General features: G+C 40.6%; 2 protein-coding genes across 3 annotated transcripts in view; both read right to left on the bottom strand.

Moving 5' to 3' along the window:
* LOC124114682 (solute carrier family 28 member 3-like) overlaps window positions 1–5,357 on the bottom strand; it is an 11,873-nt gene extending 6,516 nt beyond the window's left edge. Inside the window, exons 1-7 of the mRNA XM_048390946.1 lie at window positions 5,105–5,357; window positions 3,728–3,895; window positions 2,768–2,912; window positions 1,912–2,103; window positions 1,214–1,375; window positions 584–709; window positions 1–51 (exon numbers count right to left, since the gene is read on the bottom strand). The exon at window positions 1–51 is cut by the window's left edge and continues 80 nt beyond it. Of these exons, the coding sequence (XP_048246903.1) occupies window positions 1–51; window positions 584–709; window positions 1,214–1,375; window positions 1,912–2,103; window positions 2,768–2,912; window positions 3,728–3,895; window positions 5,105–5,346 (1,086 nt within the window). The 5' untranslated portion in view covers window positions 5,347–5,357. The remainder of the gene's footprint in view (window positions 52–583; window positions 710–1,213; window positions 1,376–1,911; window positions 2,104–2,767; window positions 2,913–3,727; window positions 3,896–5,104) is intronic.
* A 13,850-nt stretch (window positions 5,358–19,207) lies between these two features.
* LOC124114691 (solute carrier family 28 member 3-like) lies at window positions 19,208–60,563 on the bottom strand. Of its 2 annotated transcripts, none has more exons than XM_048390938.1 (12): window positions 60,479–60,563; window positions 54,455–54,721; window positions 34,606–34,770; window positions 34,182–34,326; window positions 32,186–32,377; window positions 31,515–31,676; window positions 30,530–30,655; window positions 29,880–30,010; window positions 27,678–27,846; window positions 25,669–25,926; window positions 22,314–22,494; window positions 19,208–21,444 (listed from the first exon to the last, which is right to left on the bottom strand). In XM_048390938.1, the coding sequence occupies exons 2-12, from the start codon at window positions 54,703–54,705 to the stop codon at window positions 21,413–21,415; spliced, it is 1,812 nt and encodes a 603-aa protein (XP_048246895.1). In that variant the 5' UTR covers window positions 54,706–54,721; window positions 60,479–60,563; the 3' UTR covers window positions 19,208–21,412. The 2 variants fall into 2 exon arrangements, with proteins under 2 accessions (XP_048246895.1, XP_046331333.2); XM_046475377.2 differs by lacking the exons at window positions 54,455–54,721; window positions 60,479–60,563 and adding exons at window positions 35,890–36,123; window positions 40,593–40,844.
* Between the last annotated feature and the right edge of the window lie 11,526 nt (window positions 60,564–72,089).

Below are 72,089 nucleotides of genomic sequence, written 5' to 3'. Positions count from 1 at the left end.
AGCGGCGGGGGCAGACATCACAGCAGCGGACAACAGATGGTTGGCGGGAACCTGCACGTGCGACACGTGTATCCTAACTAAAAGTCTTACAACATGCACGATCTGGCCTGCATTACTTCAGGCTCTCAAGAAGCGTTATAGCAATCATGTAACGTTTTCCTCAATCAGTGCAAATATATCATTGTGAATTAATAGGAAGACACACATAATTATACAAGCCATAATCCATAATCATATGAAATATGTCCGATTCCGACTGTATCATATGCATGTGTTCATGAACCACTGTCAATTAGTGGTGATACCAGGTGTTCGCAAAAGGGGGAGCGTATCCTGCCCCATTGGAGGAACCCGTATTAAACACATGCAAAGGCAAGTCAATTGTTCATCTATAAAAACACACGGAGAACATAACGTACAAATAAAAATAGGGAATTGCATCGGACATCATTCTGTCACTCATGCGCCGCATTTGGACATGTTCTCCATGGAAATGAAACGTCAACTGGGGCATTTTATCATTGAAAAATTTACTGAGTTTAGCTGATTGAAAATAATTATGGTGACATGAACAAGTACTCACTCCGAGTTGTATGTATGACCCCAAGATGCCGCCACTGACGCTGGCGAAACCACACGTCATGATGGCATGAAGTTCTGATTCCGTCACATGCTTCAAATACGGTCGGACCAAGAGAGGCACTTCAGCCTACAAAAAGCGTAGTTACATTGGCATATGATGTCACACTCAAAGCATGGTATCCCTCTATGGAATACTGGACAGAACACAACTGTGATTTATTATTTCATCTTTTTACACGTACATACGATTAAGTTTTACATAATCACATGTGTTCCATATATATATATATATATATATATATATATATATATATATATATATATATTTATAAAGAATATACATGAAAAGTGGTTGAATGTTGCTTTGAACAGTACTTCAGTTATATTACAGCTTGTCAGCTTCATGTAGAAGAAAATCTAAAAGTGATGCGGTCTTGTCACTTTTGGTAAACGTATTGTATTAAAAAAGAAAAATCATAATCAGAGCACATCTGGGATTCGAACTAAATAGCAAAGGATAATGGCACACATCAGGGACGCAACTCTGCACAGTCAATTTTGGTTCAATTTGGGTGTGACTGGCCGCCTATGAGCCATAAACATTAGAAATTTTGAAAATATTTCCCCCTACCAGGCCTATGAAGATGTTCGCCGAGGCTACCACAGACTCGATGGGCCCACAGTCCAGACAGAAGGACAGGAAGGACCCGAGTTTATTCATGATCGCCTGAAGCACACCCATGTGGTACAACACGGATATCGAGGCGTTGAAAAACAACACCCCTGGCATCACCTACAACATGAAGACGATGGAGTTAAAGAGAAGCAGCAAATAAAATGTGAACTTAAGCGGTAAAAACGTTCACTTAAGTATGTGTCTTGTACATGTAGCATATCATTCACTGGAAACACATTTAACGGTAGTTATGTTGACAAGGTATCAAACATACTCACAGCTTCACACTGCTTCTTCGCTTGCTTATTTCAACTTCAAAAGGAAATATACACACCTAAGCTTACATCTGACATTGCATGTAGTTGTGAAGGTAACGTTCAATGACACTGAACAGAACACAATCAGTCAGACCTTTCCTGGCAGGATCATGGTTGTTCTTTTGTAAGCATGAAGAGGTTTTAGCTATCACTGATTTTAGGGGTTTGTTCTTTGGACCATTTGCAACAAAATATAGTCAGACCCACATTATTTTGAAACTTTGGACACAGGACATTTTGACACGAAACTCTAGATTCTAACAACAAAGTCAAGTTAAGACACTGTTTATCCGGCCGTTATTTCATGAAGCAAATAAAAGTGTTTCTTGTACTCACAGCAAAAGCTATCCTGTGATCCCGGAAGGACTTCCCGAACACAAACTCTGCTCCAGCATTAGCGTGGTTTATGAATTCCTCCACACGGTGTCCAATCCACTCAAACACCCCATACCCCCAGGGCGTCCGTAGAATAAGCAGGGCGAACACAAACTGAACCGCAATACCCCAGAACACGGGGTGCCAGTTCACCTGAAGACGAGAATGTGTGGAGCGAAAGGTTTGCATAAGACTATCGTAATTGATAAATGGAGTCACAGAATACAATACAAAGTAATATAGTGAGACCGGATCATTACATCCTTATAGGCGTTACATTCAATGATACTTGCAAATAAAGCCACACAGCTCTTTCCATATTCATAAGACACCTCGTCTAAAAGATGTTGATTTTACGATTCCGACTTTAAAGCAAAGTAGTGATGATACCAGGCATTCGTTAAAAGGTGAGTGTAAAAGGTGGCACCCATCACAAACACATGCAAAGGCAAGTCAATTGTTCACCTGAGAACAACAAGGGAACATATGGTACAAGTCAAACTAGGGAATTGCAACAGGCATATTTTTGTCACTGATGAATAAAATGTGACAATGTAAACACGAATGTACCCACAAGCAGGGCACAATGAATGTTAGCATGCCTTTTGTCATCCATGTACCATTGTATAAGGTAACCATATTATGAGGAGTGGATGTTTTGTGTCGGGAGCCATAATGGTGAGACAATACAAATATGCAGCCCACAAAGACATAATCAGGACGGGGAGATCACTCAGACTGGTTTCTAATGATCTCAGCACAATCTATTAATGTCATTCGAATGTTATGGAATTTGCATAGACACATTACTACACACCTTGGCGGGATTGGTGGAGAAGACAAACCCAAGACACATAAAGATTCCTACGCCCAGAAGTGCCTGGATATTCTGGGGGTTGTACCTGACCACGTCCAGTCCTATGTACACAGCCACCCCGGCGCTCACCAGCAGGTACAGGCCCCTGTGAAGACATAGACAGAGGGTTGCTCTGACCAGCGCACTGATACCCCATGCCAATAAAGAGGAATGGAGTTTCTTCTGTGAATTGAAGCAACTGGGGATGGTGTGTTTTTTACAGTAACCGATATTCGAAAGTATAGAAGCGATTAGTTCGAATAGGAGTCTCACCAACTCACAGGTGCTCTTGGAAACAGAGAGCGTAAGACACAGAGAGATAGACCATCATACTGTTGGTGGTGGAATGGGGTTTAACGTCGAGTCCAAGATTATTGCACTTATATAGCGACGTGCATGTACGTGTGTGTGTTTGTGTGGCTGCTTGTACTAGTCCGGACTGATGCCGATTTATAGTGCTAGCCCACTGAGATACCATGCCGCAGTTAACACGAATACCCCACTCAGACACAGTATACTAACTCCGAGCCGACCAGTCCTTGTTTTAGCCCCTTAATGCCGAGCGCCAGACAGGGTAACAACAAGTACCATCTTTTAACGTCTTTTGGTATGACGCGGCCGGGGATCGAATCCCGGACCTTCCGCTCTCCGGGCGGACGCTCTACCACTAGACCACGGAGGCGGTCCCATCATACTGTTACCTCATGGAGACGTTCTTCTATGAATTAATATTACCAGGACAATTGTGTTTTCTTACAGTATCAGACATTCGACGTGTACCAACTCACAGATGCTCTGGGACATAGAGAGCGTCACACCTGTGGTCAGGGGCTGGATGTCACACTGACCAGGACATGTTGAGTAATTCCATGCATAAATGAATATTTGACATTCATTCTGATACCCAATTGATCTTAATACCTTCTGATCCATCGTCGCACTGTGAGTGCCTTCTTCCTTCCTTCCAAAACTGACGTACATCGTCCAAGGCAGGTGAATTTGCACATGTCTTTGGTTGTTTTGTTCACCATGTACAGAGCTCCAAATACTGTTCCAACCATCAGACGAATGGACCCTTCGTCTCCAAATCTGCGTTTTGTGAACAATCGAGGTAATTATGCTAGGGAAATGTGAAGTAGGTGATACTGAATGTGCTGCTGCATTTGCAGCAGCAATATAACACTTAGTGTGAAATGATTTATTGATGTATATAATTAAAACAGACTCTATCCAGATTATGTTTCGAATTTCTAACAAGGCTTCAATATCAGATGAACAATGTCACTGCATCTATAGGGAACCACCGTCTATTCTTTGGGGCATGGGACGAAATTTGCTCTAAAAAGCTGATTATGAAATCCTCTTGACTCAGCTTTAGTCAAAAGCATAAAATGTACACTTGGAAACATGAAATCAATTCGCACCTGTCCTCTTTTCAAACAAATCAAATTGAATGATTTCAGTTTCCTTATAAAACGTTATGGTTATTGTGACACTACTTTTACTGCCATAAATGCAATAATAGCAAATTGAAAGAACAGTTGTAAAGATGCGATAATAGGAGCAGCAGTACATATAAAGAGTGCTCCTACCATGTGCAAATCAGTCACGTGTTATACGAGTCAGAGGCCTCACATCAGAGGCAAGTTCATCAATTCATGATCAGTTGTGAGTGTTTCCACAAACAATGTGGAACTTGAGTCAACAACTGAAGCAGAATAGTTCCATCAAGGTTGTTGGGAGACTTAGAACACACGGTAGACATCTGTCCATTCCAACCCAGACATGTAAGAGTGGTGACAGATCACGTGTCCTGCCTTGGATGTCTCAAGTGTTGTTTGCACCAATGGAGATGTCGATGTTGATGTTAAGCCATCAGGAATGACCGTCTGTCTACGCGCCTAGCATATGATGTTCCTGTTGACTTTGAATTGACATGTGATGTCGCGTAACGTGGTATGGAATTCAAGTATCCCTATAGCTGGCCACCTGTTATTGCCATATAGTCGTGACATGGTGACTCTCAAGTGATCCAAGTCCGAAGATTTCTTAGATTGGCAATAAATATGCAATAGCAGACATTCGTCTGGTTTACTTTTCATAAATATTTTCCCTGGTTCAAATCCATAATTTTTCATGAAAGTTTTACGCAAATTCACTTCATAATTACATTTGACTTTGAGAATACAAATCACTGGTTTGACTTGTGCAGACTTGACTATAATGTGCCACTATCATTTGGCTGGAATATTGCTAAGTGTGGCATTACACCAGAAACAAACAAAACAAAGAACTTACTTGTAGTACATACAATACCCGAAGTAGGCGAGGTAAAGCAGCAACAGCAGTCCTTTGACAACAGCAACCATTTTACCCTTGTGCTTTTCAATGAATCTGCTGACTGAATTCTGTAAACGCATGATCGCAGAGCTCCAGCAGTTGTCTTCAAAGTCTAGTGTGTTATCTGTGTCCATGCCAATCCCAACATCCTTCACTGTTACAGGTGCGCTGTCATTTCCTGGATCAGTTGAGTCCGTCATCTTGCCAGGTGTTACCTTCGTGGAGATGAGGGAGCTACAAGTAATACAACTGACAATACCCTCTCTAAAATCACAATACAGTAAACTACGTTTGTAACGAACACGCTTAAAACGAACAGACCGATATAACTTACATATTTTTAGTCCCGTTCATGAGTTGTATATATGTTGTATATATGTTTATAACGATCTCCGGATATTACGAACTTCTAGTGGTCCCTTTGAGTTTGTTATAACCGTAATTATAAGAAATCTCTGCTAAAAGCATGGCACTTCAATTTAAACGTCAACCTGGCGACGAAGGCGATCATGCTCGTTATAATGTTGGCGGTGATCTTGATGGCCTCAACGGCACAGCTGGACAGAGCGAAGAGGATATTACGATGCTTTCTGGGAGACATCGTTCTCAGTATTCAATTTTTTAATGAAAGCTACAAAAGCCTTTCCATGATCCTGTGAAACCATTGCTAACAGCAGAGTCCAGTGTACGATTCCGACTATATCATAAAGATGTGTTAATAACTCACTATCAAATAGTTATTATGTCAGATGTTCGCGAAAAGGTGAGCGTACCGTGCCCACCGATGAAATCCATCATAAACACATGCACAGGCAAGTTAACAAACACGGGGACATACGGTTAAGACAGAAAATGGAATTGCATCAGACACTGGTCACTGATGCGTCACATCTGGGAATATCCTCCGCATGTACATGTCAACCACAAAATATTTTGAAGACGTTACTGAGGTCTTGAATGTTGTAACCTTGGCCAAACATCTTCTGATCAAGAGTCGTATGACTCTCTTTGAAATCTTGGTAGAAAGAACATGCTCGATTGTATCTCAAAAGTTGTGAAATGTAAACACAAAAGGCTGGAGCTGCTGGAATATTGCTCGACATGAAGGGAAAGTTGACAATTGGAAAGATGAAGTCAATCCTCTTGTCATACAGTCTTGTGGAGAGTGTTTTGTCTCGTGAAGGTATTTTGGCACTTTCTGAATCCTTATGCATAGTACTAAATATGAAACAGATGAGGCGGTCTCACTCGTCTCTTTTATTCCTAGTTCGGGTAGGTAAACAAGTGAAAGGGAATTGGATATTTGATGGTTTTTGTACGATATCAAATCATCGACATACCGGAAGCTTATGTTAAACTTCTCGGCCAAATTATCTTGTTTTGACTTTGCCAATTTGATCGGAAATTCCGATTCCAACCATAAAGAAACAGCAAGAAGGGGAGCACAGGTGGTGCCCATGGGGATGCCTCCTTCTTACCTCAATGTCTTACCCCCAAGGGGCGGTCGGGTAGCCTAGTGGTTAAAGCGTTCGCTCGTCACGCCGAAGACCCGGGTTCGATTCCAGACATGGGTACAATGTGTGAAGCCCATTTCTGATGTCCCCCGCCGTGATATTGCTGGAATATTGCCAAAAGCGGCGTAAAACCATACTCACTCACTCACTCTTACCCCCATTTTTTTACGTAGATGTTATCAATGAGGAAGTCCAGCATTTCACATATGTTTTTCTCAGTAAACATGGCATTTGCTTTCATTTACACAAATTGTACAAATTGGAAAGATTACTGATTACGACGGTTAGCCATCCTGACATCTATGGAAAATGACATTGACACGTTAATAGGATGCGAACATAAAGAGATCATACTGTGTTGTCACAGACATCGTGTACGGCTGTATGTTACATAACATCGGACGTGTGCAAGTGCAAGTGGCGACATGGGTTTACCTCAAAATACATATTCATTAGAACTTATTGGTGGTTCAATGAGAGAACATCACCGTGTGCGTGCATGCGATTCACTATGCTGGACATTGCTAACCAGATCCACTTGTCCTTTGTAAATTAAAGGGACCGACCATTTGATAGTCCGGGGGAGCAGGCCTGGGATTTTGTATGGAGATTAAATATGTTTTCAGCAACAACTACAAAACCAATTATTTAAAACTATAAGCCTGAAGAAAAACACCTTCCAACAATGAAAGTTTTGTGGCAGAAAATTTCTTTTTTGTCAACAGTCTGAAGCATAATTATTTATTTCAAGAATTTTCAGGGACAATAATTATTTTTTATTAAAATCTCTGCCCCAACGTCTCAATTGCATTAAATGTCTTAATAGATCAGTGTTCTCAGTGATACCGTCCCTGCATTCATTAGACAAATGTTGTTTTTGGTTCTCTGTTATATAGAGTAACGGGTGGTCCAGTCGTCTAAGGCGCCGCGACTCGCTGTGCAGAGTTGCGTCCCTTGGGCACGCAAGAAACCTATGATTGTGGGTTCGAATCCCTGTTCGCCCCGATTATGTTTCTAGGTTTGTCAGCGCCATACCCGTGCTCGTGGGAGACTTGCATCACTTCGGGCTTACCTCCCACATTAAGCTGACTCGCCGCGATATAACGTGAATACTGTGAAAAGCGGCGTTTAACCCAACTCACTCACTATAGTGTAAAACCATTGTCAGCTTTTCAGTGTAAGTTGTTGCGGTACTCTCAGTTTCTGTGATGCAACCAACATGTTCGTACTATGCTAATCCGTCTTCTTCACGTGTAGAGCTATCATGGGGTAATGTTACCATCCATATTCATCAGAGTCAGAGGTGTTCCTTGTGTACAACATTATGGTATACATAACACGTTAAACCCGGTCAGCCAGTCCGGGATTAAACATGTATATCGTTTAGCAGCCTTCTAAAGGCAGACCCCGTTTTCCTTTGAATGGACTTCATATATTCCACAGTTTGTGAGTAAATAAAACAATAAGATTCAATATCTATCTCGGTTTTCTGAAAAAAATAATAACATACGTATTGTGATATTAATTTTTTTTCACCTACTCAGTTACCCTGTAGGAAAGAAGAACACATTTGAAGTGGGGGGAAAAGGAGGAACAAATAGGTCTCGTGATCGTTGTCCTCTCGACAAATAACACCAGCATTTTAAAACCCTCAAAGCATTGGTTTAAATACGAACTCTCCATACCCTCGAAACAGCAGCAGCTCTAAGTCCCGCGGACATGTACAGTCAGTAAGTATATATATCACTACTGCTGCCTCGACACACACAATTGTTATGTCTCTCAGTGCTATTTATCATCATCGACTTGACAATGTACATGTACAGGGCGGTCGGGTAGCCTAGCGGTTAAAGCGTTCGCTCGTCACGCCGAAGACCCGGGTTCGATTCCCGACATGGGTACAATGTGTGAAGCCCATTTCTGGTGTCCCCCGCCGTGATATTGCTGGATTATTGCTAAAAGCGGCGTTAAACCATACTCACTCACTCACTATAAATGTGCGCTTGAACATATCATTATTAACAAACTTGAAATTCAAAGTCAAGCCTATCCGGCCACTGTTGAAATGATATACAGATCCCAACATTAAGAAACAAATGACACGAGAGAGAGAGAGACAAGACACAGTGGCGTTTAATGTCCTACCTGGCCGCGTCCCCCAGCTTGTACTGTTGAGCAGCCTGAACATATTTATGATGCGCCTACTTGAGCTGTCAGTAAACTGCAAGCATGCATCTGGCCCACTGTGCTCAATACATATTTTACATACCTCTAATGACGTCATCCCATTGATTTGACGGATTCTTTTGTTCGTAGAATAATTTTCTACAGAATATCACTCTGTCCAGGGGATATTCTACAGAAAGTCACTCTGTCCCAGAGATTTTGCATTTAACACAATCCAGGTAATACACATTACAAGTATACCTTGCGGAAATGTGCGATGATGTAAACTCAAAACTATTACTTATATTTCGGTGAGTGAGTGAGTGAGTGAGTGAGTGAGTGAGTGAGTGAGTGAGCCACTACAGAGGGGCTGTAAAACACAATACATTTAAGAATCTATATTTCAAGTACATGTACGCCAGCAAGATTTGTTTGTGTCCGTTTCCTGGTTCATGGAAACTATGTTTGGAACATAACATTCACGATAAGGTTAGGTATCTTTTATTGTTTCTGGTCCTTCTTCCATTCAGACGGTTGGATATGACATTGTAAATTTTGGGGCCGCGTGATATTCTTTCTTTCTCGAGTTTCACATTTTCAACCAAACCCTCGAAGACGTGTTATGTTCTTTACGTACCAACAATCACTTGTGAAGATCCGGATAAGAACCAATGCTTGCCATAATTGGCCGTATGCTTGTTGTGAGGGGCGACTGAAGGATTGGGTGATCAGGCTCGCTGACTTGGTTGATGCATGTCATCGTATCTCATTTGCGTGGATCGATGCTCATGATATCAGTCACTGGGTTGTCTGGTTCACACTCGATTATTTACGGATGGAGTTTGTCGCCTCTTACGACAAGCGTGGGTTGCTTAAGACCTAACCCGGAATATTCATGGGATGTCAGTCAAATGTCATGACAGTGGACATAGAGCGGCTGGCGTTATTGGAGTAGATGCTAGCTACTTGGAACTAGTAGTTTAACCCTGTGTCTGACCACTTTGAGTGAGTGAGTGAGTGAGCTGTGTTTAACGCCCCTTTGAAGAGTATTCCAGTTACATCACGGCGTGTGAGAAAGTCCGACGTGATGCAGGTCTCAGACGTTAACCACTTTGCGGTGTCTTGGACGACGTGCCTTAGACGACGTGGCCACCGTGCCCCTTGATCACGGTGAATTTCAAGTACAAAGTTGTCACACTCCCCATGGTTCTCGGTGCCTATGGTTTGTACCCGTGCCAATCTGTACCCGTGTTTGCTGCCAGGAATACAGCCATTCTAACAATGTCGGTAATGCAGAAGGCTGCAGTGTTGGGGAGTCTTCACATTCTCCGAAACGTTCTGGGTGGGTTTGACTGGGCAGCGCTTCCTGAGAGAAGTCCCATTCGCTGACTGGGCTTCCTTTAGAGGGGGCATGGGGCCTGAACTGATGATGAGCCTAACCAGCCCTACCGTGCCAGGATCACCCAAACCCTCTTCGCTGCATTTTCTATTTTGATCGGTACATAATAATAATAATAATAATAATAATAATAATAATAATAAACCCTTTATATTATATTTAAAGGAAATGATACTTACTTTCTTTTTTTCCGTGTTCAAAAAGTAAGGACACTTTGTAGTAATATCAAACAAACTTACAAGGTATATATCCTTATATATCAAAAACTATCTCAGTTACCCGCAGCTGTTTTCTCTGTTCTATTATTATGTTCTAAACAATACAAGGAATGTAAACTTTAGTAGTATTCTGAACACTTACAGAAACAAGGAAAACGCAAGGCATGTCACGAAAATTAGTTTTTAAATGACGAAGACGCTTACTCGTTGCGCAAGCAGGTGAAATATACATTTCCCTGTTAGAACGTTCGGGGTACAGCCAAGATGAATGTGGTACATTGACCTCCAAACGTGAGAGTGCAATATTTACTCATCGCTACCGATATCCTCTCGAGGTATAAGTGTTGTCCAAATACCCAACAGAAAGCCTGCATATATCACTGAGGAGTAAACAATGTTCCAAGGGGGTCGCATTCCGATTATAATTCATGTAAACAAGGAATTTGCTGGAATGCCTAAATATTAGGTGATTTGTCAAAACATGAAGTTGACTGTGACTCAAAACGAAGATATACTCCCATAAAAGTAGGTGATGATATGATGTAAATGTTAATACCAAGTATTAGAATAAAGTTAAGTGTTAACGACAAACATCCTATGCAAGGACTTATATGTCTGTGAAGCTTAACACCAAAACACATCCGGTAGTTTGCACGTGCCGCAGACGGTAGCGCCAGGCACGTGTATAGGGTGGCATCCCTGATTTTGACACTTTCAAGGAAGGTCGATTAAAACCATTACTTCTGTCAATCTGGCTGCTTATCACACAGTTGTGATTTACTTGATTTCATTCATTGTTTGTGCATGAACTAGCGACGCGGCGTCTACAACGCGTGGAGCGTCAAGGGACTATTGGCATGCTGGAAACGGGCAGAAGTCAGTACGTTCAATGCTTCACAGCCTGTGATTAGTTATCTATGGAACGGGTACCCACAGCTCCAAAATGTTGACGGCCGACCCCGTTGAGGGCGTCCCAAACAAGGCTGAAGGAAATCCAGCTCAAACTGGGAATAAAATTGCTGCAAACGCATCAGGCTATAGCTACTGGAGTAAAAGTTTCGGGTCAGACGATTAGAACTCGACTACATGCAGTTCACTTCCATGATTACCGGCCACGGGTTGAGCAGCCTCTTACAAACGGTCATATTACCAGCATTGAGACAGATTATAAGAAGGCTAGAAAGAATAAGACGGGAAAATATTTTCGTCGACGACCTACAGTACATAATCTGAATAATGTCAAAATAACAAACGCAAAGGCACGGTAGGTACATTGTAACAAACATTATACCTATCGTAGAGAAGTTTGTATCTAAGATCAATTTCCAAACTCGGATTTGAAATGATACAAAAAGTCAAAGGTACGGGTTCAAATCTGCTGTTAATGATCTAAGAGATGGTGGTCAATTGCTTAGTGACGAAACTGACATTAGAAATAAACTGTGCGAAACTTGGGCTAAACATTCGTCATCCTGTAATTATGTACCAAACTTCCAAAACTACAAACAGCATCAAGAGAAGAAAACAAGAAAAGATCATTCTGATTATGTTGAAGACGATAACGAAATATTCACAATTCAGGGGCTCCATACTGCACTTGTAACAAGCCCAGGACACATAACATCATTTATAAACTCCTGAAACCATAGCCTGAATCATGTATGGAAGCACTTCTTCGTATTGTTGATGACATATGGACTTCAGGAAATGTTCCTTCTCCGTGGCATACTGTCATTGTGGCCGATTCACCAAAGCCTGGCCGGGATCATTCCCATCCTTCTAATTGTCGACCTGTATCATTAACTAGCTGTGTCTGGATGCAGATCACGTAAATCAATGAATCAACTACTTATTTAAGTTAAAAGGAGATTGAACAGGGAATGGAATGGAATGTATGGTAAATAATAAATTCGTTTTGCACTTGGAAACTAACAATATAATCACTCTTATTCAGTGTGGTTCTGAAAAACACAAGTACTATCGATCATTTAGTACGTATTAACTAATCCATAAAAAAAATCATTGTAAACAAACATAATTTATTGTTACTTCGAAAAAACGTGTGATACCACATGGAAGCATTGTATTTTTAAAGATGAATGTGTTTTTGGTCTCAGTCGATAAAAGACAGACAATTTCAGGTTCGTGCGGACTCTACCCTGTCTGATTATTACAATCAGGATCAGGGTGTCCCACAAGGCAATATGCTGTCTGTCACATTGTTTACTATCAACATTAACACCTTGTAAATTGTTTTTAATGACTCAATTGATTGGTCATTATTTGCAGATGGTTTTAGCATTTTGTGTCGTGGCAAACTTATGTGCACAGTTGAAAGAAAATAACAGTTAAGCCTAAATATAATTCAGAATTGGTCTGTTCAAAATGGTTGTATTCGTTTTCGTCGAAGGTATTTCTTGATGGTACTCTCATTAAAGCTGTATAGAAGTCCAATTATTTTGTTTGTGACCAACATTTTGCCTGAAGAATAAATGCCTGAAGGTTATGGACTTGTTTCAAGAGTCATGTCAAATTAAACGATCATTTATTCGCTCACAATAATAATGGCTCGATTGTTTATGGTGGAGCCTGAATGTGTAATTTAGATGAATGAGATACAATACACCACCAACGCCTGACACAGTGTCTTGGCGCCTTTAGAACATTTATTGACAGCCTTTATGTGGGAGCTGATGAACCTTCTCTCCAGCAACGTTGTATCAAGTTGTCTCTTCAATACATTACAATGATAATAAATAAAGCGACAAAATCCTCTCCATATCTAATAGAAATCTCAGCATGAAGCAGAGTCGATTGTACGATTCCGACTTTATCATGAACATGTGTTTATGAATCCCTATCAAATAGTAATGACACCAGGTGTTCGCGAAAAGGTGAGCGTATCCGCCACATGTTTACCATAATACGTTTTGAAAGCTTTACTAATGCCTTGAATCATTTGGTAGACCTTGATCAAACAACGTTCAGCAAGAGTCGTATAAGGCTCTTTGAAATAAGGGTAGAAAGAGCATACTCGATTGTACCTCAACAGTTGTGAAATGTAAACACCAGAGACTGGACATTGAGAACTATTGCTCAGTATAAATGGAAAGTTGACTGTTGGAAAGTTGAAGTCATCCCTCTGTCATATGGTAATGTGAATCTGAATCTTTATGCATAGATCTAAATATGAAACAGATGAGGCGGTCTCATTGGTCTCCTATATTTCTAGTTCAGGTGGGTAAATCTGTGGAAGGGAAATGGCTATTTGATTGTTATTGAATGATATCTGATCATCGATATACCTGAAGCTTAAGTTAAACTTCTTGCCAATCCGAACAAAAATTCGATTGATAAGCAACAGAGGGGAGCACATTTGGCGCCCATTTATCCGACTAACGGGATCGGGGGGTCTGTGTGGCTGACTTTGTGGATGCATGCCATCGTATTCAAATTGCGTTGATCGATGCTCATGACATCAATCATTAGATTGTCTGGTCCAGACTCGATTATTTGCGGCATAAAACAACAAATAAGCCATCTAGCCCCCTCTTTACAATATTTTACCTGGAGACAAAGTCCCCATTTGATAGAGTTATGTTCCCCTATTGCCGGGAGAAGGACCCTGACAACATCGGATTGGTATTGCTACGTGTCGAATTGAAATTAAAACAATTAGTTAACCTAGAATATGTACGCAAACGAATTCAGTTTGTTACCCTGTCTGGCGCTCGGCATTAAGGGGCTAAAACAAGGACTGGTCGGCTCGGAGTCAGTATACTGTGTCTGAGTGGGGTATTCATGTTAAACTGCGGCATGGTATCTCAGTGAGCTAGCACTATAAATCGGCATCAGTCCGGACTAGTAAAAGCAGCCACACAAACACACACGTACATGCACGTCGCTATATAAGTACAATTATCTTTGACGCGACGTTAAACCCAATTTCACCTCACCTTATACAATTAACTAGGTTTACAAACCAATGCAAACTGCTGCAAAGTAATACAATACAAAAACTACAATAGCAGTGACAATAGCAATTAAGTCAGCGATAATAATATTCAATAAATAATAGTCCAAAACTAACAATCAGACTGACGTGTTACCACATCTGAGATGTGCTCTTTTTCTTGGTCTGTCAACAGTGATAAATCTACCTCAACCACAACAATTTTAATAGGGCAGCCTACATTTTAAGCAACCTAACCTACATCTAGTCGGTGTTGACATAACGCCTGCTTCGTGTTCCCCAGTCACGACTAGTAATACATCGTTGCTAGTGCAATTTTCAACGACAGTACAATTACAGAGGCAGTATTCACAGCAAACAAGAAAACGTTTTTTTCCGTATATGGGCTTTGGATGAAAAAAACACACGTTTTTATGCGTTCTATTAAACCATTCATTTTCGTCCAAATACCGTCGTTATGATTATAAGGGAAGGGAGTTCGTCCGTCGGTCCGTTTCTCAAAGGTGACAAATTTTCTCAAAAACTATTTTCGTGAAACAAGTCTAGACTTTGCACAGGTTCTAAATCTCTTTCTCAGCTCCTTTTCAATTTAAATGAAGTTGATTATTTCCATCTAAATTCTATATTTTCAGAGACTAGACGTTAGACTAAGCATTCAGAAGTGATCTAACTTCATAATTTGGCGGAGCCCAGTCGTCTAAGGCGCCGCGATTTGCTGTGCAGGGTTGCGTCCCTTAGGCACGCCAGAAACTTATGAATCCCGGTTCGCCCCGATTATGTTTCTAGGTTTGTCAGCACCATACCCGTGCTCGTGGGTTTCACCGAAGTGGTAAACGTCTGAGACCTGCATCACTTCGGGCTTTCCTCCCACATTAAGCTGACACGCCGTGATATAACTGGAATACTGTTAAAAGCGGCGTTAAACCCAACTCACTCACTCACTCACTCGTTCATTCATAAATTGGCATTAGACTGAAAGTCAACTTATTCGTTGCGACCAGAATAGTTCAGTCAATCTTCGGTTGGACCTCCAATTAATTCCAACAGTAACAATTTCTGATAAAATTCAATCAGAAAATATGTAATTTACACATACATGTACTAGCAGTCAAAAAAACCTAATGAGGGGAACATACTGAATTGTCCGATTAAAGTGTGAAATTTTATGTTGAAAACGTATGGGTCGCCGCACAGGTAAAGGGAGATAAATCCTTACGATGTGAAGCTGACGAAATGTGTTTACCTTGTGATTCGGAACTAATTATTTGTAACAAATGTTGTTTTCAATATGGTGGCAGATTTATAATATGATATCAATTTCAAAGCAAACAAAAACTAAACATAACATGAAACAAACACGTGTTTGTTCATGTTTCTGTATGTATGATTATGCCACGTGTTACGTGATACGAATCATACGGTAGCTTACTACTGCAAACGGTTTTTACAAGCTAAATTTGAGTATATGTATAGCTTAAGAAATTGATATATATTAAGTTATTGCTTTCCAACCGCGATATTCAACGGAATATCTTATTATAGGTAAACTTTTCGTTAAATTCTCAATGAAAGAATAATTAAACACTGTGAAAACAATAAAATACTTGATAATTGCCAATCAGGATTTACAAAGGGATTCAGAACATCTGACAATATCTTCACACAAAAAAACATAATTGACAGCTCCAAAACCAAGAAAAAGGAACTCTATGCCTGCTTTGTCGTGTATTTGAGACTTGTGTGTCAAGCCGCTCCATGGGGTGTCTAGGGACACAATTAGCAGGTGGATAAAAACCGGATTGGATCGCGCAAGTATTGATACTACCTTGTATGGGTCCCATTGTATCATGGCCGGAAGTGTCTCTGCAGCCCACGGAGTCCACGTACCTCTTGATTACCTCGGAGTCATCATTGACCAAAACCTGACCATGGATTGTCAAGTAAACAATATCTGCAAAAGTTGCTACTTCCACATTCGAAATATCAGTCAGATAAGACCCATGTTGACATACGTTGCGGCGCTGAAGAAATGGACTTTATTATTATTATTATTATTATATTCTTGATAAAGCAGCATGGTCATCTGCCAAGACTGCCGCAAAATATTATCACCATTGACATGATTGAGAAATCCACCTATGCAACACTGTGTTGTCAGTTTGGTAATGAAGGTTATCTTAAAGTGTCATATGATCTTGTACGAGCCCCTTTGCTGCACATTGCTGTTCGATTGCGTGAATAATTCAACACACTGAATAACATTGTGACGTCTTCTCAGGTACTGTGAACAATGATTTACTCTTATTGTTTGATGATTTGATGATTATGATTTTTAAATAGTTCATCATTTCTGTTGTTGAGTTGGGAACGCGCTTAACCCACACGTGTCATGGGTGGGCAATGTGTGTGCAGCGTGTGTTCAAAGCAAACCGGGTTTCAGTTTTATTTAACAAATTGATCAAATGAATTGTGAGTTAAAACCAAACAATGAGATGTGAATCTCAGTCATGAGCGGCCATTGACCTGTGTCCACCAGACAATAAGAAGGGGTCGTCTCGTCAATGGGACCCAATCCTGAATAAGAAGGGGTCGTCTCCAAAGCCAATAGGAAATAATTCAGGGTTCACCAAATTAGAGGTGTTATTACATAGCCAACATGAGCGTATACATTGATGTACACCACAATTTATTTTCATTATTTTTTATTACAAGATCCATATTCAAATACGACTCCACACCTGTCGCCTCCGTCTCACTAGCCCCCTGTTGTTACAAGACATAATTGAGTACCAGTAGCCACACCCACACCACCCCACCCACCAGACAATCCGATGATTGATATGAGCATCGATCTACCCAATTGGGATACGATGACATGCATCAACCAAGTCAGATAACCTGACCACACGATCCCGTTAGTCGCCTCTTACGACAAGCATGGGTTGCTGAAGACATATTCTACCCAGGATCTTCTCGGGTCTATTTACCATGGTCGAACTTCGAGAGGTAGCATAAATTGTTGTATCAAACTTCTCTGTTGATAAAAACATCCGAGTTTTTTGTTGGATATGATGTTATACGAATGGTATTTATGAAAACAAAACAAACAAAAAACACAAGTTTGAATTTGTATACGACTTTGTTCTATGACCTCAGAGTGTTAGGGCTGGGGCTGAATGCAAATGCTTTATCATGGTGCTAGCACGTTTCAAAACGTCCCTCAGAGTGTTCTTTGGGGAGAGTGCCAGCATTACCAAACCACAGCAACCAATGCATACTCTCACAAATCTGGTCGTGCTTGTTCAGCTTGTCCTCGGTGACAGGCTCCCGACGTCACGTCATTTACTGTATAAGCAGTTTAATGTGACAAACATTCGCATCAGCATGGCCACACTAACATGCGGTTGGGGTCACCTGGTCTCGGTCCTCAACGTCAGGTAACGTCTACCGCGTCACAGTCAATTTCGATTGCAATAGTGCCAACATCATTTGTCGTCAGCTCTGTTCGCAGATGAGAGCAGATTCACCCTTCCATCCATAATGGCGTAAGCATTTTTACAGTCGGTACCATGAGTGTTAAGGATGCTTTTGTATGATGTTTAATAATTTAGGACAGTGTTTCGTCGCTTATACTTGTGTTCACACACAATAATATTTGTGTTGTATCTCTGAAAGTCAATACATGTCAATGCTTTCCCCTTCCTTATATTCTTTGTGTAGCTGGGGATAGGTGAGGAGAAGATTAACTACAACAAAATGAAACATACACTACTGCAGTAAAAGCCAACAGCATGACACAGCATGCAAATACAAGTTGAACATTAAACATAAATATTTCAGCTTATTTACACATAACAAAGCTTACTGAGTTAATGCTTAATATTACGCAAACATGCATACCATTTGATATGACCACGCGACTGTACATTCTTCTTTGACAGCCCATCTACATTCAAATCTCGGGAGCGCCTCCGTGGTCTCGTGGTACAGCGCCCGCCCAAAGAGCGTTTGATCCCCGGCCGCGTCATACTAATAAACGTTAAAAGATGGTACTTGTTGTTACCCTGCCTGGCGCTCGGCATTAAGGGGATAAAACAAGGACTGGTCGGCTCGGAGTCATTATACTGTGTCTGAGTGGGGTATTCATGTTAAACTGCGGCATAGTATCTCAGTGTGCTAGCACTATAAATCGGCATCAGTCCGGACTAGTACAAGCAGCCACACACACTCATGTGCATGCACGTCGCTATATACGTGCAATAATCTTGGACTCGACGTTAAACCCTATTTCATCTCACCTCACCTCAAATCTCGGATCTTGGATCCCCGAACAATGAGAGTAACCTCCCTTTTTAACAGACAACATCACAGCGCCGTAAAATCATTGAACAGCAAAACACATTCAAACACTGCAGGCTATAATTGGCCGCTACAATTTGATATAACTCAGCGATGTAAAGTGCATTTCAACTTTTCCCCCATTTCAGCTGGGGGAATTATTGGGCGTTAAGATCTTTGGCAACTCTACCATCAGTTCCACCCAAATTGGGATACCGAGAGGAAGCCCTGTCAGTTTCTTGTCTATGTGGCGACGCATGACGATATTTGTCACTGGCACGGAAGTGACGTCATACTCGAGGCGACCAATTAAACGCCAATTGGTGGTACAATGAATGTTAGTGATATATGGTGTGTGTGTGTGCACGTCTGTCTGTCTCTCTGTCTCTATTAAGAACAACAACACATATTATAAATTATATAAATATGTATTGAGACAAGTAAAATGTGTATCAATCTTTATTACAGAACTACTGAAAGGCCATAGGTCTACAGTACACATATTTGCGCATAGTGGGTGGACATATTGATTTCTACTTGTTCAAGTCACTCATCTTATCATTTCTAAAATTAATATGCATGGAATATATACGCAGTCAAAGGCTTCAGTACATAAATATTTTTTTAAGACATTAATTCATTATACTTAAAGATATTGCATGCAATTCGTAAATTCTAATAAATGGACAAATGAGAACAAAATGGTAATCATCCTCTATTATTCGTAGATTACACATTCTACATAATCTAATTTCCTTTGGGTTTTTTTAATGTCCTCCCGTTTTAATATTTAATTCATGTGATGAGCATCTGAATCTAGAAAATGCAATTCTATATATGTATTTTCAAAAGATATTGTGAAGCTATAAGATGTGTTTTTAACAAACTAAAGTACTGACATTTCCATAGAAAACAACACAAATACGTCTCCAATATGTATCACTCTTATACCACAGGACGCCTGGCATGCATTGATGGGCACGTTGTTTCAGTGACTTTACACTATAGAATACACTTATAGTTTCAAATACGAGGGGTGGCTGACCATGTCTGAGCCTAACTATGAAGGGTGTAAAATACATGGACACCTTTAACAGTTTGTGCATATTCCCGAGCTTACGAGTTTCATTTGAACCATATTCCCCAGGCAGCATATTTCTGCAGTGACTCTGTGAAAATGGACACAATTTGCTACCGTGATGTCATCAAGAATCTTCAACTGAAAGGACTAACTCCTATAGCCACCCATATTGACATGGTGGCAACTTTAGGGGATAGTTCTGTAAAGAAATGGGCAGCGGAGATCACGAGAAGAGATGATCGAAGATGATCGAAGATGATCGAAGATGAGCAAGATCTTCAACTGTCACATGATATGGCTATGGACGATCGAAGAATGCAAAGTCTGTTCCAAGGTGATGTCGCTTCCAAGGGAATCCATACTTATGGACAACCTTCTATAAGGTCAGACCATTAATGGAATATTATGCTGATCGTCTCGGGCAACTGCATGACAATATCAAGGCTTAAGGTCGTGGAATACTCCGCCAATGCAGTCCATCTCAGTTAGGCTCAGAACCTTTCAACTACCCCCCGTTGCATTAATGTTTATGGCATGCTAACAAATATGGACGTTTTGATAGGTCATCTGTTGAGTGATCGCTGTAATATTCGAATTAAATATGTTTCCGTAAGTTTTCTAAAACAATCTTCACCAGATTCACCCATCTAAACATTTTCCTTAAGGGCACGTATCGGTGGGCAATTAATGGATTGCATCTGGCTTCGGGATAGTCTATTTGTTGTTTGTGGACTCTCGCTCTGGCTCTACGTCATTGTTCTTTGCAGTCTTCGTATTTGATTTATTTACATATATTACATATGAGACAGGTCAATTCATGAAGGAGCGTACCCAGAATTGTTCTTGTTAAAGTTCACCCTTGTCCTCTGATGTATGCGAACAGCTTCATATTATTTAATAGACAGTTAGAAATGGAATCTTTATCACAGCAGATGTTCCGAACACTGTAGCTTTATGTGACAGGGGTATCTGATACATTGATGCAACTACTGAGGAACATAAACATGCTTGAAACATTTTGTCATAACCCCCAAGTGAGAGGAAACATCAATAAAACTAAATCCATGCAATGATGGTCTTTCTCATACATTTTTTAATGTACGCACCAATCATAATTCATACAATTCCAATTACTTAATAGATTTTTCACTAGTGACATGCAATGACATGTCATCACCTTTACCTCATACACCACACCCCTAAATAATGGGGAGGATATAACCGAGCGATTTTCTGACATCTAGTTATAGAATTGTGACTGCGTGTATGCCGTTTGCGCCCAGTGGAAGTTGTTTGGGTGGATAATCAAGACTGGTTATTCTCTGGCATTGACGTTTCATATTTCCTTAACGTCGCACTCAGCAATATCCTAGCTACATGAAGGCAGTCTGAAACTAACGGAGTCTGGAACTATCTATGCAGTTGGGTATGATGACATCCATCAACCTCGTCAGCGAGCCTGACCACCCGTTTCCATGAGTCGCTCTCACGACAACATATGTAACCGAGTGTGTGTGAATAGTGCTTGAGGAAGTGAGCACCAGGAAGCAGGAGGCTGGCGGTCATCGTAACAAAGGTCACTGCAGCATCTGCCCGTTGTACAGCAACCCTGTATCCGAAATGATAGTCAGATTTGAAAGAGTGATGGAACGTCTTGTTTAGACATATATGTTTACACAGTACCAAATAAATACTGGAAGCAACACATTACTATCAGTATCATATTAACAACATAGAAAACAATCTTATTCTTTGGATGCAACTTTGTGTTTTGACCAAGATATCTCGCACCTGAATTCAAGGTGAGGTGAATGGGGTGTAACAGCGCGTTCCACGATTATTGCACTTAAGTAGCCATGTGCATCTACATGTACGTGTGTGTGTTTGTGGCTGCTTGTACTATTCGGGACTAATGGGCCTACAGAGATACCATGCAGCACATGAACAAGATTACTCCAGTCCATGTTCTATCCCCTTAAAGCCGAGAGCCAGATTGGGTGACATAAAGTACCATGTTTTACCCTCTTTTGGTATAACACTGCTGGGGATCGAACCCCGGACTTTCCGCTCTCCGGCCAGACAATCTATCCACAACAACATGGAAACGGTCTCCTTGCATTGAAACACAACCTAACAAACCATAGCATATAATGACACCTTGTCTCTAACTTTTGTATAATATATGCATCCGATTAAAGCAAATTCTTATGCAAGTTGTATTGGTTTATTAAAACGATTCATTTAAGAAGAGGGGCGGTCGGGTAGCCTAGTGGTTAAAGCGTTCGCTCGTCACGCTGAAGACCCGGGTTCGATTCCCGACATGGGTACAATGTGTGAAGCCCATTTCTGGGGTCCCCCGTCGTGATATTGCTGGAATATTGCTAAAAGCGGCGTAAAACCATACTCACTCACTCACTCACTCACTCACTCACTCACTCACTCACTCATTTAAGAAGAAGTAACATTTTCCATACGAACCTGCAATGGAACCGGTCATGAACGTGGCTACGTTTCCCGCAATAAGGGCCCGGATGACGAGTTTGGCGATGTCCTGTTTCCGTTCAGGTGCCATGGGAACCAGAGTCCCCAGTGTAATACCTATAGAGGTGACGGTGGAGAAGCCACAGAGAGCGTAGGTAGCTATGACTTCACTTCTCTCCTGGGTAGAAACAAAACACATGTTCAAAATACTGTATCAAAACTGATAGTTATCAAATAATCACATTATATGCAACCATTGTCGGACTTTTCTTCTATAAATCGTGAGACAGACACTTCCTCCTTTTACAATAAGCAAGTATCCTCATACAAGAGGCCCCGCTTACTACGTTGACACAATGTCCGCATGGATGACTGTAGGAGTTAGTCCTTTCAGTCTGAGATTTTGGATGACATCACGATAGCAAATTTGTGTCCATTTTCATCACGAGAGAATACTAGTCACTTTGATGCCTACAGAATTACAGAAGATCAAACAGATATTCCGATTCATATGCATAATATAGCAGATGCGCAAGTAGGGGAGCACAGTTGGTGCCCATGGGCATACCACTTCTTGCCTAAATGTCTTTCCCCGAACTTTCACATAGCTGTTTCATTATCAAAGAGGAAGTCCAGCATTTCACATATTGTTTTCTAAGTAAACATCAGATGGCAATTGCTTTCATTTTGAAATCTCTGAAAATAAATGTGTAACTTTATCTATTTTCACCACGTTTTGTAACAAAAGCCCAATGGATCAAGGAATTAAGTTTATCATGTGGGATAGTGGTGTAGTCAAGTCAAAGATGTTTATTGTATCAAAGGCCATCGGCCCATATACAAGTTCAGATAAATACAGTGGGTGAGAATTTACAGATTGGGAGATACAACAAAAATTATATAAATATAACATTCATTTAACAATCGGTGATAATCATGAGGACTTTCTAGGGTGAGGTAATTAAAATTATGAATTTCCACTCAACATGTTATTTCGTAGTTCCATCCCATGTTTTACAAATAAAGACAGTTTAAACATTACATCGGCATCATTCGATGACAAAATAGAAACAAAAGCTATTCTACTCGTCTTAGATAAGAAACATTCTGGTATATATTTAGTACGTAATTCTGCATAATAAGGACATTCAAAGGTAAAATGTATTTCGTCTTCTATTGCAGAGTTACAGAATGGACAAATTCTTTGTATTCTTTCAAGTGATATATTCCGTCCATAGTTAATCATAAGTTTTGACAAGCCAAGTCTGTATTTAATATATCCATTTCTTAGGTGACTATTTGTTAAAACTGATATAGATATTTTTCTGGCTCTAATAGAGTCTTAAATGTTCTGTACAAATCATAACGTGAACTATTTTCCAAGTTGCATTGCCACCCTTGATAGAACATATTTATTGCTATTTTACGAAAATCATTTGGAAATAAATGTTGATCACCAACAGATTGGTTAAGCCATATATCCTCATATCCATGTGAGAATAATAGTGTCCTAATATGCGATACCCATGTAACCTTACCGATACTATCTAAATGAAAGAGCATGTTATAAGCTTTTTTCGGAAGCCGATGTTCTGGCATACGGATGATATTAAACCAATATTTTAAACACTTTATTTGTGAATTAATGTAAAGTGGGTATCTTCCACATTCTCCATATATCATATTATTTGGTGTTGCTATTCCAACGCGAAGAAACTTTTTACATGCCAGTAGGTGAATTCTTTCTAAACATTCATATCTTCGGTAACCCCACACTTCAGATCCATACAATCAAATTGGCTGTATTTGAGTATCAAATAATTTGAAAAATACTTTTGGAGTAATGACTCCAAGTTTATGTGAAACAGACATTATATTAAGTAAAGCTCGTTTCCCTCGCAGTGATAAGTCAGATACACATTTGTTCATATTTAGCGTTGAATTAAACATTATGCCGAGATACTTATAACCATTAACTACATTAATTTGTTGTCCATTTAAGTACCATCTTTCCCTAAAATTTAAAAGACCCCCTTTTCTGAATACTATAATTTCTGTCTTATCTAAATTTACAGATAAATTCCATTCCTTAGTATATTTATCTAATACATTCAACTGATTCTGTAGACCAATAACAGTGTCAGATAGTAAAATAACATCATCGGCAAAAAGGAGCATAAGAAGTTCAAGGAAGTCAGGATACATCTGTATACCATGCTTGCCGTTACTTGAGATTTCATAATATAATTCGCTTATGAAAAACGAAAATAACAGAGGACTCAGTATACATCCCTGACGTAAACCAGATGGGCAATTGATAAAATCAGTAACACCATAATCACTACGTACACATGACTTGATATTTGAATACATTGATTGTAGTATATTAAACATCTTCCCTTGTAGTCCAGCTTTTCTTAAAAAACACCATAATTTATAACGATCAACTGTATCAAATGCCTTTTTAAAATCAATAAAAGCAACGTAAACCTTGTGTTTACGACGTGTTAGACATTTTTGAATTGCAGCATATAATGTAAAAATATGATCTATGGTTGAATAATTTTTTCTAAAACCAGCTTGAACTTCCGGTATCTTATCTCTCATATTCGCCCAGTTAGTTAGCCTGTTATTCAAAGTCAAATATCAAATGAAAAATCCAATTTTTTTTACAGAATTGAAATAGTTTCTTTTCTGAAATTGTAAGACATCAAGCAAATCCTTTGTGGTTTTCGGAATCCACATGGTGTTTATTCCACTTATCTCAAATACTTTCTGTGAATATATGGAGTCCTTCTTTTATTGTACATTAAACTACGTTTATAACGAACACGCTTATTACGAACTGACCTATATAACGAACTTTGTTTTTAGTCCCGACAATTAGTTGTATATATGTTGAATGTATGCTTATAACGAACTACGGTTATTACGAACAAAAAGTAGCAGTCCCCTCAAGTTCGTTATAACAATAGTTTACTGTATTAGGGATTAGTGTTTCGTTTGTGAGACAGGCAAAACACCACGCTAAACGAATTCTCCGATGATGATCGGCAAGAAAGGGACTTTTGATAAGCCTTCTGGACTGACGCCGACTTCAGTCGATTCTTCACTGTTCTGGTTGACATCCGTATATTGTGTAACCGTTGTCGCTTCAGAAAAAATGTTGACAATGGTTGACAACTTACAAGCCTTGGCGTCATGCGAGGTCTTCCTGATCGTGGGAGATCCTGTACAGCATGGGTTTGCCCGCGTTTTCGTACCAGTCTGCTGATTACACACTCACACACACACACACACACACACACACACACACACACACACACACACACACACACCATATATCACTTACATCCATGATGCCACCAAGGAGCGTCTGATTGGTCGCCTCGAGTATGACGTCACTACCCTGCCAGTGCCACGTGTCGTTATGCGTGGTCACATAGTCAAGAAGCTGAAAGCGGTTTCGTCTCAGTATCCCGAGCTCGGTGAAACTGATGGTGGAGGTGCCAAAGATCTTAACGCCCAACATTTCCCCCATCTTCCCGCAATCCTGGGTGGCCACGCCCATCATGTACGAGAATGGGTAGAATAGATAGGAACACACAAGCTGAAATGATACCACAATCATACAGCTGAAATGCACTTTACGTCGCTGAGTTATATCAAACATTATGAATTATAAGCGACAGAACTCCTTTCCTCGAAGGCTGGAATCCAAACATGAAAAAACGTGAGTTTCCAATTAGTCGCTGACTGGCTATTTTAGTTCTCTGCTGGGAAGATCTTACCTGCCTGCGACAGACAGGGCTGTACTGGGTATCGGAGCCAGTCAAGGTCTACGCATTGCAAGTACTTCAAAAGTAATTATATAAACACATGTGTTTAATTGTAAATTTGAAAATGTGAGACGAAAATCCCATTTTAACTAAACCATCCAGCTTTACCGTTTTCGGTAAAAATGAGCTTACAAAAGTTTCTGAAACAGATCATATTTTTATAAATAATACAATACATTAGAGATCATATGCACATATACATGTATGACATGAAATACCACTTTTATATCATATCTATATAATGCATCAGAGACTTAATATGAATGTGTGTATATAGTAGATGACCAATCCATACAAATAAAATAATAAAATATTTAATCTTCTATTTCATTAATTAACTGCTGAAAATGTTAGTTATTTTCAATATGACAACATTCACAATATAAAAATGTGTCTCATTTCCTTATACTGAACATATATTTTCCCTTTTCAAATGAAATACATCAATATAATATCTTGTCTTTGCATGTAATAAGGATCAATAGTTTTTACCTTCCATCACTGAGTCCTTTAGCTTTTATTCCATATCAGAAATGAACGTACATTAAACTATATATTCACATGTCACTGTAGAAGTTCACTTTTATCAGATAATTCAGAAACGAGGGAAATGTCGTCCAAGGCCTGTAGTCAATTGACAGTGTCTTACCGTGTTAGAGATAGGGTAGGAGATACATAGTACAGCAAGCAGGGTACAGAAAATTGTAATTAGAGTGAGTCGAGAATGAGTAGTGGTGGTACTTGGGGGTTAAAGGAAATATTAACATTAAATTTATTAACAGATGACCCAAATGCGAATAATATATACAGTAAACTACGGTTATAACGAACTCATAGAGACCACTAATTTTAGTTCGTATAGCCGTAGTTCGTTATATACATATATACAGCATATATATCCTATAATCCTACAACAGCATCCTTACAACTCATGGAGTGTAAACATGTCTACGGCCACCATGACGGAAGGATTGAACCTCTCTTCTGTAAACAGAGCTGACGTAAATCATGTTGATTCAAACGCAGATGACGTCGGCACAATTGCAAATAAACTTGACTACAACGCTGTAGGCGTTACCCGTCTTCGAGGACGACAACTGCATCTTTGTGTAGTCATGATGATGCGAACGTTTGTCACATTAAACTGCTTATCCGTTACATGACGTGAAACCTGCTACCGAGGACAAGGTGAATAAGCATGACCAGATCTTTGAGCAAACGCAACAGTTCCCGTGGCTTGGTAATGTTGCCACCGTCGCCGAGTAACAATCTTGAGAGACGTTATAGCGTACTACACCATGATAAAGCAGTTACTTACAGTCCCAGCCTTGACACCGAGGTCATTATCAATAGCTTTCATCCAAAAGGAACAAAAGCCCTTCAAAATTGTGTTGTTTTTTATGGAAACCATTCGCATGACAACTCATTCAACTAAGAACTCTGTTGTTTCAGAGAAGATTAGTATATGTAACTTTCCTCTCTGAACTCGAAGTTCGTCTATGGTGTACCAGTATATATTCACCCCAAACGAAAGGCCGGCGAATCCCGCCTGGTTCCCGAACCACTCCAGGGTCTTGTCAACAAACTTTATGAGGGCGATGAAGGCGATCATTGTTGCGATGATGTTGGCGATGATTTTGACGGCCGCAACGGCACCGCTGGACAGAGCGGAGAGGATGTTACGATGTTTCCTGGAAGACAACGTTCTCAGTATCTATGTTAATAAAACAAATGACAAAATCAGTTCCATAATCATAAGCAATATCTGCTAACAGTAGAGTCCATGTATCATAAGCACTTTTATGACACACTATCAAATAGTGATGATATCAGGAGTGAGTGAGTTGGGTTTAACACCGCTTTTAACAGTATTCCAGTTACATCACGGCGTGTCAGGTTAATGTGGGAGGAAAGCCCCAAGTGATGCAGGTCTCAGACGTTTACCACTTCGGTGAAACCCACGAGCACAGGTATGGTGCTGACAAACCAAGAAACATAATCGGGCGGACCGGGATTCGAACCCACACTCATAGGTTTCTGGCGTGCCCAAGGGAATCGCGGCGCTTTAGATGACTGGGCCACCCGTGTCCCCGATGATGTCAGGAGAAATACACAAAGGTAGGCAGCCTCGATTATCCGCCGCAACATATTCCATTGGGCGTAATAGGCAACATAGTGATAAAATTATATGAATGGATCACTGAAAAGAAGTGATGACACCAGGTGTTCGCGAAAAAGGTCTGTCCTTCCCCACTGGAAGCACCACCAGTCGCCTAATTTGCATAAAATGTGTGGGGCGAATACATAGTTCGGAAGAAATTGTCATTGACGAGTTCGGGGTTCGCCTCACTGTCGACTGAACAACAGTCCTTACTTAGTATCACAATGTACCCTTTCTTGTAAATGTCAACAAGTGTGCGGAAATCGCAAAAGCGATCGGGCATTTCCGAAATTCTTGAGTAACGCACGTATGTCGTGTGTCGTGTGTCGTGTGTCGTGTGTCGTATGTCGTATGTCGTATGTCGTGTGTCGTATGTCGTATGTCGTGTGTCGTGTGTCGTGTGTCGCGTGTCGTGTGTCGTATGTCGTGTGTCGTATGTCGTATGTCATTGGTTGTCGCAATGCCGACCTGGCGCACAGTAAATCGTGGTCAAGTTAACATATATTATTTTACAATGGGAGAAAATGTGGAAAGGAAATTGAAATGGTAGTACGAATGTCACCAGTGCTCCCACATATAGCATGAATGACACCAGTGCTCCCATATATAGCATGAATGACACCAGTGTCCCATATATAGCATGAATGACACCGGTGCTCCCATATATAGCATGGATGACACCAGTGCTCCCATATATAGCATGAATGACACCGGTGTTCCCATGTATAGCATGAATGACACCAGTGTCCCATATATAGCATGAATGACACCAGTGTTCCCATATATAGCATGGATGACACCAATGTCCCATATATAGCATGAATGACACCGGTGTTCCCATGTATAGCATGAATGACACCAGTGTCCCATATATAGCATGAATGACACCAGTGTCCCATATATAGCATGAATGACACCAGTGTCCCATATATAGCATAAATGACACCAGTGTTCCCATGTATAGCATGGATGACACCAGTGTCCCATATATAGCATGGATGTGTTTGCTACCAACAACACAATAATGGGTCTCAATGAATGTGAGAATATACGCATATGTCAAGTACCTCTCTGTGTGTTTGTGTATGCATAAGAGACAAATCTCACACTTGGATATGATTGTAAACGGGGCCCCAACTCAGATATAGATAATGGGGTTGAATGCCCCAGGGAGTGTAAGGCAAATGAAATCAGAAGTGCGTTAAGTACATTAATCATAACATAATGTAGGAATCAAAGTGAATGGCAAACAAAGGAAACTTCAACCGGTATCGTTATCTGCACGAAGGCACACATTCCCTTGCTATTTGTAGCCCAGTTGATGTCGGCATTAACATGTTTAACAGCAGGAATTCAACTATCTAAACAGTTCACTCCATTCCTAACAAACACATTCTGTCAACAATCTACTTATAATGTACATTCCTTCCTTCCTCCGATTCACACAGCCACAAAGTCTCATCTATCTTAATCACTCAACCAACTCACCCAAGTCACAACTATCTCAATCACCCAACCAACTCTCTCCCAATTACAAATAGTACATAACATCCAGTAACTCACTCTAGTCCCAGTTCCATCTTCACTCCATCTCTGAAGTACGACTTCTTTGTTTCTGGACACATGAGTTTGGTGACGGCGAGAGCGGCGGGGGCGGACATCACGGCAGCGGACAACAGATGGTTGGCGGGAACCTGCACGCGTGACATGTGGATGGTAACTAAATAGTTATACTCCATGTCCAATCTGACCTGCACTACCTCAAACTCCAAAGACGTTTTATAGGAATCATGTAGCGTTTTCCACAGTCAGTGGTAACGCTACCCAGAAAATCCAGCAAAAAGTTCGATATCAGTGTCTGGCAAGATACACATAATAATACAAGCCATTTCCATAATCCTATGAAATCTCTGCTAAAAGAGGTGACTATATCATGAGCATGAAAAACTATCAGTTAGTGATGATACCAGGTGTTCGCGAAAGGGGGAGCGTATCCTGACCCACCGGAGGAAACCGTCACAAACACATGCATAGGCAAGTCCATTGTTCGCCTAACAAAAACACGGGAAACTGATGGGTCAGATTTGAAAACGTCCTACTAGGAAAAGAAACGCCAACTGGGGCATTGATCATTGACAAATTTAGCTGAGTGAAAGTATTTATTGTAAGATGAACTAGTTTGTTTGTTTGTTTATTTGTTGTTTAGTACTCACTCCGAGCTGTATGTACGACCCCATGACGCCGCCACTGACGCTGGCGAAACCACACGTCATGATGGCATGGAGTTCTGATTCCGTCGCACGCTTCAAGTACGGTCGAACCAAGAGGGGCACTTCAGTCTATAAGGTATAGTTACACGAGCGTGTGATGTCATACTCAAAGTAAGGTATCTCTTTACAGAATATTGGACAGGCCACTACTTTTTATCCATGATTTCGGTGTAAGAAAGTCGATTTGTTTCCCTTTTACAAGTTTTCATAAAAGTGAGTGAGTGAGTTGGGTTTAACGCCGCTTTTAACAGTATTCCAGTTATATCACGGCGTGTCAGCTTAATGTGGGAGGAAAGCCCGAAGTGATGCAGGTCGCAGATGTTTACCACTTCGGTGAAACCCACGAGCACGGGTATGGTGCTGACAAACTTAGAAACATAATCGGGGCGAACCGGGATTCGAACCAACAATCATAGGTTTCTGGCGTGCCCAAAGGACGCTGCTATGCACAGCGAATCGCAGCGCCTTAGACGTCTGGGCCACCCGTGCCCCCTTTCATAAAAGATGCAAACTTTCAAACAACACGAGATAATACGTGTGAAATTATACATGCACTTCAGATTCAGTTATGTCGGGGGATGAGGTGTGTAAATAAACCCTGTATTGTGGACCTCGTAATGTTACCATAAAATAAAGAATATACAATAGGAGAAGTGAGTTGAACGCTGCTTTGAACAGAACAACGGTTATATCACAGATTGTCAGCTTAATGTAATCCACACGTGATGCTTAGATGTCTACCATATTGATTAAACGTTTGTGTTAAACGACAAATCATAACCAGAGCACATCTGGGATTCGAACCAACTAGCATAGGATTCTTACACGCATCAGGGAGGTAACTCTTGAAGGCCAATTTGGGTTCATTAAATGCTTTACCATTTGTGAACATAAACATAATTAATGTTGCAAATGTTCTTTTCCCTACCAGCCCAACGAAGATGTTCGCCGAGGCTACCACAGACTCGATGGGCCCACAGTCCAGACAGAAGGACAGAAAGGATCCCAGTTTATTCATGATCGCCTGAAGGACACCCATGTGGTACAACACGGATATCGAGGCGTTGAAAAACAACACCCCTGGCATCACCTACAACATGAAGACGATGGAGTTAAAGGGTAGCAGTAAATATAATGTTAACTCAAGGGGTAAAAACGTTCACTTAAGTATTTGTCTTGTATATATATTTAATGGTAGTTATGTTGACAAGATATCAAACATACCCACAGCTTCACAATGTTTCCTCGCTTGCATATTTCAACTTCAAAAGGAAACACTTCTCCAAGCTTTATTGCATCTGACACACATGTAATTTTGAAGTATAACGTTCGATAACACTTCAGCAGAACACAAGCAGTTTGACCATCTTTCCAGGCCGTTCTTCAACAGAAGTTTATAGCAATGCATGTCGACCACCATGTTAAGGGTTTGGTTCTTTGGACCATTGGAAGCAATTAGTAAGTCCGACATTCCTTTAGACACTGGACGCTTTGGCACTAAATTCTAGATTCTAACGCTAAAGTCTAATGCATTCAATGTTCATCCTTTATGTTCTTGTGTATAATAAATGGAAATAATCACGAGTTTCTTCTACTCACACCAAAGGCTATCATGTGATCCCGGTAGGACTTCCCGAACACAAACTCTGCTCCAGCATTAGCGTGGTTTATGAATTCCTCCACACGTTGTCCAATCCACTCAAACACCCCATACCCCCAGGGCGTCCGTAGAATAAGCAGGGCGAACACAAACTGAACCGCAATACCCCAGAACACGGGATGCCAGTCCACCTGAAGACGAAAATGTTTCGTACTAAAATGTTAAGAGTTGTGTCGGTAATATATTACCGCATTTATACACTGCAAGAATGTGTTAAGGTATTAAACTGGTGCTTAGGACTTTAGTTAAAGTCCCAAAAGGAACAAAGAGTTTATTCAGTATTGAAGGCCTCGTCGCCCAGCGTACAATTTCTTTCACAAAACATGAGTACGATAGTGGCATGTGGATTATTTACGTAATTTCTAAATATAAAAGTATATATCTATAATTAAAATTATATCTTCTTCTAAATCAGCTTGTACTTGTAAATCATCAGCATTTTATAACAAGCATGTGGAAGTCGATTTTAATTCATTCGTATCAATCTACACCAATACCTTATACATCGGCCGAAACAAATAACACTTAGATGATAACTTCACCAAGAACCGCATTAGATGATGCTTTAATCCTGATTGACAAATAACTCTTTAAAAAGACCTTTGGGCATTTTCTATACCTTCTCTAAATGTATCATCAATGAACAGCATATACGACTATTTAAGAGAAATAATAAAAATAATGGCAATATTTACACACTGTCATATATGTTCATAGTAACTTGAATGCTCTTTTATTTCGTGAACTGCGTAATGAATGCACATTTGGCGGCCAAATGGCACGTACATTTCAAACGTTGGTCATACGGGCCACGAATGAATCACTTAAAGTGATTTCGAGGTTTTGGAATTTCATAGACAACAACAGACCGTGAATACAGTCAGATATGTCATCATTGAGCATAAAGCCAAGTCAAGAGCTACTATCGATGTGCAACTAAGTGATTGAAAAGTGTTGTCGAGAGACAGACATCACTATTACTGCTATAACCAAATACGTTTAAGAATGTAGTCATCAAGCATGAGGTAGTTCCAGGGACAGATGGAGATGTCCTCACTTCAGATCGCCAGAGTCTTGAAACGTGTTTGTTTGAAGACATGCTCAGAGCTACTACTATTGTACCACAGCACAGACAGACCTACATGGTGCTAACTCAGTGGTGTCATCAGCTGGCATCACCTCCAAGCTATAAGACAGACGCTGTGAGTGATTTGGATTTGACACCTGCTGTTGTACCCTTCCACATAGGATTGGTCCAACAAGGTAACGTCCTCTCTCACACAGATGATGTTTCAATTTTCTTAGGAACGGTAACATCTGGGTACTGCCTTGTCCAATTACGATTCCTTAACTTAACCCCAGTGAATGGCGACCTAATCATTGAAGCTCTGCAAGAGGAGTACCTCTAGAGCCTACAGGCAACAATAAGGGCCCTGATCAATGCATTTCACAAGGTGTCAGGCAGTTGACAGGATCCTAGAGTGTCACACTTGTTCGAAACATTCAACCCTCGTATAACATCCTTGATGAAACAGATACAAGATAAGCGGTTAGAGATACACTTCAAGACAATTGCATTCAATTCAATCCCTATGTATGTCCATACATATATATCAATCGTTCATGTTAACGTGGGCGGTCGGGTAGCCTAGTGGTTAAAGCGTTCGTTCGTCACGCCGAAGGCCCGGATTCGATTCCCGACAAGGGGTACAATGTGTGAAGCCCATTTCTGGTGACCGCCGCCAGGATATTGCTGGAATATTGCTAAAAACGGCGTAAAACCATACTCACTCACTCACTCACTCATGGTAACGCTTACCAAATAATTGCTTTGTTTATATCATTATCACTCGGTGTAATAAGAAAACATGGCTGGTACCTCACATGTATCACACTTGGTGTTCTGGTCCTATCCACGTTCCTACATGTACTTACCCTGGCCGGACTGGTGGAGAAGACAAACCCAAGAGCCACAAACACGCCTACCCCCAGAAGTGCCTGGATATTCTGGGGGTTGTACCTGACCACGTCCAGTCCTATGTACACAGCCACCCCGGCACTCACCAGCAGGTACAGGCTCCTGTGAAGACATAGACAGAGGGTTGCTCTGACCAGCGCAGTGTTACTTCATGGCAACAGAGAGGAGAGGACGTCCTTCTGTGACTTGACATAATTAGGTATGTTTTGTTTTTTACAGTAACAGACATTCGAAGTGTACCAACTCACAGATGATCTTGGAAATAGAAAGTGTTAAACCTTTGGCCAGGGACTGGCTGTCACACTGACTTGGATATATGGAGTAATTCCATGCATCAATGAATATTTGAGATTCATTCTGATACACTGCTGATATTTATACCTTCTGATCCATCGTCGCACTTTCAGTGCCTTACTTCCTTCCCACACTGACGTACATCGTCCAAGGCAGGTGAAAGTGCACAGACCTTTGGTTGTTTTGTTCACCAGGTACAAAATTACAAGTAGTGTTCCAACCATCAGACGAATGGACCCTTCGTCTCCGAATCTGTGTTTTGTCAACAATCAAGGAAAGTATGTTACGGAAATGTCAATTGGTTGGTTGGATGGTTTGTTGTTTAACGCCGCACTCAGCAATATTCCAGCTATATGACGGCGGTCAGATAATCCAGTGATTAATCGATCCAGGTTATGTTTCGACTTCTAACAAGGGACAAGTGTTTTGTAACAGATTAACCATTTCATTGCATCCTCTGGGAACAACAGTTTCATATTCTACAGAGCATGGACCTTGGACAAAAATTGCTGAAAAAATCTTATACAAAATCCTCTTGCTTCAGGTGTTTCTCCAAACATATATTATTCACTGGATGACATGAAACCAATTTATGTTCAGTTCCTTTTAAAACAAGGATATATAATGTAAAATGAAGTGAAATGAAATGTAAATGGAATATTATCACATGAAAAGAACACTTTTTGAAGGTACGATAACGTGTTTGTACGAGTCTCCGGTTATACGACGGTGTTCAATTCAGAGTCGTGAGTGTGTCCACCTTACGCATTGTTGCAGGCCTGACACCTGACACTCAACGTTAACGGAAGCCCAGCCAGTGGCATTTTATTCCATGTCTGACGAAGAATATGCTTCCAGTTCCTGCAAGGCATTTTGGGCATTTGGTTGGTTGGTTGGTTGTTTAACGCCGCACTCAGCAATATTCAAGCGTGAGTGAGCAAGGTTCAATGCCGCTTTAAACTGTAATCCACTTAAATCACAGCCTATCAGTTTAATGTTCAAAGTGATGCAGGTCTCAGACATTTACCACTTTGGCCAACCCACGAGCACGGGTATGGTGCGGATAAACCACCACGGGTATGGTGCGGATAAACCATGAAACATCGACGTGAACCGGGATGCGAACCCGAAATCATAGGCTTCTGGAGTGCCCAAGGCACCTGTTCATAAATAATTTCTCTGGGACAAATCCAAACATTAACGTAAAGGTTTGTAAGTGAAAACAAATCCACATCACAATAATCTTTGTCTTTGATTACACAAATCACTGGTTTCACTTGTAAAGACTTGATTATTATGGGCCACTGTCATTTGACTTGAATCTTGCTAAGTGTGGCATAAGACGAGAAACAAAGAAACCAAAACACTTACTTGTAGAACATACAATACCCGAAGTAGGCCAGGTAAAGCAGCAACAGCAGTCCCTTGACACCAGCAATCATTTGACCCTTGTGTTTGTTCGTGAATCTGCTGACTGAACTCTGAAGCTGCATGATCGCAGAGCTCCAGCAGTTGTCGTCGAAGTCTAGTTCGTCACCTGTGTCTATATTAATCCCAACATCCTTCACTGGATCTCCTGGGTCCGTCATGTTGCAACGTGTGTACCTATGTGAAAATGTGTGTCACTGAGTTTGGTATGACGCCGCTTTAAACTGTATTTCAGTTGCAAAACATACACCTGACAAAACCCTTTCTAAAATCATAATTATAAGAAACATCTGGTAAAAGTCTATTTCGATTATATTTTAAGCTATTTCGACTCTATCATAAGCAGAAGAATCACTATGAAATAGTGACGATGTCAGGTGTTCCTCCCGTCACCCGTCTCCCGTCACCCGTCACAAATACAAGTAAAGGGACAGAAATATGTGGAAGGCAAATAGGGAATTGCTTGGGGCATCAGGTCACTGCGTCAAGTTTTGACATGTTCTCCACATGTCTACCACAACAGTTTTTGAAGACTTTGCTGATGCCTTGAAAGATGGAACTGTGTCCGAGTTGATTTTATTGGTATTTTGTAAATATTTAAGTCAAGTCTTTTAATTGTCTTGTTTCTGTTTCAGCCAGCTTCTGCTTCACGCTAGATTACTTGAGCAGTAACAAAACCAATTAGACTAGTTCAAGCACTTATATAACTACTAGCATAACGATAGCCACGTTCACCTATAGTCACCAACAGCACCAGCGCCCTGCTTTGTCTTCCTTTTCCAGTTTCTTATAACGCAAGTAAACTTTCCTTTTGTTTTAGCTGAGTTTGCTAAATCAGTTGGTCAGTTACATTTGAAAGAATCAGTTGTTCCAATCGTTGTATTTGAACCAACGGATGGTTTATTTGGTGCTCAGGATCTCTAATAGGTTAGTTTGAGTTTGGTTCATATGTATGTATCTTGTAAATATGTCTGTGTATTTAGTTTTATGAATTAGATGCATTAAGGTAATGATACATTGCTTGGTAATTATGATTGGTAACTATATATATATATTAGACTGTAAATAGTTTAAAATATAAACTAGTATTCCATAAGTAGTATCATGTATCTTGATATCTCCAGATATTCTACCAACTGTGCAGCTGGTATTCGTTCTCTCTTAATTCTTTTTGTTGAATCTAAACTAAATCTATTATCAAATTTAACTATTAATCATTGCTATAATATCATCTAACTACATATGTGTATGCAGTTGTATGAAGATTATGATGGAATGGATACGTAAGAAAAGGTAATTTTACTTGTTTTTAATTTTAGTCGCCATTTCCTCTTTCTTGTGCGACCTTATTGTTTCAATTTTCTAGAATATACCAATCGATCTTATGATGTCTGTGATTTGATACACATAGTTGCCAACTCGTTGCCACCAAGCGGTAAGTTATGTATATATTTTGTGTATATTGTGTTTATATCATGGCAATTTGTAGGGGCGGTACTTATGTAAGCGTCTCAAGTATTTAAAGTTGTAATTTGGCCTAAAACAACTAATGTCACTGTAACTACTTATCTGCATGTTTGATAAATTAATGTATAATGTCAAGTATAAATAATATTTAAAGTATGCATAGCCGTGTCTCAAAAGATAGTTTATGCATCGGTGTGTTGACTCCATGTGATATGTTTGTTTTATTTCATCTATTATATATTTTAATTGTATTGTTATGCATATTTGCAGAGTTAGAACCAACTAGCGTATGTACATGAAACAAAGTCCAGCTGTCAACTCACACCCCAATAACTTGTTCTGTGTTTTGCTGCCCTAACCGGACGGAGCCTTGCCCGCTACTACATATTTCTGATGAAATCATTTTTCAGAGCGAGAGTCGTATAACGCTCCTAATATATTCGTAGAAAGAGCAAGGTTAAGTGTACCGAAAAAGTTGTGAAATGTAGACACCAACTGCCTAAATATTGCTCGACACAACGGGAAAGTTGAAGTCATCCCTCATACAGTCGTCTGGAGAGTTTTCTGTCACTCTGAATCTTTATGCGTATATATGATGAGGCGGTTTCACTGCTGTCCTTTACTTCTAGGTGAGATGGGTACATAAGTGGAGGGGAATAGGCTATTTAACCATTATTGAACGCCATGAGATCAGCCATGTACCTGCAGCTTCTTTGCCAAATTGTCTTCTTTTGATCTTGCCTAAACGTCTAATCGTTAAAGTTCACAATGATATTATCAATGAGGAAGCCCTGCATTTCTCATATTTGTTTCTCAGTAAACTTCAGATGACATCAAGAAACTCTACAGATAGAGACGGAAGTATATGGTCACTGCGTTAAGTAACAAATGCTCCATGGATGTAGGAATGAAGGTTTTCCTAAGTTCGTCATGTGGGATAGAGGTGTACAATGTTGAAATATCAAATGTTTTGACCGAATAGTATCACCGCTGACCATTCAGCAAGACAGACGGCAAGGTTGACAGCATCAGACATTTTGAGCGTGAGTTCAACTGGGCTAAATAAGACGAATAAACAAGCAAGGTAAACTGTTCGTGAAACATTTCCAGCAGTAGATGTGTACTGGCAAGTGTGAGTGAGTGTGTATGGTTTTACGCCGCTTTTAGCAATATTCCAGCAATATCAAGGCGGGGGACACCAGAAATGGGCTTCACACAATGTACCCATGTCGGGAATCGAACCCGGGTCTTCGGCGTGACGAGCGAACGCGTTAACCACTAGGCTACCCGACCGTCCCTGGCAAGTGTGAAACTTCATCAGACTTGACTGTGTTGACATGTTCAGCAGATGCATTCGGTGACCTCTAATGGCAAGTTAGAAGCTAAAGTTGAACTCGCAATCTCTTGCGTTTCGACAGCAAGCCTACTACGCACTTAATGAGTAAAATTAAGGACAGATTTAATTTGTTGAATTAGCGTTTTCTCAGTTACGATAAGGCGTTACTTTATCAAAATAATAAAACGGGCTTCAATTTGACAACATGTAATTTTGTCATTTACATGTTCTGGAGAAGAACTTAGCGTGAAACAATATGTCTTGCAACAGACATGACATCACTGACACTTGCTGTTGTTTGGTCAACAAACGCTGTAACCTTGACCTTTCTTTCAGATGATATATAGGCGGTTCATTCCTCTTGAAATTACACCTTTGATAATACATAGAATGTTATACTCCATTCGATTTGTTATCATGGGTATCTCGCTCGTGAAATAATTTTCATATAACGGTTATGTTGTTTGAGGCCTTGTCACTGGAAAATAATGCACACTGTTTATGTAGAACAAACTATTTCACTCTGGACAAACAATTGATGCTCGTGTAATCAAAACGAAGACATAAAGGCCAATTATACGGAAAGGGTCAAAAGACGTTGACATTGCTCATGACTCGATATCTGACACACAACAGACCCTTGAAGATCCGGGGTAGAATAGGTCTTCAGTAACCCTGCTTGCCGTGAAAAGCGACTATGCTTGTCGTAAGAGGCGACTGAAGGGATCGGTTGGTCAGGCTCGCTGACTTGGTTGATGCAAGTCATCGATCCCAATTGCGTGGATCGTTGCTCATGATATTAACCACTGGATTGTCTGGTCCAGTCTCAATTATTTACAGACCGCCGTCATATAGCTGAAATATTGCTGAGTGCGGCGTTAAAAAAACCAAACCAAAGACACACAACAACACGAACAAGGACGTTGATTCTGTTGACAGATTTAGTGTTTAACTATAACCATTTGTTCATAGAAGCCTCGGGCACTGGGCTCCGGCTGATGTACCCAGGACAATTGAACTCAAAGCGTGGACGTACTTGTACGTTAGACCCACGCCGGTGTGTAAAAAACAATAAGCCATTCCAAAAGTTTGAGTATGAGATGTGTGACATTGTACGTGTTTGTTATTTGAGAAGAACCTTTAGTAAAGAACACAGCCTGGACGAAAGAAATATTTAAAATTGCTTTAGGAATCAGGGTATACTCAAATGCGTGAAAAGGACAATCATGGTTCTGCAGCTATGAAAGTGGACAGGTAGCCAGATAGTTGTACCTTTGGGTAAAGTAAAGTGAGGTTCAAAATTTGTAATATGGATAATCATATCAACTTCAACGGTTCAGACTCCAAAGGTTATTTTCCTAACGCGCCCTATCGCTTTCGTGTGAAGTTGTCACATATTTGGCATTGGAAAGACAATGGTAAGTAGCTCTAGTTGAGCTGAGGTTTTCCTTAAGTCGACCTGAATGATATAAATGACGTTGTCCATCTATTGTGCAGTCTGTGCGATAGTTCCCACGTGGTAGATCGTTGCTGAGACGGATGGAGTTACGGGGTGGAGCCAACTACTGAATTCAACCCATTGTGGTACATGCTAGTGATTGTGAAAGACACAGACCGCAATCTGTATCAAGTGTACCACGAGGATGTGTCACTTAGTCAGTAGCGTCGACATCAGTACCAGTGCTCAGAATCAGTCTCCATGTTAAACTGATATCTTGAGCTGGTAGAAAAGAATACAAAATAGAACTTCCTCACTTGCTGAAAAACTATTCTAACGCAGAATCATAACCGGAAAGTAGACCTGCGTCAAAAGGTTAAATGAAAAGTAAAATGTTAAACTCACCTGTGAACTTTAGGTACGATATGTTACAACAACAAGCATGAGTAAGTCCAACACGAACAACCACAATGACGTGCAACACTCGGTGTTCTAGGAGATATGCTCCGGATGTTTTGGGTTCTGTTATCTTGGCTGTCTCACACACACTAATCTTAATAGGTCAACCAACATTTTCACCCAACTAACCTACAGGTTTTCAAGTCGGCAAGTATAGTGTTGACATAACGTCTCCTAACTGAGCAGAATGTAGTCTTGTCGGAGTTTTCTGTTTCTTAGCGAGAAAAAAATTAAATCGAGGTCAGCCAAGATATAGGTTGTATCATCTCTAAACCAGTCTATGCGTAGTATAGAATGAAAGATTGATACACAACTCGAAAAATAAAGTTTATTTTTTAACTGAACCTTTACGGTATAGATAGAGGCGCAGAGATTCGGAGTCGTTCTTTCATACCTGATGTACTTTAAGAGTTAACATATTGTGACTGAGTGTATTAGAACGTTTCACACAAACGAGTTGTTTTTTTTCTAAATAGTGTGTTTTTCTATGCCGAGATTTCTATTTGATATGGAAAGGGTTTTGTCGCTTTATTTAACTATTGACATGAAATGACGTAACAGCATCTTTACTTCATATACCATACCCCTAAACAATGGCTTCCAAGCATGACATAACCACGTGAGTGAGTATAGTGAATGAGAGAGTGGGTGACGAGTAACAGGATTCATCCGAATGGCTGGTCATGGTAACAAAGGTCACTGGAAACTCCGGCCGTTGAACAGCAACCCTGAAAAATGACAACACAACTTGAAAATGTCGACATTGAAACAATCCTATTTTCTGCATGCAAACCCATGAAGATCCGGGTAAGATTAGGTCTTCAGTAACCTTGCCGTAAAAGGTGACTACGCTTGTCGTAAAAGGCGACTAACGGGATCGGGTGGTCAGGCTCGCTGACTTGGTTGATGCATATCATCGTATCCCAAATGCGTGGGTCGATGCGCATGAAGTCAATCACTGGACAGTCTGGTCCAGACTCGAATTTTTACAGACCGCCGTCATATAGCTGGAATTTTGCTGAGTGCGGGGTTAAAAAAAACCACACACAAACAAAGCGTGTATGCAATTTAACTTCATGATGACCAAACGTATGCACCCTCTGCGATCAAACAAAAGGTTACAAAATAACACCTTTTGGTATCTTTCATAATTTTAACATCCGATAAATCTTACCTCGTAGAAAATGGCATTGGTTCCTGAAAAAGATTCCTGAAAGAATAAGTCAATACAAACCTGCAATGGCACCAGTCATGAACGAGGCTACGTTTCCCGCTATAAGAGCCCGGATGACGAGTTTGACAATATCCTGTTTCCGTTCAGGTGCCATGGGAACCAGTGACCCGAGTGTGACACCTATAGCGGTGACGGTGGAGAACCCACAGAGAGCATAGGTAGCTATAACTTCAGTCCGTTCCTGATAAGAGTAAAAAGTAAATGTCTTATTGCTTGGAGCGGTACTACTTCTAGTATTCATATTTAATATTCTCTTCTTATCAAAAACAGGAATGGGTACTGCCCTTATGCATTATGAGTGAGTATTTATAGCTTTAAACAAAGTACGTTCATCCTTCACTCCAAAAGATGAGGCACAGGCGCGGATTGGTACGCTAGCGATTATGCAATGTGCTTGAGAGAGTTGTGTCTCTTAGCATGACATAATATGCTGGTCGTGGGTTTGAATTCCAATGTATTACCTACGTGGGCAAACATATCAGGGTTCATAAAAATCATATGGTTCTAGGGTCAAATCGCGTCACGAGACAACAATGTATTGTTTCAGTCATCCGAACGGCACTGTTGACGTCATTCGAATCTTATTGTGATGTGAGGTTGGAATGACGTCACACTAGAAACGACGTCATAGATGAAGATTGTTCACGTCATTCGACTGTCCTTTTAGGTAAACACTAAAATTCGTCTCTTAGTTGAGACATCTTCTTCTGTAAAAAATAGAACATTATTTTTTGTTCATGACATACTATGTTTACGACTCTAGTGCCTAAATTCCGGCTTTCGCTCGGGAAATATCGGAATTTAGAGACTCGTGTCATAAACATAGTATAGCATGAACACTCATATACTATCCTCTATATCTTCCCTATTTTGATACTTGATCTATCAGATCGCCTCCATGGTCTAGCACCTGTCCGGAATGCGGAAGGTCTGTGGTTCGATCCCAGGGATGCGTCATACCTAAAGACGCTAGAAGGCACTTGTTGTTACCATGCCTGGTGCTCGACATTAAGGCCACAATATAGGCCACAAGAATGAGCTCCCACATTGTAACTACGTGGATACCGAATCCTGTGACATATTAATACCAGATCACTTACGTCCATGATGCCACCAAGGAGCGTCTGATTGGTCCCCTCGAGTATGACGTCACCACCCTGCCAGTGCCACGTATGGTTATTCTTGGCCACATAGTCAAGAAGCTGATAGCGGTTTTCCCTCAGCCTGCCGAGTTCGGTGTAGCTAATTATAGGGGTGCCAAAGATCTTGATGCCCAACATTTCCCCCATCTTCCCGCAATCCTGGGTGGCCACGCCCATCACGTAAGCTATCGGGTAGAATAGATAGGAACACACCAGCTGAAATAAAATTAGATTTAAAAAGCACTCGAGTATGCTCTTCAAAGAGCGTTATATGATTCTTCTTCATAGTTTAATAAGGATTACAACATTCAAGGCCGTAGTAAAGCTTTCGAAAGTGGGTACTCGTTTATCTTACGATAAATACTTTCATTTCGATAATCTTAGTAAAGTTTTTAATGATAGCATGTCCATTTAACGTTTTCCGTGGAGGAGATTTATAATTGTAACGCATCAGTAACCAAATTAATGGTCGATGCAATTCCCTATTTTACCTGTACCATATGTTCCCCTGTTTTTTTCAGGTGAACAATTGATTTGCCTTTGCATGTGTTTGTGACAGGTGTCACTTTTTCGCGAACACCTTATATCATAACTATTTGAAAGTGATTCATAAACACATGATATGGTTAAAAGCATACGATGGACCCTCAGCAGAGTTTTTTTATGATGATGGAAATGATTTTGTCACTTTTCTTTACATCTATGGTGCTTGATACCACACAATATGGACACTGTAGACGTATTATTCACCGTAATGTCACCTCTGTATCCCAACCATGTGTATAATAATTTCATCATCTTGGTTGTCTGGGGGCAGTCGGGTAGCCTAGTGGTTAAAGCCTTCGCTCATCACGCCGAAGACCCGACATGGGTACAATGTGTGACGCCCATTTCTGGTGTCCCCCGCCGTGATATTGCTGGAATATTGCTAAAAGCGGCGTAAAACCATACTCACTCAAAACTCTTGTATTATATTTCGATACGTATTCCTATGATTTACAGTAACGTTAAAATCTATATTGTTCTATATGCTAACATGAACATGGAAATAAGTAGTGATGTTATGCTAACATGAACATGGAAATAAGTAGTGATGTTATGCTAACATGAACATGGAAATAAGTAGTGATGTTATGCTAACATAAACATGGAAATAAGTAGTGATGTTATGCTAACGAGCCATGACAATACGTATTTCAATTCGTATGGTGATGCCCAAATAAAAAGTCCTTGCATCCAGTTTAACCAAAGCGTTATGCAAATTCGGAATAGTTTTTGGTCTTTATGAATATAATTCTAGACTATACTAGGTCTAGTATCCAAACGGGCAGTCTCCATCTGGACACTGAGATTTTTCAACAGTTGAGTCGTGTAGTATAACTGCCCCCTCTGACGTTCGACTATGGTAGGTACGTATTCACCCCAAACGAAATGCCAGGGACGCCAGCTTGGTCCCCGAACCACTCCAATGTATTGTCAACAAGCTTGGCCAGGGAAACGAAGGCGATCTGGTTGGCGATGGTGTTGGAGGCGATTTTTATGGCCGCAACGGCTCCGCTTGAAACTGCCGAGAGAATGTTGCGATGCTTCCTGGAAGACAACGTTCAACTGTAACGTTCGGAGGCAGCACATGTAGAAATGAAGGTAGCATTCATCGGATAAAGTAAAGAGTGGTGACCAGTTGTACTAACAGACCAGCAGTTGGTGTTTTGGTCTAAATGCTCTCATTCTAACTAACCCGCTCACATACGTGTACCTAGGTCCTAACGTTCTCAGCCAAGTCAGCCCAGTCCCAACCAACTCACCCAAATCACAAACACTATCATATTACCAACTCAATACAGTCCCAACCAACCCAATCACTTAACAACTCACTCAAACTCCTGCTGTTACGTGTCGATTCCCAAATTGAAACAATGTTTTAACCCAGAATGCGTTTGTAAAAGAACTTAGTGTGAAACCAACAAACAACCAACCAATGGAAAACAATCAACTATTGTATTAAACAATTTGTTAGGTTTACAAACCAATACAAATTACTGCACAGTTATTACAGCTGCATGCAATAGAGTGGTAGTCCAATATTCAATGGCAGTATCAAATACATGATGGCAGTGGTGAGATAAATAGTGCAGTGGTATAAACATATTCACCTAACCGCAACAGTGGTCAAGCTGGTGATAAGTGACTTCACACAAAGGCTGGTCTTGGTGTAATGTCAGATGAAATGTCAGGTGTAATGTCAGGTGAAATGTCAGATGAAATGTCAGATGAGATAGGCACGCGACCGCTCCATTTATATAGCCTCACACACTTCAGGCACTTTCCACACAGTGCTAGATCAGTCCAATGGCACTAGAACATCACAGATTATTCAAAATGACATCCACCCATGCTATTCGGGAAGTTTACAGACAATTCGAGCATCTAACTATAATAACTTCTTCACCACTGCTCACATTAAATAGTACTACATTCTGACAACTAATCATTGTCAAAATACAATATAATGAACCTCTACTGAATCTCAACAGACACAATGTAATACAGTTACAATCATTGTTTAACAATTTATTTCACATCAGTGTCACCTAACTGACCCTACTCACTCCAGTCCCTTTGCACGGTACTTTGCAAGAATATCACTTTAACGTGGACTATATTGAGAAATTCATCGACACAAGTGTATTCCTAAGTCCGTACACAACTTTCATTCTGATCAGTGGACCACAAGCACAACTAGTGACAGCGACTTTGAACTGCTCAGGACACGAGGTGGGGCCTCACATTGTCTCGGACCAGAGTCTTGGCTCAGATTCCAACTGCTGTCCTTTAGCTTAGTCAGAACATCACCATATCACATATCATGCCACCGATGTTGAAAGTTATTTGATAATGCAATTGCCCATAATACAATTACTGAATGTGACAACACCTCCGAGCGCAGAGACGTCATTTGGTCTTCAAAATCAAATATTAGCAGCCTCGATTTCCGTATTTGTCTGCATAACGAATATGACCTTGACCTCAATAGTAGCTGCCATTTAGGAGAGCAAACTGCTGTGCAGAGTGGATAAAAGCCTATTTTCCCCAACAACCATTCCGTTTGTGTGCGCAAATAGTAGATTATTCCTGTACTGTGGGAACTCCTGAGGACACAACAAGCGACAATAACGTACTTGGTATGAGTCTGGGATTGTAGGAATAATGATCTTTAGAATTCTCTGATATATTATTTTTTTTATCTTTTGTGTGTGTTTTTCTCTTTCTTTCTCCTTTTTTTGTCTTTTCTGTCAAGGGTTGTAAATCTTGAATCATTGCAGGAAACAAAGCTATACATAGTTATAGATTCAAAATTCGCTCACTCATTACCTCAGTCCCATCCTACTCACCCAACTCAATCCAGTCCAACTCAATCACTCCAATAACTTACTCAAGTCCCAGTTCCATCTTTACCCCATCTCTGAAGTACGACTTCTTTGTTTCTGGACACATGAGTTTGGTGACGGCGAGAGCGGCGGGGGCGGACATCACGGCAGCGGACAGCAGATGGTTGGCGGGAACCTGCAAGTGCGACACGTGTACCCCAACTGAATAGTCATATTTCATGCAAGACCCTGGCTTGTGTATTATTTCTTTCTGTTTCAAGCTCTCAAACAATGTTTTTCCTACAAATACAGACCCGACCCTTGCAAGTTATGATCGTATGCTTCATGCTGTTTCGTGGCATATATACTCACCGCCAAAAGAAACGCGAACCATCGAAACATATAGAAGTATGTACGTTAAGCATGTTAAGAATAGATGTTTCCAATGTATTCATAATAAAGACAAAACTAACAATCAGAGTGCCTTTATTCTCATCACGACATGACATGTACTTCGTAAACTGGGGAGAAAGTGTTATTGTAAGATAAACATGTGCTCACTCCGAACTGTATGTAGGTGCCCATGACGGCGCCGCTGACGCTGGCGAAGCCACACGTCATGATGGCGTGAAGTTCTGAGGGTGTCACGTGCTTCAAATATGGCCGAACCAAGAGGGGTGCTTCCGTCTGTAACACATATTTAGAGTAATGCATTCTATACTGTAAGATTTAAAGATGTCATACAATTGTCTTGTTCTCGTGATAACTCGTTTTAGTTCTAATTTGAGGCCTCTGTCGACCATTGACTTGTCAAATTAGAGACCCCATTGCTGGAGTGACACAAACTCAATCTTCATGAAAATATTATAGGGAAGTATATACTGTTGTAGGGGGTGACGATTGTCAGTGGCTGCAAGTTACTGAAGCGCTCGTAAAATGCTAGTGTTTCTAGATTATTTTAGTGGCATCTCTACAGCAAATAATAAATCAGAGTTATCTCCCCACCTCACTTCCGGGACTTTTTATCTATTTGCCCAGAGCGGACGGGATAACTATCTGAAAACAATGACTACTTAGCAGTTCTCAACACCATTCCAGATTCAAGAACTGGGGACATGCCACATTCAAGACTTTCGACAGTGACAGTTATTAATCAGTGGATAATTATTTGTATTATCATGAATTCCTTCAATGGAAGAGAGAATTTCTCAAAATAAGACCTCACACAAGAGATCATGTGATATAAAGTTTCGTCAAATTCAATAATACATATGTTCAATATATTATATAAACGTGTTTTGAACAGCAATTTCAAATTTAGTGACCTTGACCTTCAATGTCCCCCAACCAGACGCCATTGGAAAACGCTTTGATTATTCATTTTTTTATGAAATATTTCCTCATCCAGTTACCAACCCTTGCCCAACTAAGCTGGTATTCCTGAGTATTCCAATTTGGTTGGACTAACGAGTCTATTCATAGTCCAATCAAAATCCCGTAAAAAAATACATGGATTTAAACGTGCACATTTAGGTCGACTGCATGATTGGCAAAGCATGTGTACCGCCAACTGGGCGTCGACAGGTATTTTACAAATGTTTTTCCTGTTTTTATCAAGGTGCTCAAGTAATTTGATGCACTTTGCGTAAGACCCCTTTCTATTACAATACAGATCTTGATTATCGATCAGATCGTTTTGACTTGGCGCCGCCATGTTGTTTGAAGCAAATACAAGGGATATGGATGATGGAATCTGATTGGTCAATAGGAGGGACATAGAAGGGACATAACTCGTTATAGCCACTGATGGTGCTATGATCGAGCCTGGAAATTCAAGCCTTGTTCGGCAAGGTTGGGAACTGGACTTTTGTAGTCAGTTAACTCCCTTGCCTCGGGAAGATGACATTTCCTGTAATTTTAGCCGTGTTCAAAAATGATCTTGTGATGTTGACCTTATATGAAGTCGCCTAATATCAAATGATCGAGATCGAGACATAAAGGGAAAGTTAATTATTGGAAGTCATCTCTCTTGTCAGCCTTGTGGAATGTTTTTGCCACTCTATGTATAGACCTAAAAATGACACAGATGAGGTGGACTCATATCTTGTTAAGGTGGACAAATCGGTGAAAGGGAATTGGAATTGACCAATATTGAACCAGATCAGGCCAACTGGGACACCAATTACCCCTTGACATATTAAATGTCAATATGTACGTTTGTTTCACATGAGCCATAGAGAAATACGTTCCAAATCCACAAGCTGCAAAGGAATCACAATTCTGAGCACCTACCAGCCCTATGAAGATGTTCGCCGATGCTATCACCGACTCGATGGGCCCACAGTCCAGGCAGAAGGACAGGAAGGACCCGAGTCTCTTCATAATCACCTGGATGACTCCAATGTGGTACAGCATGAAGATGACGCAGTTGAAGAACAGCATCACTGGCATCACCTTCAAGAGATATGCAATTTGATAGTGCTTGCCCACTGACATACCATGCCACGATTAACACGGATACCAACTCAGATACTGTATAATGACTCCAAGCCGACCAGTCCTTGTTTTAGCCCCGTAAAGCTGTGACAAGCAGGGTAACAAGTACCATCTTCTAGCATCTTTTGGTATGAAGCGTTCAGGGGATCGAAACACCAACATTCCGTTCTCCGGGCAGATGCTCTATCAACAAGACCACGGAGAAAATCCCTACAACAGGAAGATGCTGGAACTGAAGAACAGCATCCCTGACATCACCTACATCAGGAAGATATCGGAGCCAAATATCAAAATCACTCAAAATGTGTGTCTGTGTCTGTGTCTGTGTGTGTCTGTGTATGTGTGTCTGTGTGTGTGTCTGTGTGTGTGTGTGTGTGTCTGTCTGTATGTGTGTGTGTCTGTGTGTGTGTGTGTGTGTGTGTGTGTGTGTGTGTGTGTGTGTGTGTGTGTGTGTGTGTGTGTGTGTGTGTGTGTGTGTGTGTGTGTGTGTGCGTGTCAGGAAGGTACCGGACCCAAAGATCAAAATCACTGGCATCATCAAAAGTGACACATTCACCCTTTGAAAGGTATAAAAACATATATATACCTTGTGAGGAATGTGATTAAGAACAAATACATTATGAACTGGCCTTGAAACTTTCTAATGTCCACTTGTATGAATGTGTTGATGTATTGGCATATACAAGATTTATAGGTGTCTATAAATGTCCATGTTTACTTTCGATATGTTTGTGATTGTGTATGTGTAATGTTCAATAACACATCAATAACATGCCAGTAATAGTCCTTGATGACCCGTGATTATCCTTTCGTGCACATGAATTTGCCTCCGTTTCAGCAACGTAGGATTTTAGATTATTTGGATTATTTTTTTTAAGGTATATTGGTCAATCCCCTCTTGGATTTCTATGAAATTCCAGGAGATGAGGGTCAGCTTTGATATTCTGAAAGTAAATGTAAGTTTGTACACTGTATTTCCTATGCGATATTGTACTTGTTTGAAAATGATGTGTGTGAGTGGGTGGGTGGGTGGGTGGGTGGGTGGGTGGTTGTGAGTGAGTGAGTGAGTGAGTGAGTGACTGAGTGAGTGAGTTCTTTAGCGCCGTATTCAGCAATATTCCAGCCATATGACGGTGGTCTGTCACCAAGTCACCAGGCCTCCCAATCCACGTCTCCTACGACCAGCATAAGCTGCTGGACCCAATTCTAACCCAGGGAGTGAATGGATGTCATACTCTTGTTTCTTCTACTCACAGCAAAGGCTATCCTGTGATCCCGGTAGTTCTTCCCGAATACAAACTGTGCTCCAGCACTACCGTACTTGAGGAAATCTTCGACCCGATGTCCACTCCAGTCAAACATCGTATACCCCCAGGATGTCCGCAGAATGATGACGGCAAACACAAACTGAACCACGATACCCCAGAACACCGGGTGCCAGTTCACCTGGGGACGAAAGTGTATGGTACGAAATGTTTGGATTGAGTATGTAAACATATGCGAAATAATCATACGATCATATAATCGAAACAATACAAGTGCATATTGTGGGATATCAGGGCGAATCGCACTAGGAGGGACATAAAATCTAAACAATACAAGTGCATATTGTGGAATGTCAGGGCGAATCGCACGAGGAGGGACATAAAATCTCAGCAATACAAATGCATATTGTGGAATGTCAGAGCGAATCGCACGAGGTGGGACATAAAATCTCAGCAATACAAATGCATATTGTGGTATGTCAGAGCGAACCGCACGAGGAGGGACATAAAATCTCAGCAATACAAATGCATATTGTGGAATGTCAGAGCGAACCGCACGAGGAGGGACATAAAATCTCAGCAATACAAATGCATATTGTGGAATGTCAGAGCGAACCGCACGAGGAGGTACATAAAATCTAAGCAATACAAATGCATATTGTGAAATGTCAGGGCGAACCGCACGAGGAGGGACAAACAATAATTCATTAATAATTTCATTCATGACCATTGAGTTCCCAATAAATGCATGTGATTCCTACTTTTTCCTCCACCCCTTCACTCCAACAATAAGTGCTTCATTTATATCGTTACCACATGCAATGCAGAAAGAAAACAAGGCCTATTGCTTTAAAGGTTGGTTCCCACGGGCCTTACACATCCTGTTCTGGGTCTGTCCACGTTCGTATATGTACACGGAATCCCTATTAATGCCCTTAGGTATATTTCACATCTTTCACTTCCAAAAAGCATGCAGAATAGTTGCTTCATTCATATCATTACCGCTCAGTGCAATAAGAAAACACGGTTGGTACCCCACACTCCTCACACACGTCCACGTGACATGTCACACACACACGCGCGCGCGCGCGCGCGCACGCACGCACACACACGCACACACGCACACACGCACACACGCACACACGCACACTGGTTGTAGCCACGTTCCTACTTGTACTTACCCTTGATGGACTGGTGGAGAAGACAAACCCAAGAACCACAAACACGCCTACACCGAGAAGTGCCTGGATATTCTGGGGGTTGTACCTGATCACTTCCAGTCCTATGTACACAGCCACCCCGGCGCTCACCAGCATGTACAGGCTTCTGTGAAGACAGAGAGAGACTAAGAGTGAGTGAGTGAGTACGCTTTTACGCCGCTTTTAGCAATATTCCAGGAATATCGCGGCGGGGGACACCAGCAATGGACTTCACACAACAGAGACTAGGACCAATGCACTGAAACCTAATGGTAAATGGGAGAGCTACTAGTTGAGGTTAACGCTCTGATCAAGAGATAAATACTCCTCGGAATAGAGTGAGAGAAGGATGACTAACTAAATGATGTTCGTGGGAACAGGGCCGCCTCCGTGGTCTAGTGGATAGGGCGTCTGTCCTGAGAACGAAATGTCGGTGGTTCTGTCGCCTGTATCGTCATGCAAGATTGTTAAAAGATGGAACTTGTTGCCACTAGTCTGCCAGCACTAGATAGGCGCTAGGATTATACAAGTTGGGTATTCATGGTAAAACTTTGACATGGTTAAGTGGTCTAGCACTGTAAAACCAGCATTAGTCCGGACTTGTTACAGCAGCCACACACAAACGTGCATGTACGTCGCTATATGTCAATAATCTTAATCGCGACATTCAAGCCCATTTCACCTCACCTGCCGCTTCCTGGTAACTGTGGTAGCTGGGGGTAAGGGTTTATACTCTGACTGAAACACTCAGTCTGATGTGTGTTTGAGAAGAGTGCGCTAACGATGGCCGTTATTACACTGACACTACCTGCACGGAACAGGGAGAGCTAATGGTGGTGGATTATTCAGGGGACTAAGACACCGACACCTTTCCATTCGGAGTAAAGGGAGCATGGAGGATTACATTCTGACAAACAAACCATTGCTTCTTGGAGTGGAGTGAGATAATCATTTTGGTTTATGCCCCAACTTATAGTCCTGGGAACAGAGAGAAGGGGGGGGGGGGGGGGGGGGGGGGTTACTCTGGTTTAACACACAAATTCTCCTAGGTGTAATGAGAGGTAGTATGGTCTTTTATGTTCTGATAAACATAATTGACGCTCTTGGGAATTGAGATGGGTAGGATGTAAGCTTACATGCAAAGGTTTGATTGAGAGATATTGTTTATCTGACCTACTCACAGATGCGCTGGGGAATACAGAGCATTAGACTATGAACAGGGGCTGGCGGTCATACTGACCAGCATATATGGAGCAGTATCATGCATCAAGGAATATTCTGATATCCTGCTGATATTTGGACAAATTGTACCTTTTGGTCCACCGTCGCACTGCCCGTGTCTTCTTCTTCCCTCCCCAAACTGATGTACATCTTCCAAGGCAGTTGAACTTGCACAGACCTTTGGTAGTTTTTTTCAACACGTACAGAACTCCAATAAGTGTTCCAACCAGCAGACGAATAGACCCTTCGTCTCCAAATCTGTGTTTTTGTCAATAATCGAAGCAATTATCCTTCGGAAATATCATGTAGGTTTGTTTGTTTGTTTGTTGCTTAACGCCTACTCAGCTATATGACGGCGGTCTGAAAATAGTCGAGTCTGAACGAGACACTCCAGTGAGTGACATCATGAGCATCGATCCACGCAATTGGGATACGATGACATGCATCAACCAAGTCAGCGAGTCTGACCACCCGATCCCGTTAGTCGCCTCTTACGACAAGCATAGTCGCCTTTTACGGCAAACATAGGTTGCTGAAGACCTATTCTACCCCGGATCTGTACGGGTCAGGTAGGTTAGTAATGGGCGTGTTGATGTATTAGCAACAACAAGGTAGTTTCCAGATTGAGATCCAAGAACAAGGTTTCTGTATCACAAAGGCCAATGTGAAGGAGCAGCAATATGATAAAGTTGACGGGTGGGGTGGGGAAAGGGGAAATTTAATGTTTTGACTCACTTACCCTCATGACCTATAAAGGTTCATGCCACCAGAATATTACAGGTTCAGTACCAAAATGTTATACACTTCTACAGTGGGGATTCCGGGTAACATTAAGTCCCCAGCTATCTGGGGCAAGGGAGTAAACTAGTTTCCACACTTATATATAGTTATATTTGGGCTGGACTGACGTGTCTATGTATCGTCCAATGAAAATCGGGTAACGAAATCGATTTCGGTCGATTGCAGGATTTGCAAAACACGTGTAACGTCAATTTAGTGTCAACGTGCAATTCCATCTTTTTAATCAACGTGATTTGATGCACTTTTTATTACAATAAAGATCTCAGATCATCTTAACAGAACGCCGCCATTTTGTTTGAAGCAAATGCAAGTGATATGTGAGGTGGAATCTGATAAGTCAGTTGGAGGGACATAGAAGGGACATAAGCCACTGTCGGCGCTATGATCAAGCCCAGGAATTACAGCCTAGTTCGGCAAGGATGGAGACTGGACCTTTACCGTCAGTTAACTCCCTTGCTTCGGGAAGATGGTCCCCAGCAACCTGTGCTTGTCACAAGAAACTACTAAATGGGTGGGTGGTCAGTCTGGGTCACTTGGTCGATATCATCCCCCCGACGGCGTGTCCTCAATATACCAATCAATGGTGGGTGTTTCTGGTCCATACTCCATTATTTACAGGCCGCTGTTATGAGACTAGAATATTGCTGTATGCAAAACAAAAACCATTTAAATGTAGTACATACAAAAACCCTGGATTACTATCATGGCTTGCCATCTGTTATTTTCATTTCGGAGTGAAATGTTGAAATCTCCTCAAAACTATCAAAAGCAGTGTTTTTTTCTGAACTCCGCTGTTCCGAAGATTGCCAATAATGGAAATGACATGGGATTGGATATCTGACCTTTTGTGGAGAACATGTGAAACAATTTCTCCAGAGTGTTCGTTATTTCTTACAATAAGAATGCAATAGCAGCTACATGTCTTTAGATACGCTCCCTCGAATATTTTTCATATTTTCCCTGGTTCAAATCCAAACATTTTGGAGCATACAAATCATTGGTTTGACTCGATTATATAAGGGCTGAAACATTGCTAAGTTTCGCATGAAACAACAAAGAAAGAAAGAAACCAAAACACTTACTTGTAGTACATACAATACCCGAAGTAGGCGAGGTAAAGCAGCAACAGCAGTCCCTTGACACCAGCAACCACGTTACCCCTGTTTTTGTCCATGAATCCGCTGACTGAATTCTCGACACGCCTGATCGCAGAGCTCCAGCAGTTGTCATCAAAGTCCAGGTCGTCATCGGCGGTCATTTCAATGTCAACATCGTTCACTGTTACATGTGTGATGTCATTTCCTGGATCAGTTGCACTCTGTAAGTCCGCCATGGTGTAGGGTGTGTACCTGTGGAAGTGAGTTTGGTTCAAGGCCCCTAAAATTGTATTTCGGTTTCATGAGCTTGTTGGAGGACTTCGGGGAGTCATGCAGGTCCTAGACGTTTAATACCTTGGTGTAAGCTACGTGAGTTGGGTGAGTGAGTGAACATAGCCAAAACATTTGGCAACTATTCGCGGCGGGAGTTGGAATCAATGGTCCAGGGTGCCGTTGCACAAAGCGGTATAAGTGCTAAGGTTTATCGTAACTCCCATAGCTTAACATACGCGTATGGCAGTCTTAGCGAAGGTTATTTTGCACAGCGGCGCCCTGGTGTTTCAGCAAGTAGTGGGGCCTAATGTGGGAGAAAAGCCAAAATCGACAAAGGTCATGGGTCCAGGTCATACACACGGGTGGTAGATACAGGGAATACCCAAAGGTCGCACATACAGGTCACTCACAGGACATTCGTACAGGTCGTAGACATATGTCTTACTCACAGGTCTTACAGGTTGTAGACACAGGTCGTAGGCACAGGTCGTAGACACATGTCTTACTCACAGGTCTTACAGGTTGTAGACACAGGTCGTAGACACAGGTCTTAGACACAGGTCGTAGACACAGGTCTTTCTGACAGGTCTTACAGATCGTAGACACATATCGTAGACACAAGTCGTAGACACAGGTCGCACTCATTGTCCTAGACACAGGTCGTAGGCACATGTCGTACTCATTGTCGTAGACACAGGTCGTAGACAAAGGTCGTACTCATTGTCGTAGACACAGGTCGTAAACACAGATCGTAGACACAGGTCGTACGCATTGTCGTAGACACAAGTCGTACTCAGTAGTCGTAGACACAGGCCGTACACACAGATCGTACTCACACGTTGTGGACTTTTCAAGTCAGGGAAAGGTAGTTAAAGGCGTTATGTTAAATCAATTATTGACTATTTCCCTCACATATACGATAGCTGGGAGTACCACATATGCCTACATGACTTCGCGGAATGTGTGCTAACGTGCTGAACTTTGCCGTTCTATACATGAGAGCCTTTCCACGGACAGTCAGTGTCACACATACCATCTGCATCTGTCAACCGCTTTATTTTAATAAATAACGCAATGACAACGTCGATAACTTTAATTAAAATCATTACACCGCGTACAGACTTAGAAAAGGTCAAAGAATAAGAAATACATATTAGATATTTGGAACTCCATTCAATCAGGTGAATGGTGAATTAAATCATCCCAAATCAATGAATAAATATGCAACGAAATGTTACACTTCAATTGAAATATATCAACACTTGCAGGATATAACAACGTATGTTTACAAGATATACAGTGTGTCCAGCCAATAGGGTTCATTCCCAGGACGCCAAGATAGTAAACATGTTTGTCGACACATTGTACGTATGTAAGTACTAATTAATAAATTATAATGTGTGTATATATAAATATTTTAAATTATACACCTGGGCAACTACACAAATTACATACACAGAGGATATTATGTGAGTGTCCATGTCAGACTACGTTTACGCGTGTCGTCAACCTAGTATGACATGAACACGAATATAATGTTCTATTTATTACCAATTTGAAAGATGTCTACATACAGAGATGAATTTAAGGGTTTGCCTATAAGGACAACAAGTCGCAACAGCAGCGAAACCACAATTTGTCGAATGACGCGATTTTTCATAATATGAGCACTAATCGTTTATGGATTTGTGATGAATTACCTAGAAGTGAAAGTCATCGAAATCCCACGACCTTTTAAATGTGTGCATTAAACCATAAAATCGCATTTTACCATAAGGGTTATCATAAATCTTGTTCATCTAACAGCATGATGAATGATTCATTTCAATTATTCCTTGCACTGCTCAGAAGGGGCGGTCGGGTAGTCTTGTGGTTAAAGTGTTCGCCCGTCACGCCAAAGACCCGGGTTCGATTCCCGACAATGTGTAAAGCCAATTATTGGTGTCCCCCGCCGTGATATTGCTGGAATATTGCTAGAAGCAATCGGTTTGTCTTATTATCTGGTGAAGAACACAGAATTGTTGCATATATTTAATTGTGGTGTGGCCAACGCGTTACCTGCAGAATGGCGCAGAATTCCGCAGGACAGAATTTGTACACATATCCAGTCAGTGTCGAGGAGCTACAGAGCTGTGATTACTGCCCGGTGCGGACACACGAGATCAGCGCCACCTTGTGGCCTTATGTGTCACGACAATGAATAGTTTACAATACCTGTGTACAACGACAACATGTGACTGTCGAGCTGCAAAATTTCATATTTGTATCTATGATGTTAAATTAAATATATCGACTTTATTAGGTACAATAAATTTACTAAATATCTACCTGTGCGTTTCTGTGCTGTATGACACCTAGCAGATGCTTCCATGGCGTTTGTTAATATAGTATTACTTGAATTACTTCATTTTTAAATCTTGCGGTCTGAAATAGGTGCAAATATAACCGAGTTATTATAAAGAAACCTAACATGCTCATCAAAGGATTTAATGTTAAAACAAACTGTTACAGATTCTGATTTCATCACTCTTCATTGGCAGGATATTAATAATGGGATGGGTGATGAGTTCAAATATATGCCGATGTGAGAGTCTAAATGTTCTGATTAACAAAAATGCTCTCAGTCAAAACATTTTACCAAATGTTTGACATATATTACGGGTAGGAATTGGAACATATTCGTACACGTCAATGTTTTTTTATGGACAAAATGTCTTTTACGCTCGACAATAACGAGGACTAGCGTCACTGTGTTTGTGCTATAATGTTTCCGTGGTTTGTTTAGGTGAAACCAAAAAAAACATATTGACTTTTCCAGCGGGAATCTGCCTCCTTGTCAGTTCTCCATGCGATGCTGACACCGTAGTCTGTATCCTAGTCTGTCTTACAGTCCCCGAACCGCATTACTTTAAGTTTATTTACTGCCAGCATTAAATTGTTCTTAAATTGTTGTGTGATCTATCTCTCTTTGACCCCCTGGGAAGGTACGTAAGTCCAGTATCATTCAAGGTATCATGTCCTTTCTCTGTGATTTTAATCGTAGTATTTTTGTTGATTTTAACTCTTTGGCTAATCTGTCTGATAATCGCCAGTGCCAAGAGGGATGTTGTAAATCCTGCTGGGGTACCATGTAGGTAGCAGAAGTACCGTAAGTCCCCATGGTCCCTAGTATGGTGGCCTAACTTTGGTTGCTGGCGATCTACGGCCCGTTTTTATATTGTATCGTTTGAATTGTATCTGATTATTTTATTGCTCTAAAACTAGTTTTAAAATTATAATCTGTGATATATTGCTAGTTGTTGTACTGTCCTTCGATGGCAGCTTTTAATATATAATATCAATGCCTAACTTGTTCAAGTCACGATATGGCTGAAATACTGCCGATGTGACTTTAAATATTAACTCACTCACTCACTATCTCTCTTTGTTATGGATGGATGCTGTTTTTACCGGCTGCCTGGGTGAGTCGACAATGTCACTAAAGGGGTAAACTTGAAATTACATAAATCAGTTGCTGTGATAACATTGTTGACGAACTGCAATGCAGGTGAAAGTAGACGACGCACTGGTGCATAAAACTGTGCATAAAGTTGTGCATAAAGTTCTTTTGATAACACTGTTGGCGAACTGTACTGTTGGCGAAATTGTATGGTATATTTCATCTTGAAGACAGATAATTACAATTACAAAGAATAACAATGACAATGTTGAGTGTAAGTCACTAAATGACTCAATTAATAAAAGTACATTCTAATCGATATAAGCAACATCTCATATTTCTTATGATTTACTTTCATTACTGTTGTAACCAAATAATACACAACCGAGTGTCCGATAGTGCTGACTGTGCATGGCGGAGGGATATTGTGACGTCAATAAACTTATTTATGTCTTAATTCGAATGACTGATTAATCAGCAAATCTCGCTGCTCTGCGCGGGGTAGATACCAGAGAGAAGCATGCCGCCGCAGCCAGAAATACGACACCTACTACTACCTCCTGAAGGAAGCCTTGGGCATCACGTGCGTCAGGGAACCGGCGCAATGTGATTGGGCGTTAACATTTGTACAAGGCGGAGCAGTTTTTTCGTCCATTTTAAGCTTTACAACTCGACGTTTCCCCTAAGACTTTCTGGACACTCACCAATTAATCAATTTTAATGATTTTTAGTCGTTTTGCCGTCCAATTCCCAATATGAGGAAAAAACGACGTTTTCGTGTTTGCATTGATTGCTGACTGCGCTATAACACAACCTCCATCTACTTATTAAAACGGCTAAGGCTTGTAGCTCAACTTATATTCAGTGACGCGACACTACTGTGGGTTTGGATGGGATTCCATATGCATGTACTGGAGTTTGGTAACTAGATCCCCTTGGCAAATACAAGTATTGTATGTCGGGGGGTGGGGTGGGGGTGGGATTGGGTGGGAGAGTGTTATTGTTTATTCAGTCCACAGTGATAGTAGGCCATTATACTCAGTGATACTGATCCTACGTGTAATATATATTACAAAAGTACAATATATAAGTACAATTGCGACGTCATATATTGTACCTTTGTCATATACTATTAGATATGGTGACTTGAGCTGCCGTATACGGTATTATATTTGGTAAGCAGAAAATATATTGGGCGAGGCGTCACCATAACGAATGTATTATGCCTAAAGTTTACACTATCTGGAATCCATATCGCACATGCCATGTCAACATGAAAACTTAACACTCTGCAAACCTAAGAGACCAATAAATTCACAAACATGTTCTCCAAATAAGATTAATGTCCTTGCACATCACAATTAATGACATAAAAACACAAAACCTGGTCGAATAACGAATTTCTATACCAGAATTTTCATGTGAAATATGTGAAGTGGGTGTTACTGACGGTATACCGTCTCTTGTTCGGTCAGTAACAATCATCTAGGATGTTTACTGACGGTATACGGGATGATGTGGGGTCAGTAGTTCTGCTCTCTAATTGGTCAATCTCACTTTGAAGCATAATAAATGTATATATGTGTATACTAAGCTGACACATTAAGATGTAACTGGAATACTTCTCAAAGAGGCATTAAAACCAACTCACTCACTCACTCACTCACCCTAGAGCATGATGGCTATGTTCGTCATGTATATTCAATAACTGTGTTTTCTTCTGTATTTATCAGCACGGCATGTTCACATGTTACAGCATCTGCACAAAAGACCGTCTCCGTGGTCTAGTGGATAGAGTGTCTGCCCGGATACCGCCTCCGTGGTCTAGTGGATTGAGTGAGTGAGTATGGTTTTACGCCGCTTTTGGCAATATTCAAGCAATATCGCGGCGGAGGACACCAGAAATGGGCTTCACACATTGTACCAAGGTGGGGAATCGAACCCGGGTCTTCATCTTGACGAGCGAACGCTTTAAACACTAGGCTACCCCACCGCCCCTAGTGGATTGAGAGTGCTCAGAGAACGGAAGTTCGGCGGTTGGTACTTGTTGTTACCCTGCCTGCCGTTTGGCAGAAAGGTGATGAAACAACGACTGGTCGGCTCGGAGTCAGTATGCTGTGTCTGAGTAGGATTTGCACGGTAAACTGATATTTTACTGGTATCTTAGTGGGCTAGCAGTATAAAACTGACATTAGTCTGGACTAGTACAAGTACCCACACATACACGTGTCGGCACTAATCTTGAACGCGGCGTTGAACCCCATTTACCCCCACCCCCACCCCACTTTATAACCTACCTGGCCGTGTTCCTCAACTTCCACTGTGAAGTAGGCCTGAGTATGTCTGTGACTGGGCTCCACTAAGTAATGGAAACTCATCGCGCTGGGAACACGTGAGCCACAGAGCTATACATGAAGCTAAACATGGAGTGTTATTTACGCAGGAACTTATCCCCCGCGTGATCACGCACTTGAGGAACACAGGATTAAAGTGGATATAGGTATCACAACGTAAAGTAGGTATTGCTAAAATGAAAATTACGCTTAATTGAAACACAGGGGTATGTTTTTGATTTTACTCGTTTTCAGCTACGTTAAAGAAAAGGTATCACGGCAAAAGCCGTCATTCGTGCATAAAAAAATATTTATGTGATATCGTAGATCTACACGTTTACATTAAGTTTAACATATAATGTCTCCTTGAGTGACAAAAACTGTTAAAAAAGAACATCTAAAACAACACTGTATCTCATTACGTAAAAATACAATGATTTTTCATAATCTGAATAATATGATTGTTATTTACTTTTACAGCCACAGATATTTTTGTTGAAAGTTCTTTTGGAAGAACAATGTGTTGCAAAGATAAGAGACGTGGGATTGTTTCCATTTCCTACAATGGATTCTAATCTACATGACATTGTAAAACGAAATGCCAATGTGATACAAAGATAAGAGACGTGGTATTGTTTCCATTTCCTACAATGGGTTCTAATCTACATGACATTGTAAAACGAAATGCCAATGTATTTTGGTTGATGAACGTTTATTATTTTTTAACGTTTCATGGTGTTTGTATCACTTAATATATACCCCCGTAAAGATGAGTGATGCCAGATGATGAACTGTGCACTAAAGTAAGGTTAGAAAAGCATTTCTGGACAATGGATTCTGAAATATGCTGTGGATCATATCAAATAAGGAATGTGCGGAATTTGTAACACTTCAACGACCTCGGTTCAAAATGAAAATTAAGTTGTCAAACTGTCAAAATACTATGTCGTGAGGATATTTTTTTTTCTATCGAAACTTTTCGACCCAGGCAGTACTAAACGACATTTATAAACACTGTTTCTTCTAAATGGACAAGACAAAATGCTTTCACCCAAATTAATTTTCTTTCCCATGCCGACCCTAAACTTCGCTATGCAGAGTTGCGTCCCTTGGGCAAGTCAGAAATCTATAATTGTGGGTTCGATTATGTGTCCTTGTTTGTCAGCACCATACCCGTGCTCGTATGTTTCACCAAAGTGGTAAACGTCTGAGACCTGCATCACTTCGGGCTTTCCTCCCACATGAAGCTGACACGATGTGATATGTTTGGAATATTGTTCAAAGCGGCTTTAAACCCGACTCACTTTAAAACCAAAATCACAGTGTTTGTTTTGTCGAATTTAAACTTTTCAACCCAAACACGAATAAAGACTGTCTCTTCTAAAATGGGCACAAACAATATTTTGATCGAATCCTTATATCTCCCCCCTACTACCTGCATTCCACGTATCGTGTCGAGGGAAGAACCGGCACGGTTAGCGCAGGTCGTCATGAAGTAAGTGGATTGAGGTCAGCAGTCCCTGCTTTAGGTTACACACAACCAAATGTTTTCCGAAAGACTTCTATAGTAACGTTATAACAAAAAATTAAAATAACTAGGCATTCAACAGCTATTACCTGTACGTGTGTGCACAGTTTGGCCTTAGAGTAGCAATAAAAAAATAAAAAATGACTAGCTTAGCCAGCTCCTTTTCCGAGTACAGGAAGCTAAACACACCACCCCCAGTTTCGCACCAAGTGTCACCTACTTGAACATAGCTGTGGTCACATTCAGCATAAGTCATCATGTTGAAAAAGACAGTACTAAATATAGAAAAACATGGTCAGTTTTAATAACTGGATGGATGTACATTTGAAAGACATAAAAATCTTACAGAATATCCTCCAATCACAGCCTGCAGACATCTCTCGATCTGCACTGATGTACATTTGAAAGACATAAAAATCTTACAGAATATCCTCCAATCACAGCCTGCAGACATCTCTCGATCTGCACTGAAGGCTTCCTACGAAAACCGCACTGTCCAAACTGGTTCTGATTTGGTGTAGTAGAACTTTTAGGTGCAATAAAAAAAATTCTAATTTGAAGTTAACACGATATACGCGTAAGGCTTTTCCATTAGAAGAGAGACCGTGAAGATCCGGGTTAGAATAAGTCTTCTGGAACCCATGCTTGCTGGATTGTCTGGGCCCGACTCGATTATTTCCGCAAACACTTTATTATTTCATTATGTTGCTGTTTATTTGTTACTCCATGAAATGAAATAATGATTTATTTTATTCAACGCCTTTGTCTTTCACAATGCAACTTTCTATCGTAATAATGGTGTTTTACCTGTCCCAATGATTTTATTGGGGTTTGGTAGAAATCGATCTAGGAGATATGTGAAAGCAAACAGAGGGTCGGGCGGAGTGGGTATTTTCGTCAAAAAGGAGCTCCTGAATTATTTGACGTTACTGTTCTCAATAAGTCGGTAGAAGATATTTTGTGGCCTAAATTTCCATCACGGTCTAGTGAGTGCACATTCTGCGTATGTGTGTACTATTTATTTGATAGTGCTAGCCCACTAAGATACCATGCCCCACTCAGACACAGTATACTGCGCCAGGCAGGGTAACAACAAGTACCATCATTTAAAGTATTTGGTATGACGCGGACAGGAATCGAACCCCCGACCTTTCGCTAGCGCTCTTCGGGGGGACGCTCTACCACTAGACCACGGAACCTGATAGAACACTGAACGTGGTTTCTCATTTGTTTCTTTGATTTCGACTTAGGTGGACATATGAGTGAGTGAGTTTGGTTTAACGCCGCTTTTAACAGTATTCCAGTTTTATCACGGCGTGTCAGCTTAATGTGGGAGGAAAGCCCGAAGTGATGCAGGTCTCAGATGTTAACCACTTCAGTGAAACCCACGAGCACGGGAATGGTGCTGACAAACCTAGAAACATAATCGGGGCGAACCGGGATTGGAACCCACATTCATAGGTTTCTGGCGTGTCCAAGGGACGCAACTCTGCACAGCGAATCGCGGCGTCTTAGACGACTGGGCCACCCGCGCCTCCTGGTGGACATATGAGGCGAAGGTTTTCATTTATATTGGCATTGTTGAACGGAACTAAGTCACTTATAAATCTAAAACTGAAAGTAAACCTTTTGGCAACGTGTCCTTCTTTAGATTTCACAAAAATAGTCAGCATTTCTAATTTGTGTGCAAAGAAAAGCAGACCAGCTAGGAGAGCAGCACATTAAGTACCCATGAGTATGCATACTACTTGTTTTAATGTTCTATCCCAAATCGGATATTATTGTCAGTCATGAATTCCAGCAACTCACCACTTTGGGAATCTGATTATTTCTGAGTTGAGTTACTTTCGGTTTTAACAAATAGACCCCATCTCTTAATAAATAAGATGAAAATGAAGCTCCTTTATATGAAACAAAATCCGAATTAATTAGAAAATGTATTATTTTTTCAATTTATCATGAGTGGTAGTTGTGTATAGGGTTTAAAAAGGTCAAGAGGTTTTAAACTTGAAAAGCATATTTTCCTGGTCTGAAATTCTGTAACGTCAAGAAGATCTTTTGACATTAAGAGATACACATGTGGTTAACCATTTTTGTATCACATATTCTCTTACGGTATTGTAATAGGCCTTGCTTGATTGTTATGGGAAGTACCAATAATATTGACATGCATTCTACCCCTGATTATATGTACAGTAAACGAACTGACGGATGTAACGCACTGTTTTTTGGTCCGGGGCAAATGCCGGGTATTTGCTGTGTATATCCTGAATATAACTTCATAACGAACTACGGTTATAACGAACTAAAATTAGTGGCCCCTTCCAGTTCGTTATAACCGTAGTTTACTGTACGCATGAACTTGTATTGCTGGAATATTGTTGAAATTTGCAAAACAATTAAACACACTTACCTTGACATAAATAAAGGGGGCCTGTCCCTCTGAAACATATCTGTATCAGGGTAGATTCGGAACCTTCACACACAGAAAAGAGTAATATACTATTAGATTACATATTTTGTGGTCTTGTCTCCGGTTCTGATCTAAATCTGCATGTACACTATATATGCAAACCGCCAGTAGGCTTTCTACATTTGTATGTTAATGTACGTGGTCGTGAATAGCAGCTGTTGTACGGGGCGCGGTTAATTTCACTTATGTAAACATCATCATCATGTATAGTGATTATGCAGGCGTATGGAACGATATCATGTATAGACGTTATGCGGACATCGTGCACGTACTGGTAGGTCAGATTCGGAAATAGTCAAAACGCGAAACATGTGACCATGATGTAAACATGATATAGACTACATGCAGTCAAACATCACTGTGTCGAGTTAAAGGGACCTACATAAATACTTCGAGTTATCCGAGGCTCGACACAAAAGGTAAATGATGAATAAAAATGGAATACGCAGGGGCCGAGCTTTTACTTCGAGGCCACCATAAGTTCGACACATCGAAGTTCGACACAACGGTGTTTTACTGTAACTAAGAGAGACACAAAATGTTCAGGACCAGTTGTGGTATTTAGAGATTCTCGATATACATGTCGAAGCATTATAATGATCAGTGTTAGCATATTTTAAAGTTAGAAGTCTCTATTAAAGAAGATATATTTTAATTTGAACAGACAGTTTTTCATTGAATTGATATTTGACTGAGATTTTAGTGAGATTCAACATCACATTCACTCTGCTGACACACGGTAAGCATATGGACATTTCTTGTTGCCTGTCTTTCGTAGTGAGAATGCGTCATGTCACTGATAGAAAAAGGGTGGCACCAGAATTGGAATAAACCCATTCTGTCTCAGCCAACCGTCATCTAAAGTCAGGCTTCCCACCATGAAAGGTTTGCAGTTGTTCCCATTGATAAGGCCTCAAATAACATAACCATGATATGTTTGTTTGTTGTTTAACTCCGCACTTAGCAATATTCCAGCTATATGACGACGGTCTGTAAATAATCGAACCTGGACCACACAATCCAGTGATTGCTATCTTGAACATCGATCCACGCAGTTGGGATACGACGACATGCATCAACCAAATTAGTGAGTCTGACCACCCGATCCTGTTAGTCGCCTCTTACGACAAACATAGTCGCCATTTACGGAAAGCATGGGGGGTTACTGAAGACCTATTCTAACCCGGATCTTCACGGGTCACAATGATACGTATGTGAGCAACCATTTCATCCTGAGCTTGGGGCATCTTGGCTTATAATCAGCTTCTTCTTGTTGAATGTTTAATAGCTCAATTGCATAGGTGGGTCTGTGGGGTGTGTGTCCAGGGTGTCCATGTGAAATAATGCCACATATAAGACAGGTATGTAACCCGAGGGAGTCATCTACCAAAACCACGCAACTCTAAAACCTGTCCTTTTTTCTTTTGTCCTTGATTCCAAAGTTCCATAAAAATCCATACAAAGAGAGAGATATTGCTTGATCCAGTAAATGTACCATCAATACGCTGTCTCATAGAATAACCATACTTATTTATACAATCAAGGGCGGACTTTCAATGACTTTCATTTTAGGAGATAAACCTAGAGCGCTCGGTTCCAAATTAAAATAAGATATATCTTCTCCACAGTGGGACTACATAAAATTTCAAAACACAGTAGGTTTATCTCCATTCTCCCATGACGGCCCCAGGGCTTTTAAAACGGCGCTCTCTCGCAACGCGTATCAACACAGGGTACAAAGGTCCGCAATCTTAGAACATTCCGAAAAGTGACCACAGGGAATTATATATGTGACAAATATTACTTCAGTTCAACATTAAAACTCCAATAGTCTTGAGTAGTTCGAAATAAGTGTTCAAAACACATAGTTTTTCATAAAGAAGTTGACAAATAACCCTCCAAATTTAGTCCAAAGATAGATGTTATAATTTCATAAAGTCATTTCTTGGAAATCGAATAATCCATTTCCATTGTAGGGGTGACAGGTTGTAGAAACAGTTTTAAAAATGCTAAACGAATATATTTCTCCAACAAACTTTATGAATTAACAGTCTACTATTTATTTAACATGTATAAGTCTTATTATATACTTAGCAATTACCCCCAGTAAATAATATAAAATCAAAATAAATGCCTCTCCACCCCTTACTTGGATGTGGCAGAACTCAACGGTTACTCATACGTCACGACTGTCAATGGCTGCCAATGTTGTTTACCTAACCCCACACGAAGCAAGATGACAACCCCGATCTCTGGTGTGGTTTTACATTAACCTGTAGATTTACTGGGAATGAGTATGCTGGTACAATGTGATTACCAATGGAGCTGAGTATGACTGAACAGTCACTTTATTGGCAGCAGACGAGCCGACTATGTTGACGCCAGGTATCTGCATGATTTGACCTATTCAAGATTTCATGGATTCAATGCCAGCTTGTGAAAGCAATGAGACAGTTGTGGCCCCGAAATAGTGGTTCGTGTATAATCGTCATAATTGTGCGTGTTCTGAAATGAATTTCATCAAGTTTGATAAGCCTACGGAAGCCTTTTCGGGCCAATTGTTTGTGGTTGTTTTTGTTTTTTTATACTCTCTTGAAATATCAAGAAACTAAGTTGAAATTTCAAGATACTAAGTTGAAATTTCAAGATAGTATCAACTTCTGTATCTTGAAATTTCAAGATAGTATCTTGAAATTTAAACTTAGTTTCTTGAAATTTCAACATCTTATCTTGAAATTTCAACTTAGTTTCTTGAAATTTCAACTTAGTTTCTTGAAATTTCAAGATAGTATCGAAACAAATTTTAAAATACAATTGGCCCTAAAAGGCTTCCGTAATAAGCTGTGACTTCAGTGATGTCGGGGCATTGTTTTCGTGGCCTTTCCAAGGGACCAGTATTTTCTGATGGATTTTCAAATCTCCTGCCAAATCCTTACGGTGGTGGTTGCCGGAGATGGCAATGAATATCGAATACAAAAAGGTTTGTAAACAATATGTTGTCATGAATAAAGTTTCTTCAAACACATTTTTATAAGGTTATATTTTACTTTCATTGTTGGTTGTTTCAATGACTATCGGAATTTCCTATTCCGAGTCTGTTCGCTTTGAACATGTCCCTAACAGTTTCCTAAACATTTGTATGCAAATAAATGCCTTCGTAAAGCCTTGTATTCTCATCAGTGAAGCAGTCAGGATTACGGCCTAGAACAACATATGTCGTCAAAAACGTCCGATATCAAACTACCGTATTTTCTGTATTAGACGATAGGCCGTCTATTAGTTTCGCGAGAGACATTGACCTGGCTTGTATTAGAGACCAAGCGTGTAATAGAGGAAATATCGATACTTTTTACAGTTCCTATTGGTGATCGATCGGCAGCCATTTTTTTATGAATCGATATATAGGCTATCGATGTATTCATGCGCACGTTTTTTGTGTGAAACGGCTTGCTATATTTAAAAGGGGTTTCCGTAACAAAAAGGGAAACCTCTTTTTAACCAATCAGAATCAAGCATTCGTCAACAGTATATTTGACTAAGTAAGATTTCCCAAGGCCTGTTTCTTGGTCTTACTGGGCTTCCAGGTGACAGCTGCTGAAGACAATTTGCAAATAAAATCATTAAAAATGATAGGAACAATACAGGTGAAAAATAACATAATTGAGTTCCAGTGACGTATATACTACAAAAAGTAAATAACAGGTAAATAAAAGAAACAAATCTTGTTTTACACTATCGAACTTAACTAACCCCCTTCCTCATTGCGTCCATGCATTAACGTTCATAATTTTGTCAGTCAAAAACATTACCTTCTTTACAAAGCCATAATTATCTAACATTCTCATGCATAATCATCAAAGGATATCTATATTGCTTTGGGACGAAACGTGAACACGATGAAAACAACACACACACACACACACACACACACACACACACACACACACACACACACACACGCACGCACGCACACACACACACACACACACATTTATAATTATTATGTCGAAACATTGACCTTGATAAAAGGAAAAACATGTATATGTTTATAAACATAAATTTACTCTCTGACAACAGCGTCCAAATGCTAAGCGAGTGATGGAATCAGGGTACTTGTTGAAGCCTGCAACACGTCTTCCATGTTCTGAGATGTGTTCGACCCGAGTCAGTTGAACTCTTGTCAGAAACTTAAACACAAATTAATCAGTACTTTCCTCAAACATGACCGTCATAAAGCTGGAATATTGCAGAGTGCGGCGTTAATAAATTAGAGTTACCAGCCCTTAAATTGGTTCAAAATAAATGACGTAAAATCCCTTAGTACATATCCCCAAACCTAACGAAACATAAATATCTTGGTTGAAGGGATGTTTAAAAAGGTATAACAATGATGCATACAGTGCAGCGACATTTAATATATATAGAGATATCAAATGTCTTATTCAGAGTTCGATGGATGAGAACTTGACAATTTGTCAGCAGCTTCTTTGTCATCTTGATTTTTCATGATAACACTGGCTAAAGCGGAATTGAGCAGGTTTTCAGGTCTTGGTGAGGAAACTGAAATATGATACCCCTTCTCTGCCAGGCGGGATAGTAAATTCGGTGTTTACTAACCTTCCGCCCACTGTCACTAATTACGTTAGTAGAATTTACTAGGCCTTTTTGTTAGTGAACAATTCAGTTTGTGAATGCGTGGTCAAAGACAGGGGAGCCATTGTTTAAAATCAGTTATCATATATTAAATCAGATGTTACAGGAAACTATCAGTTATTAGATTTATTCTGCCCGTTATTTCACCACCGAAAGGACTAAGGTAATTGATGAAATGATAGTGAAAGTGTAATGACGATAAATGGCTGTAAAATTTAATTTCGGGCGTGTAGATCACTATCTGGTGTGTCCACCATGAAGGGCGATACACGCACGACACCTTCGTGCCATACCGTTGATTAATTTGCTTGTTGTTCCCTTGGTATTGCCCGCAATTCCGAATAAAGTGCCACACCAATCTGGGCCACGTTGGTGGGTGCTGGGTCTCTGGCGAATACTCTCCACCCGAGAACATCCCACAGAGGTGAGGTGAAATGGGGTTTAACGTCGCGTCCAAGATTATTGCACTTATATAGCGACACGCATGCACGTGTGTGTGGCTACTTGTACTAGTCCGGACTGATGCCGATTTATAGTGCTAGCTCACTGAGATACCATGCCGCAGTTTAACATGAATACCCCACTCAGACACAGTATACTGACTCCGAGCCGACCAGTCCTTGTTTTAGCCCCTTAATGCCGTGCGCCAGACAGGGTAACAACAAGTACCTTCTTTTAACGTCTTTTGGTATGACGCGGCCGGGAATCGAACCCCGGACCTTCCACTCTCCGGGCGGACGTTCTACCACTAGACCACGGAGGCGGTCTCCATCCCACAGATGCTCTATTGGGGACATGTCAGGTCCAATGTCCGTAGGCCTCTTGTCAGAGATAATCGGTGACGATGTGGCACGATGGCGTTTGGCATTGTCATCTTGACGTTTAAAGTTGCTGCCGATAATTCTAGCGAACGGAACAACAGGATGCAAAGTATCGTCAGCAGATCGCTGGCCAGCCATATGTCCGACCACCCGCATACCGTTCAAGGTCAATATTTGTTGCTCTGGCTAAGTCGCTGACAACGTTTTCTGCCCCCTGTGAATCGGAGACAATATCTGATTCGCCTGTCACATTGTTTAACGCCATTGACGCATAACCCATCCCTGGTGCTGCCTAGCTAACCCAATCTTTGCCGCCAATGTTAAGCTGATAGGGTCACGCTCACTCACAGGACGCCTTGCTTTCAGGCGAGTTGCACGTGTTGTTGAATGGCACATTTGTCCACGCCTCGTGTTTGTTGCGTCGCTTTTCACAGACATACACATCACGAACCACCCAGTTCTTGTGGTCACGACTTCGAGGATCTGTATCACAAATAAGATTATTCATTTTTTATTCAAGTTAACTTTCACAAGGAAAAATGGTTTCTGTAAAAAATCCAGGGCTGGGTACGGCACTGTTTACACATAGCAAATTGACATGGTCCCACCTTGCGGACAAGAATTTCAGGTTCTTACGGCTTCATATAATTTTCAGTTCTACAATGGTTGTTTATGACACGAGTATTGAGCAAGATTGATAACAATATCTGCCGTAAGATAATACGGGTTTTTTTACATGAAAGAGGTCAGCTAGTGCCGTTTTAATATTAATATTTTATTCAGGAAACAATAGTTAAAATTAGTTATCTGAACAGACAGCTCAATATTTATATAATATTATCCTTTTAAAATAACACGTGTTTTGATACACAAAAATGTTTAACAAACAAAAGTTGATGTTTACCGTTACACTTGCCTTCAAGGTAGACGCGAACTATTTTTAATAGCCCACGTTGCCGTCGTATGCATGTAACATAGATAGTGTACATTATTGTGTTGAACTGAATAGGATATTGAAATAATGAACTCGTTCATTAAGAGAGACATTTCAGAACAAAGGATCGTTTTCAGTTGACAACAAGGTATATTTTTTACACGTGCACATACCTTTAGCTTCATCATACATGTTAAATTCCATATCATTTTGTTGTCTTTAATTATCCATATCGAAAATCAACAGACACTACCGCACATTCAAACCACTTCATAAGGAACTGTTTGCATTTGCAGTATTTTATTTGAAACATGAATTTTTTTAGAGACGACATATGTGACTGTAGGACTGTGTTGAAGGTAAGTAAATGAGGTGAGAAAGAGACAGAAACTACAGGCGGTACAGGCGGTACAGGCGGTACAGGCGGTACCACGTAGTTGGGTAAACGTGACACAAGTGATGTTATGTCAAGAATTCTCTGATGTCTAGTGTTTTGTTTGTTTGTTTATTTGTTTGTATGTGTGTTGTTTAACGTCGCACTCAGCAATATTCCAGCTCTATAAAGGCGGTCTGTAAATAATCGAGTCTGGACCAGACAATCCAGTGATTTACAGCATCTTTCTACACAATTGGGATACGCTGACATGCTTCAACCAAGTCAGCGAGTCTGCCCAGCCGATCCCGTTAGCCGCCTCGTACGACAAGCATAGTCGCCTTTTATGGCAAGCATTGGTTGCTGCAAACCTATTCTAACCTAGTCTAATGTTAAAAAATCAAAATGAAATAATATATTATCAAAAAGAAGGACCAGGAGAAAAATAAAGTATGTTTTAAACATTTATATTTCATAATGAAATGGATTGGCAAACAACCAATTGCTTGTCTTCATGCCGTGCCAATACAAGGACATGAAGACATATTGCATGACACATCAAATATAGACAATTAATTTTATATAAAAATATTTGCTAATATCTGATACTAATTAAATACTACCAGTTAAGCAATAATATCATCATCAGATCATAAGTAGGTAATTGAAATATAAGACCGTACTGATAAAGTAACTCTTCCAGATTCTGAGATAAATGTGCGTACAGATTGAATCACTTCTGTTTTCCTGTACACACTTTTCAACATATTCTAGATAAAGCTGACTGATGTTA

The sequence above is a fragment of the Haliotis rufescens genome, unplaced genomic scaffold (assembly GCF_023055435.1).
Source record: "Haliotis rufescens isolate VD_foot unplaced genomic scaffold, xgHalRufe1.0.p SCAF_10, whole genome shotgun sequence".
In the NCBI taxonomy this organism is placed as follows: domain Eukaryota; kingdom Metazoa; phylum Mollusca; class Gastropoda; order Lepetellida; family Haliotidae; genus Haliotis; species Haliotis rufescens.
Note: the sequence above shows the minus strand (reverse complement) of the source record. Positions and strands in the feature narration are given on the sequence as shown.

What these genes read in the sequence shown, in the direction of transcription:
- LOC124114691 (XM_048390938.1), bottom strand. Translation starts at nt 54,705, where the DNA reads ATGGCGGACTTACAGAGTGCAACTGATCCAGGAAATGACATCACACAT. An exon ending in TCTCCACCAGTCCGGCCAGG is followed by an intron (nt 32,378 to 34,181) that starts GTAAGTACATGT and finishes TTTCGTCTTCAG; the next exon opens with GTGGACTGGCATCCCGTGTT. An exon ending in GGTCGTACATACAGCTCGGA is followed by an intron (nt 30,011 to 30,529) that starts GTGAGTACTAAA and finishes TCACGCGTGCAG; the next exon opens with GTTCCCGCCAACCATCTGTT.